The sequence below is a fragment of the Diplotaxodon limnothrissa genome, linkage group LG1 (assembly GCF_057381915.1).
Source record: "Diplotaxodon limnothrissa isolate DT_005_m linkage group LG1, D_limnothrissa_male_GT1.1, whole genome shotgun sequence".
NCBI lineage: Eukaryota > Metazoa > Chordata > Actinopteri > Cichliformes > Cichlidae > Diplotaxodon > Diplotaxodon limnothrissa.
The window spans coordinates 40,081,199-40,142,721 of NC_140596.1; the positions used below are offsets into that span (position 1 = coordinate 40,081,199).

At 42.6% G+C, this 61,523-nt stretch overlaps 3 protein-coding genes across 3 annotated transcripts in view; all 3 read left to right on the forward strand.

The window, feature by feature from the left end:
• Positions 1-5,680, forward strand: part of LOC146640194 (uncharacterized) — a 24,342-nt gene extending 18,662 nt beyond the window's left edge. The window contains exons 9-10 of the mRNA XM_085350361.1: positions 1,068-1,295; positions 3,149-5,680. Of these exons, the coding sequence (XP_085206487.1) occupies positions 1,068-1,295; positions 3,149-3,291 (371 nt within the window). The 3' untranslated portion in view covers positions 3,292-5,680. The remainder of the gene's footprint in view (positions 1-1,067; positions 1,296-3,148) is intronic.
• A 12,905-nt stretch (positions 5,681-18,585) lies between these two features.
• LOC146640195 (coiled-coil domain-containing protein 42 like-2-like) lies at positions 18,586-24,197 on the forward strand. The gene is made up of 7 exons (XM_085358402.1): positions 18,586-18,623; positions 18,715-18,835; positions 21,670-21,756; positions 21,840-22,031; positions 23,516-23,737; positions 23,835-23,993; positions 24,075-24,197. The coding sequence occupies exons 1-7, from the start codon at positions 18,586-18,588 to the stop codon at positions 24,195-24,197; spliced, it is 942 nt and encodes a 313-aa protein (XP_085214528.1).
• A 3,371-nt stretch (positions 24,198-27,568) lies between these two features.
• LOC146640196 (USP6 N-terminal-like protein) lies at positions 27,569-57,375 on the forward strand. Its single transcript, XM_085358413.1, has 14 exons — positions 27,569-27,765; positions 32,664-32,737; positions 40,413-40,498; positions 40,591-40,630; positions 40,715-40,795; positions 43,528-43,635; positions 44,173-44,282; positions 51,151-51,199; positions 53,763-53,883; positions 54,124-54,218; positions 54,312-54,377; positions 55,733-55,832; positions 56,421-56,573; positions 56,678-57,375. Exons 2-14 carry the CDS (start codon positions 32,672-32,674, stop codon positions 57,370-57,372), a joined length of 1,770 nt encoding a protein of 589 aa, XP_085214539.1. The 5' UTR covers positions 27,569-27,765; positions 32,664-32,671; the 3' UTR covers positions 57,373-57,375.
• The last annotated feature ends 4,148 nt before the right edge of the window (positions 57,376-61,523 follow it).

Consider the following 61,523-nt stretch of genomic DNA (forward strand, 5'->3'; position numbering starts at 1 on the left):
GGGAGGAAACTGGAGTACAAGAACTTAACTTTAGCCCCTAAATGTGTCACATGCAGGCAATTTGAAGTTTTAGCTTTAAAAACATGAATATTTCACAGTTCCAGCTGTTTTAAATCTTTGCTGCTTTTCAGGAAGGTTTGGACTGCTGCCCCAAGATTTCACAAGTGAGGGATCAGCAACAGTGTAGCTAAGCTTTTTATTTCATCCTGTCATGAGTGTCGAGAAAGAACAAAAAGTATGAGATGTCATTGGATGTCAAAGATCAACTTTTTTTGCATATAGTTCGGATCTCTGGAGGGAACTTCTATCCAGCTGGTCTTCCATCCTCGCTGACTTGCATCAGAGGTTTTGCAGACACATCGAATTGCTGCTAAAATAATCTCCCAAAAAATGTGTAATTTGAACACTCCAGTGAAAACTCCCCCCCCAGACTTGCGCACTAAACGTTTGATCGTATTCGTGAATGTCAAGCATTAAAATATAAATCCAAACTAGAGTCGCTTCAACAAAGGCCCAATTAATTAATAAGCCAGAGGACAGATGGGTAATCTAAAACTATTTTTCCATTTAAGTTACTTTTAAAGTCCACGACTCAAACATTCCACTCGTATTCGCTTTAGTGTGTTGGTACATTTATTTCTCATTATATTGAGGAATGATGGTAAAAAGAATGTGGTGACTTTGCCTTTGGCTTCAAGAGACTATTGCAGACATTTTCAGTTTTCTGACACTGTGGAAGCAAAGAAATCATAAAAAAGATGTGAGGTCGCTTCCACCTGTGTAATGTCAGCAATGTTTGCGTAATTCAAAGTTTCTTTTGTCGTAAGTGTTTGAAACAAATGTCAAAAGTGTTTTTCACATTTGACATTTGGTTGAAGATTCTTTTTCTTCAGGTGACAAGAGTAATTTTAATAACAACAATTAATAAAGAGGCATTGATGCTGCAACTGCAGGATTTGTTTTCTTTTGTGTTTATGAAGATAGAAAGTGGAACATTTACAGCAGGATACATTTGGTTTTTTGTCATTTTTGACAGTCTAATAAGCTCTTTTGTAACCATTTCTCAGCTGCTCTCAAAAGTCCGGTGTATCGCTACGTGGTGAGGCACACGCCATCCGGACCTGTCAACACGTCCAGCGACCTGCTGCCATTCCCCAGCCGCTTCTCCTTCCACTGTCTGGATGCCGTGGCGTTCTTTGGAGGGCTGGAGTTCATTTTAGGGAAACCTCTCTCCGATAAGGACCGGCGCTTTCAGGATCTCATCACACGCAATCTCGTCAGCTTTGCCAAAACAGGTGAGGGCTGTTTGTAAATCATAGATAAGAGAAGTTATTGTGTGTGTGGAGTTAAAATAGTGGATTCAGGGCTTCAAATAAGTCTTTGCAAGTAATTGCTGTGAGCCAAAACTTCAGGCTAATAGACAAGTTCAGATATCTCTGTGCTTGAGAATGAACAAAATGCCACCTGCCTAAACCTTCTGTTTGCGAGGTGCAGCCAATCAGAAGAAGAGGAATAAAAACAGTTAACTGAGGTGCTACACTTTGTGTTTTAAAAAAAATCAAAGTGAGCAAACCCTACTTTATCAGATGTGATGTGATGATGGCAAGAACCCGTCTTTTTGTATTTGTATTACACATCAGTGTTTGTGCTGCTCGCCCATCTCACTGCTGCCACTCAGGACCAGAAAATGACCCCTAAAATTCCTCTAAGGAGCAGAAGAGAACAATAAGAGAATAGGGTTGCTCTTAGCATCCGAGATAAAAGCAGGTTCCTAACACTAAATGGTGTTTCTCCTTCTGCACATCTCTATCAGCTGACCTCTGTGCCCTTTGTTAAGCAGTGCTCGGAGCTTGCTGATGTTCCTTTGTTCAGAGTACCTGTGAGTTAACTTATAGCTCAGGAGGTACTTTGAACAAATTCAGCAGAAACAATCCTCATCCATCGAAAAATGTGATGTAAAAGACTTTTAGCCTTATGAAGGGCTCATAAGGAACTAGCTTGGATTTCTCATTTGATGACTCAGTGTATTAGTGTGACGTGTTTTTTTTTTTTCTTTGCCTTTGTACATTGAAATTCATGTCATCACGGCGTGTCTTTATTAAGCAGCAGCCTCCAATGCTGAAAATGAAACTGCATTACACCGATGGCAATTTGAGGCTGGCTCCCAAAGATTTTGGACTCCGTCGATAGTTTGCCGTTTTGTAACAAATGTAAGGTGGTGAGATTTTGTGTAGCTGATCCACTTGCTTGCTTTGAAGGGTTAAAGCCTGTTTGTGGCTGATTGCCAGCACATGGCTTTTACCCATCGGCTGTGTGCATGTGCTGCAGACTGTGCCGTATCATATTGTGCACAATTTTACATGAAAGTGTCATATTGTCACATCATTGCTACAAGCACACCATGTGTTTATATTTTTCAGTGTGGACTACAACAAGAAAAACCCAGGCGTGTCATACCACGTGTCCAATGATTGATTTAGTAAAACCGAAGCTACTCCAACAACCTCCAGCAAAGCACAACGCTTTGAAAAATATCCATGAAAACTGTTCTCACCAAAGGTGGGAGACACAAGCAGGTGGTGACTGAAAAGTTAAAAAATGACTCAAACTAATTCACTTGCTAGTCGCACTCCATATGACACGAAGAGCAAATGCTGGGTTGAAATGATGGATCCAGTTATATGATGGTAAAGGAGAGCTTCGAGTATTTTCTTTTTCTATATCATCAGTTGTTATCACACGTTTTCTCCAGATATTGACATGATTTTGAGGTTATATCGCTCACCCCTTAGCACACTGGTGGACAGTAAATGGTCGGACACACAGAGATGTGGGTTCATCTGAAATTCTGATGGATATAACGTCCACTACTGAGACCCAAGCACACCCTCACAAGAGTGGCTGATACAACAGTGGTGACAGATGGCTACAAAGGGAGCGGGACACACGTTGACTCCACTAATTTCCTTTTTGCATATCACTTTCAGAGGCAGCCAAAAAGGATAAGGAACTGGCCAGATGCAGATTTAAAAAGGAAAACATACTGTACACTAGACTGTGTGCTGGACGAGGGGATTTGACCTCGTCCACCTCCCGCCTTGATACTTTTGTGCCTTCAAGTTACACTGTTTCTCTTTACTCCTTGCAGGTAAGGTGGAGACAAAGTGGTCCGAGTACCCATCAGCCATTGCTTTCTTGTCCGACATCCTTGAGGTGGACAGTAACTACACCTCTCCTCAGTGTGATCTGTGGAGGAAGAACGGCCTGTATGCCTACGCCTGGATGAACTGAGCACAGACGGCAGCTGGAAGTCACTTTGCAGTTTCTCTGCTTTGTCTCTCATCCAGCTCAAATCCCACAGCAGCCGCTGTTAGTTTGAATCCTCAACAGAGATGAAACGTTTGTTTGAGGCAGCGTTTGATTGCTCAATCTTAAATCTATTATTTTAAAGTCCAGCAACGAGCCATATTTGTGTTTTAAATAATTTCTCACTTCATTCCTAGTTTAAGTTTGTGTGGTTTTTTTTTCCAGTTACATTTCCTATCTTGGCCAGGTCTCCCTTGAAAAAGAGGTTTTTAATCTCAATGGGATCTTCCTGGTTAAATAAAGGTTAATAAATAAATTTCAGTTAGAGGTGCAGGGAATTCTGGCTGATCCACAGGATGTCGCTATGGACCGTTTTAAAACTAACAGCTTTATATTCAAGGAAGCTTAACTTGTTTGCATTAGAGCGAGGTGAGAAAGACTTAACAGACTCTGGGTCTGCATAAAGTAACTGTACATTAAACTAGGTGTGTAAGTGTAATGGAGCAGACCAATGGGAGCTGCAGTGAACTTGGGTTGTTATGGGTTTCAAAGAAAACATGTTTGTGCCAAATCAATCTGAAACATGAAATGAAGTCCCCTTTATCTGGGTGCAGTCATGTAACATTACTTTAAAACACACAGGAAGTTAAACTTCGCTGATCTGCTGAAAATGTTTATAGATCAAAAACAAGTTAGAACCCTCTTCAAAAACCTCGTGAAATCCACTCGACCGAGGGAAAGTTCTTCAAGTCTGGCTCCTCAGAGCAGTTTTGGAAATATACAAAAGAAAGTTTTTCTTTCCTCAAATTAAGCTTTAAAAAGGTAAAACATTTGGATAAAGGCAGGAATGCTGTTTTCCTCCTCTTTATATGTAATATGATGAAACATTTCTAAACCTGGAGTCTCTAAGAAGAAGTCCCTGTTTGACCGCTCACGCTGTGCAGCAGCTTCTGTTTCTGACCTTTGAATGGTCATCACTGGGATGAGAGCGGGTCTGCAGCTGAAACTCAGCAGCCGTGTCAGCCAAGTCGGACATGAAGCGAGACCAAATTGAAAACAGAGGAAACACTTTGGCCACACCAACACAATCTCCTCTTATCAACTGTGCTAACTGAAAGATTTGCCTTCCTGCAACTTCATCCACTCACAAAAATGAAAATGAAAGTGAAGTGTCTTTCAAGGTTTTTAGAAACTGAAGAGAATCCAGTGCACTCTGCAGATGAATAAGTGTAAGTGGGGACTGGGTCTTTCAGAAAGTACCAGCTGCTCTGAGGGCAGTTCAGAGGCGTACAAGGAGACACATTTGATTTCTTCTTTTTTATAAGCCAGAACATTTCTTCTCCAGCTGATATAAAGCAATAATAACCTTAACGAAGGCTCAGTGTGTCTCTCATCTTTGCAGATTGTTGCTGCTAAAGCCTTTAACTGCTTCTAATGTTTTTAAAGAAGTGCAAGGGTTCTTCAGATCATTTGTTTTCTAAAGACGTGCAAAGTCTTGTTAAATATATTTGAGAATACAAAGGAAGGATATCATTTCACTATCATTTCTGTCAACCTGGAATTTCGGGGTTTGCCAGGACACATCCAGTCCTGATGACTAAAAGGCTTTTCGAGGATTTACTTTGTGTCCTTTATTCAGATTTTAAATGAAAGACTGCAGTTACATTCCTCCTGCTTCACAAAGTTTAGTGAAATCGCAAAATAAGTTAAAAAGAAATGATCTTAATAAGAAGCTTAACGCGACTTTGTAACCATTTGTCTAATGTCCAAAGTTCACTCAGACAGAGACACAAACATAGTTGTTACAGCTGTAAAAGTATGTAAGTACACCCAGGTCATTTTCACACGGACTCTTTGTCTGTATTTACAGAGGAAATATTAAGGTATGAAGGGAATATTTTTAAAAAAGAGATTTTTGCTTTATAATTTCAAGACAAATGTGTCCGTGTTATTGTCAACTGTGAATGTGCTGTTGAGTCACGGGATGTTAGTTTTGAATTTTGTCACTTTCTGCTGTTTGCACTGATTTCAAGCTTGGCCACTGCGAACATGTGAACACGTTTCGTTCTTTGTATATTTGATTTAATTTGTTTTGATTGGTTTTAAATGCTCGCTTCCTTTTGCTCCTCATTTGTTGTGTTGTTATGTGAATCCAATCAGCAGACAGTATGTATTTAAAGATGTACCACATTTCCATTTTAATCAAACGACACTAATCATTGCCATCAGTTTGTTTTTATCTGCTTTGGTTTTGCATCGTGTTTCTGTTGTTTTTGGAAACAGCACTTTGATGATTATATTTGGCTGTGTGTTCATGTGTTGATGTTCACTTTTGTATGTTCAATAAAACTGCATCATGCTGACTGTTGTTAACCTGCTAAACTTGAGGATTAGTATTAGTAAATTAGTATCGTTCTCTTGGTTGGAAGGATGTAAACGTTTTGTTTGTTTGTTTGTTTTTTACAGTTTAATGAATTTCCTGTATTAACTGTCCAGTTTTGTTGATCAATACAATAAGAGTAGCACAAATTACCAAGTCAGAAATAAGTAGACTTAGTAAGGAACCAAGTAAGAAAAAATATAGCACAAGCTAAGGTTTTACATGTGTTTCTTTCTAGAAGCAGAGCAGGAATTTATCTAAAGAGATGCAGCTGAAATAAAATCAATATGTCTTTGATATAAAGGTCTGTTAGAAATTGTCACAGTTGGTGTGCGGTTGGGTAGGTTGAGAGCCATTCACTGGCTAAATCGTGAAAGTTAAGATGGAATACTATTAAAAACCTCTGTCAAGATTCAAGATTTGTATTTGCCATTTGCGCACAGGACAGGAAATGCACAACAGTCCATCCACACTGGAATTGTTGTGCAGAGCTCTCTAGGTCAAGTCACATTTTTAAAAGGTAGAAACAGCAAATAAAGGAAAGTAGAGATCAAGCAAAGAGTGGAGCAATCTTCTAGTAGTATTCATGATATAAAAAGATTTTTTCTTTAAAAAGTCCGGGAAGTTAGGTCTCCCGTGTTAACTCACAAAGTCCTGACAACGCAAGTACGAACTCGCATACTTGAATATTTAGAAACGGCTTAACAGTCTGCAGTCTATGAACAAGCTAACAATGTTAGCTCGGTGGCGAGTAGCCTTCAGTAATAGTAATAAAAATCACACAGCAATAGTACATCGAAGATACTGAAGTTTCGTCCGTCCCATTCTTATGAAGTGGTGTCGGAAACGCATTCCTGCCTGTGCACTGCTGCCTCTGTTGTGCTGCCTCTGGGTCCATTGTGTAACTGACGCCGCCAACATTAACAGGACGCTTACATTAGAGCCTCTTATTGCGTGTTTTGTTTGGGTGTCCTGCAATCAGAATCAGAGAAACTGAATTAATCCCAGGTGGAAATAGAGTTATCCAACTGAACTGTTTATCCCATCGTACATTTGAAATGAGGTAAAGTAGTGCTGTGTTCTTTTAAGTGTTCAGTGTCTTTTGCTTGCCATCAGTCTGACAGTTGCAGGGAAGAAGCTGTTGAAAAGCTGCTGTTGTTCTGTGTGTGATGATGCTGTCCGCTCTGTTGTGTCTGAGCAGAGAGTGAGCTGGATGGTGTGAGTCCCTGATTATTCTCTGCTCTTTTTCAGCAGCGTTGTTGTGTACAGAGAGTACATGGAAGGAGGCTTTGTGACCCTTTGCAGAGCCTTCCTCTCTGCCTGTGTGGTGGTCCCGTACCAGACAGTGATGCCTGTGGTGAGGATGCTCTCTACAAGTCCTCTGTAGGCCTGGGTGAGACGGCGATGATTCATGCCAGCTTTCCTGAGATAGAAATAAAGCCTTTGCTGGGCATTTTTCACTGTTGCTGTGGTGTTGAGAGTCCAGCTCAGGTCTGATGTAACCTGCAGGCCCAGGAATCTGTGGCCGTTGGCCCTCTCCACCTCTGTCCCTTTGATGATAAGAGGCTGCAGGGGAGGGGGGGTTCTTCCTGAAATCCAGTATTACTTCCTTAGTCTTGTCCGTGTTGAGGATGAGGTCATTTTCCTCTCCATAGGCAAGAACACTGTCTACCAGAGTCCTGTACCCAGACTCGTTCCCCCCCCCTTGATGAGCCCCAGGATGGTGGTGTCACCAGCATATTTGATGACGATGGAGTTTTCCTGGGTGGAGACACAGTCATGGGTGTACAGGAGTTTGGGGCTGAGGCAGCGGCCCTGTCGAGATCCAGTGCTGACGGTGAGCTCAGCAGAAACGTGCCCTCCCATTCTCACCACCTGTGGTCTGTCTGTCAAAAAGTCCAGAATCCAGTTGCAAGTGGGAGTTGGGATGCCGAGGTCTGTCAGCTTCTCCATCAGCTTGCCCGGGTGGATGGTGTTGAAAGCTGAGCTCTAGTCCAGCATCTGCTGCTCTCCAGGTGTTGCAGAGTAGCTATTGCTGTTGCATCATCTACTGATCGATTGGGACGGTATGCAAACTGGATGGGGGTCTATGGTGTCCAGGACCCTGTGGTTGATGTGTGTGAGAACCAGTTTTTTTAGACACTTCATAACGACTGGTGTGAGGGCCACTGGCCTGAAGTCGTTCAGGGAGAAGCTGTCAAGTTTTTGGGAACTGGTATAATGATGGAGGATTCAAAAATACATGGGACTACTGCCTGGGATAGTGACAGGTTGAAGATATCAGTGCACACAGCTAGTTGTTCCCCACAGGCCTTCAAAACTCTGGGAGGAGCTCCATCGGGTCCCACAGCCTTGTGGGGATTCACTTTTTTCAGAGCTATGTGATAATAAAGATGATGTGGAAAATGCAAAGGAACACAAAACATTACTTACCGACAGGTTGCTACCCCACCGCAGTGTTAAGGAAGATACTTTTACTGTGCCACATTCATAAATAAGCACATTACTCATTTGCACTTCAGATGTCCCATTAGTAACTTCTTATTGTTGTTTTTTAAGCTACTTAACATGGACCTATGGATCTTTGAAGCTAAAATAAACAACTCAATGAAGCAGTGTTGTGTTTACACAGAACATATAACACACAACAGCGAAGAACCATTTCAAATAGTATCTTTACTAATTTGTTACTGGCAGTCTGTCACAAAAACTGATATTTTGTTCATATTTCATTGGTTTCCCAGGTTAGTTTCCCTCTCAGACTTTTTTATATTTAGTTGAATCTATGTAAAAAATAAATGAAAGATTTAAAAAAAAGTCTGAAAGGCATAAAATAACATTTTGCACCAACAAAAATGCTCAAGAATGGTTTTGTGGTAAATGGATTGGTTCCTATAGAGTGCTTTTCTAATCTACCTGAGCACTCAAAACACGTTATACATTTTATCTGAGTGCTTTCTATCTAACATTCCTGCTCCAATGGATGGATCAGAGAGCAACTTGGAGTTAGTCTCTTGCCCAAGGATACTTGACATACAGACTAGAGCACCGATTAGTAGATGACCTGCTCTACCTCCTTGGCAGCAACCCCATTTTTCAGCATGATAATGATCCCAAACACTTTGCCAGTGCAGTCAAAGCATACCTGGATAGAAAAACAAACACTGGAACAGTATCAGTCATGGATTGTTCTCTCCAAAGCCCAGACCTAAACATTACTAAAGCAGTGTGGGAAAATCTGGACAGAGAATGGAACAAAAGGCAGCCAACGTCCAAAGAAGAGCATTGAATGTCCTTCAGGAACCCTGCAGAACTATTTCTGAAGACTACTTAAATAAATTGCAAGAGTTCTAAGAGAGTTCAGGCTGCATTGAAGAATGGATGTAGCCATACAAAAAATCTAATTTAGTATTTCCATTCATGCTTGCATGTTTCAGTAAAGTGCTGCACCTCATTCCCATTCTCCTCGAAAAATATTAAGAAATGAAGGGCATGGAAGAATGGAAGAAAAGCTTGCTCCGTGCACTGCTGAAACAATCTGCAGAGGTTTCCATCGTGGGCTTATCTCTCTGTGAGGAAAAGCTATAAATGTGCCTGAAAAAGCCTGAAACACTTGAAACCCATCACTCACAAACGTCAGCTGACTGACCCTTGGAATCAGCAAAGAGCTGTGGAGCGATAGTATCAGAGCAATCCCTCGGACTGCATTCTTCTGGACAGAGAACTCTGATATTGTCCACTGGGATTGCCATACCTATCACAGCTGCAGTCTTCTGCTTCTTCTCAACCACCATTATGTCTGGCTAGTTGGCCAGTATGTCTGACTGGAACTTAAAGTCCCACAGGACCTTAGCCCTGTTCTTCTTAACCACTTTTGGCGGTGCCTCCCATCAGGAATTGGAGAACTGGCCTATCCTGTGCTTCTCTGATGTTGGCTTCCAGCCTCCTTCTCCATGGAGAGAAGTCCTGTCCCATTTTTTTTTAACATAGAATAGAATAGAATAGAATAGAATTCAACTTTATTGTCATTGCACATGCACAGGTACAGGGCAACGAAATGCAGTTTGCATCCATCCAGAAGTGCTTTAGTGATATAGATATATTACAATATATATTAGCAATAATATAGATATGTGAGTATATTACAGAAATGGGTCTATTATGTTATAATGTACACGGTATGAAGTATGTTGTGAATATTCTATAACTATAAGTATGTACAGGCTGTAGTGAGTACAAGCTATGTACAGGATATGAACAGGATATAAATATGAAAAACTATACAGAATATGAAATAAATAACTTTACAGAATCTGGGATATACAGCTATACAGAAATGGGAACTATGCAAGTTGTAAACAGTTGTAGGATTAAAGATTATCGAATGTACAGAATGATTATTTACACAGAGCTATACAGTAGTGCAGTTAAGATAAGTGAGGGTGTAGATAGTTTCTACAGAGGCTATATAAAGTGCTAGTGGTTGTGAGTGGTGGTTCAGTCCATGTTATTATTGTGTTTGAGGGTACAGTTGTCCATTGTGGGTGTGTGTATGTTCAGTCCATGAGTTTAACGTGGGTCAGATGTCAGGAGGCAGAGTTCAGGAGTCTGACAGCTGTGGGGAAGAAGCTGTTCCGGTACCTGGTGGTCTTAGTCCGGAGGCTCCTGTGGCGCCTCCCAGAGGGCAGGAGGGTGAAGAGTCCATGTGATGGGTGACTGGGGTCTTTGATGATTTTCCCAGCCCTTTTCAGACACCGCTTCCTGTAGATGTCTTTTATGGCAGGAAGTGGTGCTCCGGCGATGCGCTGGGCAGTTTTCACGACCCTCTGCAACGCCTTCCGGTCCGAGGCAGAGCAGTTCCCGTACCAGACTGTTATACAGTTGGTCAGGATGCTCTCGATGGTGCAGCGATAGAAGTTCACCAGGATGTCTGAGGACAGGTGGTTCTTCCTCAGAGTCCTCAAGAAGAAGAGGCGCTGGTGAGCCTTCTTGACCAGCTTGGAGCAGTTGGTCGTCCAGGTGAGATCCTCGGAGATGTGGACTCCCAGGAACTTGAAGCTGCTCACACGCTCCACAGCCGTCCCCTTAATGTGGATGGGTGGATGTGGGTCAGCATTCCTCCTGTAGTCCACGATGAGCTCCTTGGTCTTCTCGGTGTTAAGCAGCAGGTTGTTTGTGTCGCACCACTCAGCCAGACGATCCACCTCCTCCCTGTAGGCGGCCTCATCGTTGTCACTGATGAGGCCAATCACCGTGGTGTCATCTGCAAACTTAATGATGGTGTTGGAACCATCAGCAGGTCTGCAGTCGTGGGTGAAGAGGGAGTAGAGGAAAGGGCTCATCACACAGCCTTGTGGTACACCGGTGTTCATTGTGATGGTAGATGAGCAGCGGTTATCCAGCCGGACATGTTGGGGGCGGTTGGTCAGGAAGTCCAGTAACCATTTGCAGATGAGGGAACTGATACCCAGGTCTGTCAGCTTCCTGATGAGTTGTGAGGGGTGGATTGTATTGAATGCTGAACTGAAGTCTATAAACAGCATTCTGGCGTAGGTGTTGTTGTTGTCCAGGTGTGAGAGGACAGAGTGCATTGCGATGGAGACTGCATCCTCTGTGCTCCTGTTCCGGCGGTATGCGAATTGGTGGGGGTCCAGGGTGGGGGGGAGACAGGATTTGAAGTGTGCTAGGACCAGTCGCTCTAAGCACTTAGTGATGATGGGGGTGAGTGCTACTGGGCGGTAATCATTGAGGCAAGATGGGTTGGAGTTTTTGGGTATCGGGACGATGGAGGTGGATTTGAAGCAGGCCGGTACCACAGCGTGGGCCAAGGACAGATTGAATATGTCTGTGAGCACTCCTGCAAGCTCCCCAGAACACGCTCTGAGAACACGCCCGGGGATGCCATCAGGGCCTGCAGCCTTGTGGACATTGATCCTGCTCAGCACCGCTCCTACATCGGTGGGGGAGAGAGTCATAGGTTGGTGGTCTGGCGTCATGTCTGCTTTGGTTGTGGTTGTGGGGTTCCCTCGCTCAAAACGAGCATAAAAGTTGTTGAGCTCGTTGAGGAAGGAGACATCAGAGGATGCGGGGGAGGGTTTGGTGCTCCTGTAGTCTGTGATGGTCTGGAGTCCTTGCCACATGCGTCGGGGGTTGGAGTTGGAGAAGTGTTCTTCTACCTTCTTTTTGTAATGGTGTTTGGCTTGGTGTTTGAGCAACGAGGGAGTGTGCAATTGGCATGCTGACAGCAGGAATGTCAACCAGATCTGTCGCCCGTGCATTGAATGTTCATTTCTCAACCATAAGCCGTCTCCACAGGCGTTTCAGAGAATATGGCAGCACATCCAACCGGCCTCACAACCACAGACCTCGTGTAACCACACCAGCCCAGGACCTCCACATCCAGCAGGTTCACCTCCAAGATCGTCTGAGACCAGCCACCCAGACAGCTGCTGGAACAATTGGTTTGCACAACCAAACAATTTATGCACAAACTGTCAGAAACCGTCTCAGGGACGCTCAACTGCATGCCTGTCGTCCTCATCGGGGTCTTGACCTGGCGTATACGACAGCGTGTACCAGTTCCCACGAATATCCAACAACCTCGCACAGCCATTGAAGTGGAGTGGACCAACATTCCACAGGCCACAATTGACAATCTGATAGACTCCATGCGACGATGTGTTGCACTGCATGAGGCAAATGGTGGTCACACCAGATACTGACCGGTTCTGGGTCCCCAGACCCCCAATAGCGCAAAAAACTGCACATTCCAGGGTGGCCTTTTGTTGTGGGCAGTCTGAGGTACACCTGTGCACTACTCATGATGTCAGATCAGCATCCTGATGTGGCACACCTGTGAGGTGGGATGGATTATCTCAATATGGCAGATGTGCCCACTACCACACATTTGGACTGATTTGTGACCACTGTTTGGAAGGGATGGTTATATTGTGTATCTGGAATGAATTTTAGGTCTCTACGTCCATCCCATGGGGAATGGGAGCAGTAACAAAGGTGTTGCGTTTATATTTTTGTTGAGTGTATATATATATATATATATATATATATATATATATATATATATACACAGTGGGGCAAAAAAGTATTTAGTCAGCCACCGATTGTGCAAGTTCCCCCACCTAAAATGATGACAGAGGTCAGTAATTTGCACCAGAGGTACACTTCAACTGTGAGAGACAGAATGTGAAAAAAAAATCCATGAATCCACATGGTAGGATTTGTAAAGAATTTATTCGTAAATCAGGGTGGAAAATAAGTATTTGGTCAATAACAAAAATACAACTCAGTACTTTGTAACATAACCTTTGTTGGCAATAACAGAGGTCAAACGTTTACTATAGGTCTTTACCAGGTTTGCACACACAGTAGCTGGTATTTTGGCCCATTCCTCCATGCAGATCTTCTCGAGAGCAGTGATGTTTTGGGGCTGTCGCCGAGCAACACGGACTTTCAACTCCCGCCACAGATTTTCTATGGGGTTGAGGTCTGGAGACTGGCTAGGCCACTCCAGGACTTTCAAATGCTTCTTACGGAGCCACTCCTTTGTCGCCCGGGCGATGTGTTTTGGATCATTGTCATGTTGGAAGACCCAGCCTCGTTTCATCTTCAAAGTTCTCACTGATGGAAGGAGGTTTTGGCTCAAAATCTCACGATACATGGCCCCATTCATTCTGTCCTTAACACGGATCAGTCGTCCTGTCCCCTTGGCAGAAAAACAGCCCCATAGCATGATGTTTCCACCCCCATGCTTCACAGTAGGTATGGTGTTCTTGGGATGCAACTCAGTATTCTTCTTCCTCCAAACACGACGAGTTGAGTTTATACCAAAAAGTTCTACTTTGGTTTCATCTGACCACATGACATTCTCCCAATCCTCTGCTGTATCATCCATGTGCTCTCTGGCAAACTTCAGACGGGCCTGGACATGCACTGGCTTCAGCAGCGGAACACGTCTGGCACTGCGGGATTTGATTCCCTGCCGTTGTAGTGTGTTACTGATGGTGACCTTTGTTACTTTGGTCCCAGCTCTCTGCAGGTCATTCACCAGGTCCCCCCGGGTGGTTCTGGGATCTTTGCTCACCGTTCTCATGATCATTTTGACCCCACGGGATGAGATCTTGCGTGGAGCCCCAGATCGAGGGAGATTATCAGTGGTCTTGTATGTCTTCCATTTTCTGATGATTGCTCCCACAGTTGATTTTTTCACACCAAGCTGCTTGCCTATTGTAGATTCACTCTTCCCAGTCTGGTGCAGGTCTACAATACTTTTCCTGGTGTCCTTCGAAAGCTCTTTGGTCTTGGCCATGGCGGAGTTTGGAGTCTGACTGTTTGAGGCTGTGGACAGGTGTCTTTTATACAGATGATGAGTTCAAACAGGTGCCATTCATACAGGTAACGAGTGGGGGACAGAAAAGCTTCTTACAGAAGACGTTACAGGTCTGTGAGAGCCAGAGATTTTCCTTGTTTGAGGTGACCAAATACTTATTTTCCACCTTGATTTACGAATAAATTCATTACAAATCCTACCATGTGAATTCATGGATTTTTTTTTCACATTCTGTCTCTCACAGTTGAAGTGTACCTCTGGTGCAAATTACTGACCTCTGTCATCATTTTAAGTGGGGGAACTTGCACAATCAGTGGCTGACTAAATACTTTTTTGCCCCACTGTATATATATATATATATATATATATATATATATATATATATATATATATATATATATATAAAGAAATATATGTACATACATTTTTACAGCGTATTGTGTTCTGTATCCTGATTGGCTGTAGACCATTGTCACTCAGTCTCGTGCCGTGTCTCCTGTACAGTACAGAACTCGTTCAGTTTGTCAAATTTACATAAATCTTTGATCCTAGCAGTGTGACTCTGCTGTACTGTAAGTTTGTAAGTTTTCTCCCCAACAAACACAACAATGTTGACGAAGCGTTTTGCACCGTCAAAGGCAGCTGCGGGTGCCTTTGGTTTAATTCTATAATACTGGACTTATTTTTCTACAAAGGTTTGAACTTTGAGGGTGTTTAAACAACAGAGAAAAGTGTGAAAATGTTCATGTCTGTCTGAGAAAAGTGTATAAAGTGTGTAAAGAGGAGTCTTGGAGTCTTCTCTCACCCCCGTTCTCTGCGGCCTGCTGGAGCGGGGGGGCTAGGAGGAGTTGGCCGTCCGACTGCGGTCTGGAGTGTGGGGCCTCCCTGCTGCTGCGGAGTCGGGGCGGTCTGCCTCTCCCCACCGCAGGGAAAAGGGTAACACCACCTGGGTCTGGGTGCAGTTCCCCCCTCCATGGGCAAGGGTACCTAGACCCGGTTCGTAGAGTACGCTTGGGGAGTGTGATCGTGTGTACAGCGTCTCTTTATGTCTGTCTCCACGTTGGTTGAGTGTGGAGTAAGTGCATATGAGAGCATGAGGGTGGGAATGGATGTTTGTATATGTGTGTGCCTGTATGTCTGTGTCTATATGTCAGGTTGGGTGTCAGACGCCACCTCTCTGGGGACATCTCAGGCCCTCCAAGGTTTGGAGGCCTATCTCCACCCACCACCACTTCCCCTGCCAGTGGCGGACTCCCTCAGGTGTCGGTGCGTTGGTGGTTCTTTGTGTCTGGGGGTGGGCGTCCGGGTACACACCGGCTCACTCCTTGGCGGCCGCTTATCGGGGCCTGGAGCCTGGGGCTCGCTCGGGCCACTTCGGAGGTGGGGTGCCCCCGGCCTCTCGGCCTGGGGCTCGGTCACTCAGGCACAGCTGGCTGCCGGCGGAGCTCACGGGCGCGTCACTGCAACTCCTCCTGGATTCTGCTCCGCGGCTGCTGAGTGAGCCCTCATCTGGGACTCTCCTCAGCTCTTACTGGGACAGTGGCGCGGCTGCCCCTCTGTTGGTCTTCCTTGGTCTCTTGTGTTCTGGGGGCCTCTGGATGTCTGGAGTTTTGATCTCCTCCATACCTGCTTCATACCCTGGAGGACGGGGCTGTGGCCCCCCCACACTCCCTAGCAGATCGTTACATGGAGAAACCTTTGGAATGCAAGCATGCTGATCCACACAGGTATGCACACAGGTGTACACACGGGTATTCACAGACGCAGACTACAGCTTTCTTGGCTGCTGCCTCAAAGCACATTGTGCGCTGTCTATCTTGCGTGCTGCACAGTATCGTTTATTATTTAGTATCTACTGTTATCTACTGCTAGATAGTTTATTGTGATGGTGCTGTTTTTTTTATTATGTTGCTCTTTGTTTTTTGCTTTCTCTTCTGTTTTTTTTTCTCCATACAGGTGACCCAGGTGTTTTGTTTTTTTTTGTTGTTTGTTTTTTTTTTTTCTTTCTTCCCCCCCTTCTCACCGTCTCTTCTCCCCTTTGGTTTTCTTTCTCTCCCTCTCTTTCTTTCATTCTTTCTCCCTGTCCTATCTAGGGGTGGGTTTTTATAATCGATTCATCGATTAAAATCGATTCTGGCTTGGATAACGTAAAATCGATTCATTAAAATCCTGAATCGATTTTTTAATATAAATTTATTTTGTCCGAAATGCCAGAATCTCTGGTGACATCTCACAAAATTTCAAGAACCACCAAACAGTAAATGAGAGCAGGTACAGGGATTCTGCACATAGACTTAAACACACAGCGCGACCCGCGGATCAGAATCAGTTAGATGTCGCCTTTCTCACAGTCGGGGCTGAAAGCCGACAGCTCGCTGATTCTGATCTGTCGGCGGGTCCGCGCTTTGTGTTCACGCCCTTTATGCGCTGATTCTAAAGCTGTTAGTTTGATCTCTCTCCAAACAATATTGACCGAACCAGCAGCAAAAGAAGATCCAAACGCTTCACATAAACATCGTCATGAATTCACTCTTTTACTGTTTTGCTTCCATTGCGATGCGCAGCTCTCTCTCTCTCCCTCTCTCCCTCCCCCCCTCTCTCGAACAGTTTCGCTTTCTTCATTATTCGCTTGCTTGTTACGCACAAGTCTACTGTTGTTTACAGCGCTGTCGGCCGCTGTTTTTTCCCCTTTTACATTCTTCCGAAAAGAAAACCTCATTTCTGCTGTTCAATACTGAACAAATTTAAACTTTTTAATATTATTCAAAATGCAAAATGCTTAGCCGTGTGTCTAATAAAACCGCTGTAACTTCAGAGGTAATGTTCATTAATTAATGGTTTTCTTTCGTTTTTGATGTACTGCAGAATATTTTTATAAAATCCCAGGCCAGGAAAACCACCTTCATGTTTTTCTGTGTTTTATCTTCAGCTACTTTGACACAAAGGCATCTGCTGTGATGCTCACACCTTGGATAAAGTCTTGCGAGTGTCAGCTTCCTTTTTATAGATACAAAAATATGTAAATGTTCTGATCTGAATTATACTTCTGACTGTCAAAATTTCCCAGATTTAAATCGAATCGAATCGAATTAAATCGAATCGTGGATCGAATCGATTTGGGACCTTGTGAATCGGAATTGAATCGATTCTAGAAATCAGTGACGATACCCAGCCCTAGTCCTATCCCCCAGTCACATCTGTCCCGTTTGTAGCAACTGAAAATAAAATAAATTCATAATTATAATAAAGGTCAATCAAATGGACCAATATGGCAAGGCCATGATGATCCACTTGGTAAAATAAATCTGCTTGGCATCTTTCTTGGCCTTAAGACAACAATTCTGATGGCTAAAGATCCAAACGGGACACAAAAAAAAAAAAAAAAAAAAAAAAGTGTGTAAAGAGGAGTTTTACAGCCCCCGGATCCAGGGAGGGCCTGTTTTGTATGAGCCTGGGCCACATAAAGCATATAAACCAAACCATAATCAGGCCAGATATGGCATGCCATCACATAAATAGTGCCATCATTGCCAGGCCTAGCCAACATCTGGTTGACATGCACCCTGCCATGACGCCAGTCAGTCAGAAGTATCAGCTTGACACCAGATCTGGGCCAGACCTGTCTGCTATGTGGGCAGAGGCTACAGAATGTGAATGACGTTCAGCAGCTTCAAGCAACTATAGTAGAAACTTTACTTCCAGGTGAGTGATTGAAGCGACTGCTAATGAGAGACTCTGTTGATGACCTGCAGTAAATAATTTAGAGGGTTAACTAAACAACCAGAGCCTGAAATGTCCAAGCAACCAGCCACCAGCTCCAAAGAAATGTGAATCGCATAAAAGTCCTCCTGCGATATTTCTGACTTCCACACTCTTCTGGTGTTTTGTGGCACCATTCTTAAGCCAGTTGTGATAACATTTAATAATCTTCTCCCACTAGAAGTTTATTAAAATAAAAAGTTTTAGGCCTAATTTTAAAGTTAGTGTCTGAAAACTGAAACAGACATAGGAAATGTTTCTGTAGCAGGGAATTCTGATAGCTGAGGAGTCCCTATCTGTAGGAGGACTCTGGGAAGTGCTCCGTCGGGATAATATGGTGTTAGGATTCCTTTGAGATATTCACATTTTATTAAAATCACTTCAGGAGTTAACATGGAGGCAGTATTGTAAGCAAATTTCCAGTTGTTTTCTGATACAACTGAACAAGCCAGTTAACTGTTTTTTGCTGCTCTGAATTTATATTCGAATATCAGCTGTGAAGGACCTTTTTGCAAACCTCTAACTCAATCATCATTTCATCTTTTCAGTCTTACAGATGTACTCAAAATAAAAAAAGCTCTTTTCACATTTGGTCGAGACGTGTTTCTTCAAACTGAAATGCTGTGAGTTGTGTCTTTACAAGTTCTGGTTGCCATAGAAACAAGGTTGTTAGAGCCTGGAGATGCACACTTTTAGAAAGTTTGAAAACATAATAAGCGAAGAAGAAGAAGAAAAAGATAACATAAGAAAAGTGAACCAATAACTCTTTTTGAAAAGTCTTCAACAGACAGCCATGTCTTCAAGGCCCAGAAGCCAGAAGCAGTTTTCACAGTAAGTTTTTGTGGAGTGTTTCTACTGTTTTTCTCTGTGAAGCCCGATTCGGTAAATGATGTATGCTAATTACTTTTTACTGTTCTTGCAGGAACACGTGTGGTTTGGGGGAAAAGAAGAAAACCCATGATCAGAGTGTTGTCCTGTGTGAAATGCTGAAGGGAGAAAGACAGCTCGCAGGGCTTAAAGCCAAGGATGAGGAAGGCACACAGGTGTGAATTTGTCACTGGCATTTCTGGCAGTTTAAGGTTTATCAGGTAGCCAGTGTTAATGGTCAGTGTTGGGACTAACGCGTTATGAAGTAACGCGTTACAGTAACTACGTTATTATTGTGGTAACGAGCACGGTAACTAGTTATTATGCCAAAAATCAGGAACGCGTTACTCGTTACTGGGATTTAGATAGGCTCGTTATTCGTTACTTCATGTGGTGGCTCTCGCGGAGCTTCCACAGATTCAATAACATTAGCAAGTGGTGGAGGCCAGCAGGTGGATGAAGGAAAGGGGAGGCAAGAGGAGGAGAGACCCGAAGCGGCCGCCCGTCCGAGTATCAGGTGAACTGACCTTCAGGTAAGAAGTTATGACCTGCAGTCTATCTGGGTCAGATATAAACCAAGTTTAGTTGGAGTTTATTTTCGTTGTGTTGACTTTTTCGTACTGCGTGCTAGCTAGCATGACGGGGTTTCTATAGAGATTGACAGACCACGTGACTTTCGCGCATTGCATGCCGGGAACTCGTGGCAAAACAATCCAAGTACCGCATCAAATGCAAGCATTTGCAGCACCGCAAAACGTTCATTCTCCGGTTCCAAAACCTTCTTGCTTTTTCTTTGCCCCCCAAAAAAGTTATGTTCAAAACGAAGGAGAACAATGCCGGTCCGTACAAAGACAGACTCGACGAAAAGTCAAAGAAAAGATAAGAGGAAAAAATCAAAGGAGTGAAAGGGTCAGACCCTTACGAGCACACAGAGGGACCAAAGATGTTAGCGTGCTGCCCAACTTTCACCACGCTCATATTTATAATTATACGGTTCTTGGAGTGAGTGCATACACTCATGAAGTTTAGTAACTTCAGGTCACTGCAACAAGCCCAGGTACAGTTTACCGACGGATGGGTGCAGGACCTTGAAATGCACCGTGTAGAAAGTAAAGACCATCGTACGTATCATAAGTTTACCAGTCTCACAAATCGTCTTCATAAATACACATTCGTTAACCGTTTATTAATAGGACCTTTGAGCTTAACGTTAATTAATTAGCAGTGGAAATAATTTCTGGTACGCATTACAGAAATGTAGCAGTGACAATAATATTGTATGCTGTAATCGCACTGGACAATTAGTGATAGAAAACAACAGTTTTATCCTGTGAATAAAAGTATATGTTTTTGTCAATGTACCATAATAACAGAAGCGAAACACAATATTGTGTCAGGACAATTTACTATTTATGCACAATAAATAAAGGAGCATAGCGCGACAATTTCTGTTCAGCGCCAGACTTGCTTGTAACCTATATCACCAATTATGTTATGAAAAATGACGCATTAACTACTACAAAACACTGACCTTTGTGTAAATGCTTGGAGCAGACTAACCTGTGAGCTGGAGTGTTCTGGGACGTTATATTTGGTCTTTGAATGGCTGCAATCCAGGCCATCCGTCGCCTCTTTGTTACTTCAGAAACATGGCTCGAACAATTTCTCTTCAACGACGTAATCCGATAACAACCGATCTCTTTACCCGTCGGCTTCCCGTGGCTGTCATGCGACCGGCTATTGCAGTTAATAATACAACAGCTTCTTGACATTTTTGTGTTTCTTTTTATCGCTGTGTAACTGATTTCAATTGAAAGCCTGCGTGCGCTAGTACCTCTTGCCACGAGTTCCCAGAATCCTTTGCGGTTTTACCCCTGAATGACGTCACATTTTCAATCTCTATACAGCTGGGTGGTGCTATGTTACTGATGTTGAACTTTATTTTGTTTATACGGTTAATTATTAGAGTTGCCAACCGTCCGGAAAAAAACGGAATCGCCTCGTATTCAGAGAAATTATTACGCGTTTCGTATTGAGGTGAAAAGGAACAGTTTGTCCCGGACTTCAGCTACAATGAAAAAGACACAAAGCTGGAGTTATTCTGTGTTTACGCTGCACAGCTGCCTCTTCTTCTCTCATCCTCTCCCCTCCCTCTCCTGTTTCTACTTCAATCATGAAACTGATCAATGATCAGCTGATCGGCTTTTCCCTCTTGTTTATTTATCGTCCGCTTTGCACCAGAAAGAGGAAACCACCGGATGTCACGTTAAACAACAGCAGCACGTTTGATCAGCTGTTGTTAGAATTTATTTAATATTACTTTCTAGTATCAGCTGATGTTTGCTGGAGCCATAAAGCTGGATATGTGGTGGTTTTGTCCCAGTCCAGCCCTGTATGCAGCTCATCTGCAGTCTGGTGTTACCTACATCTTCCTATTCAGAAGGCAGAATTTCCGAGTTCTGAGTACAATCAAAAAGCGCCACGACTGCAGTTTTTGTGTTGGATGTAAAAAGCGCACATGACGCTGTAACGTAGGCTAGAATCATGGCGGTGGTCAACGACGGTCCAGGCGTGGGATTTCTCTGTGTTCCCCGGGCCATCTTGTTGATTTTCACGTTTTGTTGCTTCCTGTTTTATTTTGTTAATCTGTCTCCATCTTGTTTTCTCCTGGTTAGTTTCAGCTGTTTTCCCCAGTGTTTTCATTTCCCCCGATTACCCCAATGTGTAATTAAACCTCTGTTTGCATTTGTTCGTTGCTGCCTTGTACTGTTTACCCGCCTGTGTGGCCTGGCCCTAGTTCAGCTTCACTTGATATCTCTTCAACACAGATGTTTTGGATACGAAGCAGTTGTTTCTTGAGAGTCTGTTGATAGCTTTATGTCCTCAGTTTTAAGCTCTTTTCAAACACACGGTTTCACCATAAGTACCCTTGAGGCCTACTGTCCTGAAAGTCATCACAAGTATTCCCTTAGTAACGTAAACCTTTTCTACTTTGTGTGCATTTCTGTAGGAGCTAAAAAGTTTGAAGGACCAGACAAAGGAGCTGCAGGATGACATTAATAAAATACAGGAGCGCTTTCATGAAGCCTTTGTTGAGGTACTGTAGAAGACCATTTCACACAAGCTGAATTTCAGTTTTATGGTTGGAACGAAACTCAAATTGGACCTGAAACTGTGTAGGATGAAGATGCTGATGATGCTCTGGAGGAAGCGAAGGCAGACAGCAAAGAGTTCATTCAAAAGGAGGCAGAGTTAGAGAGATTAAAGAAAGAGTATGCTGAACTGATGGAGAGGAGAGAGGAGCTACAGCATCAAGTTCAGAGGCACTCAATGTACAAGCACTTCATGGAGCGTGTGCTTAAAATAACAAAGGTACAGTATTTTTATTTCATGCTAACAGTAATCAGTTCATTTAAATAATGTCTTTATTGTCAGTGCACATGCATATCATGTGTGTATATATATATATTATTTTTTGACTTTTGGATCCAAATCATTTTCACCCCTCAGCTGTTCCAGGCTAATGGTGGGCGGCGTGGACAACTTGGTGAATGTAATAACTTGGCGACAAGTATGAGGAGACATATGATTTTGAAATTCATACCATAGCTGATCTACTACGTCATTTTTTTTTTACCCTTATCTGTGTTTCTATTGTCCTGAACCGTCTGCCAGAGGACAGACTTTCAAACAAAGTGACCAGGGTGGGATGAACGTCTCATTGTGGTGTTTTAATTTTACTTTAATGTTATTAATGTCCTACTTTGAGGCAATAGGAATTGTCAAAGACTTTACAGGCGAGAGACAGGCATCTGATGATCTTCTGGGTGATGATGAGGACCCTTTAGAGCACTTTCTTCTCTGATGCTGTGCAGCTGTCAAATCTCATACAGATTAAATATGTCAATCTGCACTTTATGGAGCAGCAAGAGAAGGACACCAGTTGTTTTTTAGTTGACTTGGTTCTTTCAGAGGATCCTCGGGACAAGAGCAGGGACATAGAGACTGGCCCCGGTGTGGTAGAGGGTTAGCCCTGATGCTGGGGGAGACGTTGTCCAGTGTATCTGCTCTCCTTGTAGCTGATGGAATTTAGGATTAACTGCTATTAAATCAGCGTGGCTGAAGTCCTTGCTATGATGTGAACAGCCTTAGGATACATCCTGTGACTGTGTGATGCAGATGAACAAGAGCCAAGTTAGCGTCAGCATCTGGTGGAATATACACAGCAGTTATCACAACAGTACCAAACACTGTTTCAGAAATATCTCAGATATCAAATATCAATATTTGACTATTTATCCATCCATCCATTCATGACTCCCATGTTAAAATACCAGCTTTACAGTATTAAAAAGCATACAGTTAGAGTCTGCAGGAAAATGTAGTCCCAGTGCTGTGTTGAGACAAGCACAGGTGAACTATTATCAGTCTAATAGCAGAACCCACAAGCTAAACAAAATACCAAAAGGGGAACACTGGAAGCTAACGAGGAAGAGGAACAAGAAGCAAAAGCAGACAATGAGATGAAAAAATAGGGGAAGACAGAGGGGTGAGTGAAGGAACCGCTGAAAGTCAAAGGGGAAAATGAGACTGGGAAAAGTAAAACTAACAGTAACCATGCAGAACAGGGAATACCGAAATAAAACAGAGCCAATCAAAGGTTGCTTTTTGTATGAAAACGTGTGGGGGAAAACCTGCTGTGTGTCAAACTCCAGCACAGAGAGCACAGAGCACCATCCATAAGTATTGTATCAATTATTAATGATGATAATAATGATGTTAAACAGTGATTCCTCCACCGAAAACACTGAAGATAAAGCTGCAAGCAAAGCTGTGTGTATGTCTGTGTGTTACAGTTTGGGGATACTGAGGCTCTCGCAGACTACACAGAGAGTCTGCTCCATTTTCAAGATCAGTTCTACCAGAAGGAGATGAAGTTGCAGGATGAGGTCGACCAGCAGAAGAAAGCACTGTTAACCCTGCAGGACCAGCACAACTTGGTGGTAATGCAGAAAAACAGTCTGCTGTCTCAGCTCCAGACCGAGCTAGAGAAGACTCAGGCCGAAGCTCTCACATGGGTACCGGACACAATCCTGGATCACATCCCTGCAGCAGAACTAAGGCTAGGTCAAATATACACTGTGAATGGCATTATGTGTTGCTGTCTTCATACAGGAACAAAAGTGGAACCACATTCAGGAAACAGCTGCAAAGAAGACACTACAACTGGGAAAGATTAAGATGGCGATCCTAAACCTCTATGAAATGACAGAAGGTGCCATAGGAGAAAAGGAAGGAGTTGATATGAATGACACAGAGACGCAGCTGAACAAGGTAAACTCGCAGATCAGTTACTGACAAAGAGCTAGAGCAGCAGGAAATGATCAACATAACCGCCTGTTCTTCTTCTTATAGCTGCAGGTGTTCTCTGAGGATGAAAATGACATAGTGAAACAATATGAAGCCAGACTTCATGCAGCCAGTGATGGAAAGAAGCCAAACAAGGACAAAGGGAACACAAAACCCAGAAAAAAATGAACGCATATTCAGTTTCTTGGCATACCGAATCATTTATTACTTCAAATAAAGGTTGAAAATATTGAGGTTTTTGAGCTGTTTTCAAACTGAATATAACTGAATAGTTAATATTTTAGCTAGGACAGGTAACTTCAATAATACCTGAAAACTCAATTCCATGTGCAATCAGCAGCTGATTAGTTACTTTGGAAAGGCTCCTTAGTTTGTCTTCCTGGCTGTATTTATTCAGTTAGCAGTGGTGGAGCATTCGAGTGGAGCTACTGCGACTGGTTTTAATTTATTTATTTTGTTTTTCAATCCAGTGCCTGTTTTATTAAACAGTAGAATCAGGACATATATGTGAACCCAGCTGTCATCCTTAGTAGGCTGACACCTCAGACACACACTCCACGTCTTAATGTTACAGTATTTAGGATGTGCACTCTCAGTGACATTAAAAGGAGGCAAAACCTCATTATGTAGTCCTCATAATAAAGCAACTTGAGGCAATTGTAGTTGTGAAGTGGCATTGCATACATATACATACATATACATACAATACTGTATATCCAGAAAGCCTACATGCAGATGGTTTTGGGTGTCCACGTGACTGTTATGCAAATCATTGAAAACACAGAGGACAACACTGCCACCCTGTGGACATCAAAGAGTATTTTATTTACTCAGTGAACGAGCCCATTTATTTTCTTGGGCTGGTTAGATGTGCTTCTAATTAATAGTTAGGTAGAAGCATGTTGGATATTTGCTGAGGTTGTTGCATCTCTTAATCACAAGATGTTTACTCAGAATGCAGCAAAGCTCACACACAAAGGCACAGCCATGTGAATACAGTCCAGTGCAGTTGTGAGTAACACATCAGTGTAGATGTCTGTTGAACTAATAAAAATGTGACATGAGATTGTTTTTGGTGTCATTTCTAAAGCTCCCTGTCAGCAGAACTACACAAAAACCAAGAACAAAAATCAATGAACTCAGCTGAGAGGTGGAGCATGTGCAAAAGAAGAAGCTGCTACATTTTGGTGCTGGTGGACATTTGTGACATGGCTTTGGCCTTACTGGCCTTAAAGATTCCTTCTTGTCTGCTGCTGTTGTTTCATTAACAACCTCAGATATTTACAACACATATTTGATTTTGCTCTCAGAGTGAACACAAAGCACCAAAGACTCATTCAAGAACAGGAAAGAATGAATGAAAACCTGATTCTGTGTCATATAGCAGAAACTCAGTGCCACTAGGGATACAAACGTGTTCAAGGTAACCTGCTGAAGAAAAACACAAGCATCGGTATGAGAAAGAAGAGTGATTTAAGTGACTTTGAGTGTGAAACTGCTGATCTACTGAGTTTTTCCACATGACCTCTGTAGGGTTTACAGAGAATGATCTGAGAATGAGGAAATATCCAGTGAGCAGCAGTTCTCTGGGTGAAAACGGCTTTTTGATGCCAGAGGTCAAAGGAGAGGGCTCGGCTGCATCAAGCTGATAAGAAGGCAACAGTAACTCAGAAATGCCTCTGTACATCCAAGCTATGCAGAAGAGCATCTCTGAACACATTGAACCTTGAAACGGATGGGCTACAGCAGCCAGAGACCATATCTGGTGCCACTCCTTTCAGTTAAGGACAGGAAACCCAGGCTACAGCTCTCAGGGGCTCAGCAGAATATTGCAAAAACATTGCCTGGTCTGAGGAGTCCTGATGTCTGCTGTGACATTTATGGCAGGGCCAGAATTTAGTGTAAACAGCGTGACTCCTTCCTGCTGCTCCTGGTGTAATGATGGACATTTTCTTGACATAATTTGGATCTCTTAGTACCACTGAGCACAGCTTACCTGAGTATCGTTGCTGACTGTGTCCATCCCTTTATGACCAAGAAGGGTACACTTAGCTCTTAGCATAACCCCACTCAGTATGTCCGGTGCTGTATGAGTAAAACTCTCTGGACTCGAGATGGGTAGAGCTCAGGCGTGGTTTATTCCCCTTTTGTGGGTCTCTGCAATAACATGGGACATGAGTAACCATGGGTTTCCAGCAACAGGATTCCGCCCAAACTATCAAGAGAAGTTTCAAATTATTAGACACGACAGTCTCCTCTAGCTGTTAGCCGCTAGCTCAGTGTGTCCATTTTTCCTACCGTCTAACCCATTAATTTCAAAACAAGATCATAAAACTGAAATCTACTCAGATGCTACTGTATGGGCAGTTCATGCTGTTAATGCACTGCCATGTTAACCTCAATGAGGATTTTCAAATATGTTTTAAACTCATGTTCAGTCAGGGCGGACTGAGGAAGAACTTACCACAGCAAAAGCTTCATTGCCACTAACGGGATAAGATTAGGGAAAACCAGTTTACCAGTAGCAGACTTTTAAAATCGAATCTTTCAAAATAAACCCATGGTTGCGATCCCAAGTTTAACAGGAATTTAACCACGACAAAACCATGTTCATTCTTTTACATCATTACATTAGCAAGTACAACCTTCAGGTGGAGACCCAAACGCATGATTTGTGTAACTGTGTATTTAGGCTGTATGTGTGATGATGTTCGTGCAACGTTTAAATGAGATTGGTCCACGTGTTGGGGAGGAGAGAGGGTACATATGCAACAAGAATATTATTTTTATTATTAATATTTTATATTGTATTTTTATTAGTACATTTCCAAAACTTTCAATTCCAGTTGAGAAAAATTAAAAACGGACATTTTAATCATTTCTCTGCTTGACGTCGCTCTTCAGCATATCAATGAACAGCATCAACACACTGCTCTAAATGTTTCTGTCCGGTCAGGCACTAAAACTATCCAGTCATGAAGCTTCAGGAACAAACAAATCAAACCAGTTAGATACGGCCTGAGTGAATCCGAGTGAGTCTGTCTTGCGTTTCTGTGCAGGGTAGCCAATCAGATGTTAGGTATCATCTGATGATGAGCAATAAAAAATATTATTTATTAATTATTTTATGATGCAGATGCAGGCACCATCAAATAATTATGTTAAGTTAAATTAATTATGCATTTAATATTTTATTTTAATTAATTAATAATATGTATTTATTGTTTATGTATTTCCAACTTGACTAGATCAATGACACTTTTGATGAACTGCACGCAGTTATTTCATTCTGGCACTCTCGGCGCTCCATACATCTCTGGCTCCATCCCTGCACTGCAGTGTTTTTCCAGCAGATGTCGGCAGCAGAAAGCCCAGTTACTGCTTCTATGCTGGTGTTTGCGTCTCCACCGGGACAGCTGTTGTCAGAGGTTCTGTTGCTTTAAGGCCGGATGGTTTACAGCTCACACACGGCTGACGATCGGCGCCTGCTCAGTGCGTCTTCTCCGCTGCCGCTGCTTGGATCGCGGACCTGGAGGGTTTCTGTCCCGTCCGTGTGCTCCTGTGTGCGCGTATGTGTGCGCTGTGTCTGATGGTAACCCATGGATTGACGGAGGGGGAGGCTATTGTTACCAGCCCGGTGGCTTGTTCTGCTGCAGCTGCACTTTCAGCAGAGAATGCCCAAAGCAAACGGAGCGGTAACTGCACGGATAGCGCAGGAATACACCAGAGGATCAAGGTAATTACAAGCGTATTTGTTTCTTTGTAGCCATGCCCCAGATTTGTTTCTTATTCTCTGTGGAGTAATAATAATGAATAAAAACGAGGTCTCGCGCGAGGCTGTAGAATGGTGTCAAATCACAGCATCGCGCGCGGCTCGTACTATCGGAGGCTGTGGGTTTGTTTACCAGCGCTAAATGACACTTTGAGCCGCTACAAAGGTCCTGATGTCGGCGAAACACGTCCACACCGTGGGCAGCATCCTTCAGCAGCCTGGCCCTGCGTGTGTCTGGGATGGAGACACTGAAGGCAGCGGCAGCAGCTCTCGGGCCTGCTGGGGGAGCTTCGAGAATACAGCGAAGTTATTCAACATTTTTCCTGACAGCTGAAAGCAGAAGCACTGCTCAGATATTCATTACGCTTTATTATACTGGCGTGTTTCTGCTACTCCTGTTTGTCCTGAAATGATAACCCGTAACATTGTACTCTCTGAGTCTCACATAGTTTTCGCAACATTTGTGGGTCTTATTAAGTCTTTATTGGCTTAATAACTGCCTCACTCACTGATACACATTCTGCGCAGTAACTCACATGTGATACATATTAGTAACCACAAACACAACACAGCGGTTAGGTCTTAAATTGAACCAATGTATGCCAGTTCTTGAATACTGAGTACATGAATATTTTTTCTAATCATTGTACATGTTTTAATTTTTCTGAAGCACAGAAAAAAAGAGATTCTGTTTGTGAGGTTTCGCTGGGAAGATTTTATTTATCCAGTTTGAAACCAATGAAAAAGATCAACAAAGTGCAACGATTCCATTGTACTTGATTAGCTAATAGATGAGGAGTCTGTAAATGTTTTACAGTCTTCAGAGAGAATCATCGAGAGTAGGCTCCAGACCACCAAGGGCTAAAAAAAAAAATCCCTAATTCACTGGGTGTTCTTTATCTTTAGTAATTCAAGTAACTGCACAGGAACCTGAGTCATTCAGTTACAAAACATTTAAGTATGTCCTGCTGTACTCACTTTGTGTTGGAATTCTCTCTCACACTCTCTCCTTCTCTTTAGAGCTCCAATGATGCTTACTCCTAAATTAAATGGCATTTGATCAAATTCCCAGGCTTGTGGTCCACCAGGAAGTTTTTAACCACAGGGCTCCCAGTCAACATAAAGTACCCGGGGACGGATGGATATTCAGTTTATGTAAAAGTCCAAACCTCAGATTTTGGCAGTGACCATTACAGTTCAAACTCTATGTGCTTAACACAGGAAACACAAACATTAGACCTGTGTAGGTTTGTATTGTTTTAAGGCAGGGAAAAAACCCAAAGTAAACTTTACAAAGAAATAAAATGCAAGTTAACACACACACACACACACACACTTCCAAAGAACAGGACCACACTTACCGAAATCAACGTCTGCACACTTTGATCTAGAAATAGTTAAAAGATCTGCAGTTTAGAATATTACAGAACATTTGTTACATTTTGGTTGGAACTTGTCCTGGTGACCTTATTGCTATCATTATCAAAAGTGAGATCGCTGTCCAAATGACACTAAGGTTTCTGACTTGAAACTTTGTCTCAAGTTTGCCTTCAGTTCTAAATGTCTCAGGTTTTGAGACATCCAGACATCAGCACAGATAATTAGTGAACAGAGGTTAGATCATCAGAAAAAAAAAAATTAGTAGTAGTTTATAGCTAATAGTTTTCTGTATAATATGAAGTGAAAGTTGAATAAATATGATTGTAGGTTGAGAAAAAAATATATAAACTAGACAAGCGAATCTAGAGGAATCCAAGGAAGAAGCACGACACTCTAAACAGGAATAACAGCTCCGTGTTAAACCTGTGAGATTGAAGTCGTCATCAGTTACAAGCCTAATCCAATCAGAATATGTCATTTTTTTATATTGTTGTCTAAAGATTTGGAGGTCAGAATAAAAAAAAATTCAATTTGACAAAAAAGAGTTTAAACTCCTCCACATGATATTAAATGAACACACCACTTCTTTAATAATGAATATGACTTAATGTGTTAATATGTTTTGATTCAGTACGTATCCTGATAGAGTAATCTTAGCTAGTTTCATTTGTGAAACTGGGCTTATGACATTAAAATTAGCCGATGCAACCAAACACTTTATGCACCCGCAGTAACTTAAATGTGCAGAGGGCAAAATGTGACTCATTTCAACAATCCTACCTCCGACCATGAACCACTTCAGCAAAAAACTTGGTTCAAGTCCAGCTCCCAAGTCTCCACTCGGAGGTTTATTAAATAAAGCTCAGCGTGTATTCCGAGAGTAAAACACAGCCTGCAAAGGCAGAGTACATGTTCATCAGTCAGGTAGTGTGAAAGGGTGCAGTCCCGTCTCTGTTCCCTCTCCTAGGTTGGGTCTCCACCCTTTGTGCTGGGTCTCCTGCCAGAGCTCGTCTGTGATTTAGTACGCTGACCACATGCAGCCGCTGCCATATGTTTCAGAGGACAGCTCATATTTAAAGCTTCAGTGCCCATTCCTTGGTAGCCTCTAGATGAAAGTCGTTAAACGTTTTTTGGTTACAAGCCACCATCTTAGAACAGACGGGAAAGATTTGTCTTCAGACAACAGCAACACAGCAGAAAGGTAGCATCCTGCTACCTACTGGGTAAAAACATACATTCAGTTCACTTTGCATAGTCAGACGCTCAGTTTGCTCTCTGTGTCATTTGTTTATAGAAACTCAACAGGACACAAGGAGGTCAAATGGACTCAAATATAAAGTAAAGTAAATTCTGTTGCTACAGTGTGACACTACAGTGTGGCATTTTGTCTAAATATCAGAGCTACACTCTTAAGGTGGATCCTTTTTGTGGACTTTTTAAACCAAGAAGGAGCCATCAGTGTTACGTGTCCGCACTTCTGCACGTCTGCTGTTTGGCTCCTCAAAGCTCTTTGTTTCTCTTTGTTCAGGCTTTGACAAACACAGATTTTCACTGCATAATCCCGCTTTGGGGTTTTCCCTAATCCAGATGATTTGCGTTGTCCTGCAATGTGTCCGGATCATCACTCCAGGTCTGTCACTGGTGTAGAGCCAAACAGAGGATGCAGATTAAGCTGGATTAATACCTCTGCTGCTTTGTTTGATGATGAACATCAGTATATAGTCATGCTCCACCTCAGCGTGAGACCCCGAGAGAGTCAGGTGTGACTTTGCACAGTTTGGTCAGTGTGGGTGAAATTCTCTCTGATTCACGGTGCAAGATGGAGCTCCTCCCCGATCCACCAATGAAACCATTTAAAACAGAGGTGGCCTTTGCTTTTACCAATGAGAAAAACCACTGATCAATAAAGCAATTTTAGAAAGGCAGGCTCTCGCTTCAGCCACTAAGGACGGTTTTGATCTGACCAATGAGCTGTATTTACGGCCTTCTGACGAGTAAAGCGCGTTTTTTTTTTAAAACCAACCAAGACAGCTTTGCAGATGCTGCAGAAAGTCCTTACCAGCTGCCCCACAACTTTACCAGTGTTGTTGGTCTCCTCACCACATTCAGGCGTTTTTCCACATAAAACATCGCTCTCGCTTCGGTACGACGGTCTCACGCTGAGGCGGAGCGTTTGTAAGTCTAACTTTTTTGGATTAAACAAACAAAATGTATCCATCGGGGCACGCAGCCTCCAACTCTCCCCATCTTTACAAAAGCACTGGCTTTACCAAAAACAACCTTTTTACTGTGGTTTAACACAGTTTCACAGACGCACACACACACACACAGGTTTCTGCCAAGGGAACATTTTTTTGTCTAAAAAAGTAAACTTTTTGGCTTAAAATGACAACAGCACAAAAATATGAATATTCCACAGTTTTCGTTTCTGTCTCAAACCACCTCTTCATCATCCTCATCCATCGCCATATTTTCATGATCACATATTTTTGGGCATCGGATTATTGATTATTACTGAGTTATAAAATATCATAATTTTATGATAGTCATCAAAATGATAACTGCCATTAACTTTTATTACTTCCTAAATCATTCGACGGGGGGCCATAAATCACTGACCTGCAGATAAGCGTGACTTTGTTATGCTCAGTTTCATGAAACAGAGAGGGAACATTTTCTCGGTGGCTCCCGTTTATTGGATTTAAGTCAAATTATGAAATGTACTGTATTGTTTTCTTATTACTATTACTTATTAGTACTAGAGGCTGTATAAGTTAGAAGAGTATGTATTGCTCTTTAAACAGGCCTTGTCATGTCACAGTTTGGCACAGGGCCTTGGTGCGCCTGTATATGAGCACTTATACTTTTACACCTTCACACAGCTCTTCAATCCAGCTGACAGACAAATGCACAGTACACTCACCAGAACCTGTTTTCAGATCACTAAATTAATTACCACGTCTTTACCGAGCTTGTTCAGTCCTATAGACCAGCGTTCCCCAACCCCCAGGCCAGGGACCGGTACCAAACAACTCACGGACCGGTACCAGGCCACGAGACTTGAGAAATGTATGGTTTTCAGGGGTTTTATCTGTTTTTATGATTATTTTAGCATTTTTATTGTTAACTCTGTTTCCCTGGGTCTTTTCTTGTGTGTTATGAATAAATCTTCTTTTTTCTGGTACTGGTTTTATTTTATTGTATTCATCCGCGACTCCGTGGTGCAAAAAAGGTTGGGGACCGCTGCTTTAGCACGTTTCTGGTGCAGTTTTGCAGCTGATATTTTAAAGCCCCACTATGATATTGTTCTACTAAATCCAAGGCAACCATCTACTGATGTGTTTATTCTCTTTAAAACCAAAGCATGCTTCAGGTATACCAGCTCATCGTGCTGTTAGTCACATCTAGCCGTGTTATTTTTTTCATCGTCAGTTGTTGTTTTCTCTAGTTTATGCAAATCTTGCTCTTCCTTTTTTCCGTAGATATTGACATGAAGAAAGACATCGAGAGTCTAATCGCAGAAGAACGAGCTGATATCATCTTGAAGTATGCTACGGTGAGTTTACATTGTCACTTGTGTTTTCGTTCGTGTCTTGGAAGAAGAGTTCTCACATGGTTCATTTTGGGCTTAACAAAAACACAAAAGGACAAAAATTCAAATGTCTTCTTGTGTTTGCTTTGTGTGCAGCATATTTCTGCATGTGTGGAGGACAACAAGCGTGTATGTGTGTGGGTGGATGTGAGTATGCTGGCAAAGTGCATTAATAACATGTTGTGTAATAATATGTTTATGCCTGCGGTGCGATGTCTCGGAGAACGAAGACCACAGATATTGATTGTGACTGCAGTGGAAACTAACATTAAAAGCAGCCATTAAAAACTAAACAGACATGATTCATTACATCCTTTCCTCTTGATTAGTCTTCAATGGACTGAGAAGAAAGCCATCCACTGTGCACATGTAGTACAGGTTTTAGAGTCCTGCTAATGATCCAGATACCTCGGCTTTGGGAATTTAATGATCCACCTATTCTTCAGTCTGAGCAAGAAACTGGAAATCATTCTTTTATCCAGGAAGCAAAATCAGGCTTCATGTCTACAGTAAAAAGTCTTGACCATGGACTGTCATATGAACGACCGGTGTAGCCACCTAAATGTTATCTATCGAGTCGCTGACTAGGGCTGGGCCATATTATACCGTTCACGGTAGTACCGGTACAATGTTAAGAAAGATAAGAAAATGAAATATCGCGATAGAATATGGGTAAAATGCGCATGCGCAGTGGCTTTGTTTTCATACACACCTGGCAGAACACGTTTCATCATTTGAAACAGAAGCGCTTGTTGGAGTACAACAAAGCTGTTAAAGCACGTGAAGAGGCGTCCGCTTCAACTAGCGTGGTGGTGAGACCAAAGAAGCTGACTCAACAAATAATCGGCGTAGCTTTAAATAGCTGCATGCCTTATGACACAAGTAGCAAACGTTGGGGGGAACTAACTAATGAACTAAACTAATATAAACAGCTGCTTGTTTAAGTGAAAATAAATCAATGTTTTAGGGTTTTTTGCACTAATAAAGTTGTGGAGTTGTAAAGTACTTCGTCTCGCGTCAATTATATCGTCAGTTATATTGTTATCGCAAGTTTTCAAATATATATCGTGACAAATATATTTTGCCATATTGCGCTGCCCTATCGCTGACTACAGTTTTGAGTTTAGCTTTTTGCATGTAGCCATCTTGGTTTTTTTCTGAGCGAAAAGTTAACATATTTGGAGCTAGCTAGTAGAGGTGGGAATCACCATACAACTCACGATACGATATTATCACAATACTTAACGCACGATACGATATTATTGCAATTTTTTAAAATATTTTGCGATATTCAAATTCTGTATATAAAGGTAAACTTTATCAATATTCATTTTATCTAATATCAAAGTCTCACTCTCCGTCTTTCTCTCATTTCAGTCAGTTTTATTGTTGACAAACTGAACGATTTGTATTACAGTCTAGTCCAACTTAACTGAATGCAACCATCTGGTACAATTATAGCTATTCTGAACTATGCAATTTATGAAAACTATGCAGCCCCTTCAGCAACTGAAGAATTTGAAAGTAAATTAAAACAAAATATAATTTTATACTAAATAAAAAAGTTTTAAACTTAATTAAAATAAAACATGTCTTAAATTAAAATAAGTCAACTGTCATGTTTATTGCTGCCAAAAAAAAGTTAAACAAATTTGGACAGTGAAGGAATGTCAGGATTCTTGCTCAGAAAAAGGATCAACATGCTCTGAAGTCGGAGCATGTTCCAGTCCACGAAAAAATTGTTTGTAACAAAATATCGATTTCTGCCGTCCCTGTATCGATACATTATTAGCAAACAAAATATCACGATACTAAACAGTATCGATTTTTTCCCCCCACCCCTACTAGCTAGCTTGTTAATAATGTATTGAAATGTAAAACAGTCACTGCAGAGGTGCATGTTTGTGGCAATCCTCAGCACTCTGTCACCATGGTTCTTAAAAAAATCAAAAAAACACTACTTTCTCTCACCATTACTGGGAAATATAACTCCTCATGACCACATCATCATAGGTGGTAACCATAACCCTACCTTAGCCTAAAGCGTTGGAGCAAGGCAAAACTGACTTTTTTTTAAAAAACATATCAATGCTTTGATTTTCTCAGTTTGAATAATTGTTTTATTATGATTGCACAAGTGTTCGTGCTTTAAAAAAAGCTGTTGTAAGTAGGAAAGCTTCTCAAGCTGTAACATAGAAAAGGAGCTTTGGTCAGAGTGGTAAATGTGCTGATGCAGAGCTGAGCTGGGGCCGGGTGGGGTTGGTGATGCCACAGGTTAAATTTAGCTCAGCGGCTTGCAGTGAAAGGATGGCAATGGAGGGGTTTGAGCTTTTTAGCCATAGCAACATCTGTGACAAACTGTGCAGTAATTGAGTTGACACTGACCTGCAGGGACAGCATTTTCCACACAGTGTTTGCCACTCGACAACCCCAGGCGATACTCTAATTTAGCTATTGTGCTAATCTGAATTGCAGTAATTTGTTGCTTTTAAGAGATTTAGTGTTTCTCTGTCAAACCTGGCTGCAGCAGAATGTGGGAACGATTTCAAAATTCTTTTGATTTCATCAGGAGGCAGCTCTGAAGTTCGAAAACACAACTAATATTTGTCTATGTTCTTCATTATTCTATCCATGGTTTGAAAGCCTAACCTTTATTCTTCTAAACATATCTCTTGTCATTGTGGTTGAATAGCTCAGTCTTAAAGCTTTTCCCCAGAAGGCTTTTGGCTTGTCCATGTGGACAAGTTATTAATTTCATAAGCATGGACTTTTTCTTTGGTCGACACTCTTTCTTAGTCCGTGGTAGCGTAAACAGCTGGAAGGTCAGTGGACTGTGGACAGCGACACTGGCCTTCCAGCAGTTTCCAGCTCTTGGTAGGCTTGATCTTGTTGGTTCCTGGTTTGTTCCTGAACATCCTAATCAATTTTGTCTTTACATACAATTCTTTGAACCGATGATCTGCACCTGTTTAGAAATGGCCCATTGAGTTTCTGGAATGGTCTTCCCAATGCCCCAAACTCAACCCTATTTTAAATTTGTGGGCTGTGCTTAAACGCCAGTTCTGTGCCAGGAAAACAACAATTTTTATATACCAATTCTGCCAACAAGGGTCATTAAATATCCAGCCAAAATAATGCAGAAGCTAGTTGATGACTACCAAAAACATATATTTGAGGGGCAGGTTTCTAAGGGGCATTAAACCAAATAATAATGTACAGATATATTTGAAAATGTGGGTTTACTTGGATTAGAGAAAAGTCAAAATAAGTTCAAACTTGTGGGCCTAATTCTTGTTTTATTTTTTAAAAGATTAAAGATGTACCCTGGACAGTCAAACTGGAAAAGAACAGTTCAAATAAATGACACTGTGTATGATCATCTTGAAAAAGAATATATGGATAACAAAATTATTCTTCTTTTGATGCCAAAAGAAGCCATTATTTTCAAAAGAAGCCAGAGCTCCAAAATGATGCTCTAAACATTATCAGTACGGTAAGTATAAAATTAAGAACATTAAAAATGAGAAATTAGTGAAACATTAGGAATAACACTGATTATCTCTTCTTCGTGGAATCTGTTAGTGGGTGCATTTAAGAAGTGAACATTTTGTCTTTAAAAGCAGGAAAAACTGGTGAATGTAAGGATTTGAGAGAGTTTGACTAAGGCTGAACTGTGCCGGCTCAATAACGAAGTCAGAGTATCTCCAATGCTGCCACTCCTGTGGCGTGTTCCTGGCCTGCAGTGGTCAGCATCTATCAAAAGTAGTCCAAGGAAGGAAATGGGGTGAACCAGAGACAGGGACATGGGCAGCCAAGGCTCACTGATGTACACAGGGAACAAAAGCTGGCCCATATAGTCTGATCCAACATCTACTGATCAAGCACACACATCCATACATATGCAATAATACCAAGTGCAATAATCCTTTCTGTCATCGTTGTATTTTTACTCAGTTGTATATAGTATTTGTATTTGTATTCTATTTTTATCTTATTGTATATTTATTTTATTTTATTCTACTGTATATAGTATTTTATTTTATTCTATTCTGTACAGTTGTGTACTGTATTTATTCTTATTGTATTCTAATTTTTGCCTCATAACTTTTGCACTGTCCACTTCCTGCTGTGACAAAACAAATTTCCCACGTGTGGGACTAATAAAGGTTATCTTATCTTATCTTATCTTATCTTATCTTATCTTATCTTATCTTATCTTACTAAAGCATATATAGAATACACAGTGCATCACAGTTTGTTGCGAATGGGGCTGAATAGATGCAGACCAGTCAGGCTGCCCATCCTGACTCCTGTCCACTGCCCAAAGTGCCAGCAATGGGCAAGCGAGCATCGGAACTGGACCCCAGCACAATGGAAGAAGATCGGCCTCATCTGATGAATCACTTGTACATCACATGGATGGCTGGGTGTGTGTTGTTTGTTGTGTTGGAGGAAGCAAGCAGTGTGATGCTTTGGGCGATGTTCAGCTGGGAAACCTTCATCATTGTGGATGTTACTTCAACTCGTACCGCCTAGCTAAGCTTTTTTGCAGACCATGTACACCCTTTCATGGAAACAATATTCAGCTGGATAATGCAACCTGTCAGAAAGCAAAAGTGTTCAGGAAGCTTTGAGGAGCACAGCGAGGTGTTGATTTGGACTCCAGATTTCCCTCAATCCATTCGAGCATCTCTGGGATGTGCTGGACAAACAAGTCCACGGGGGCCCCACCTCACAGCTTACAGGACTCTGTTGCTAACATCTTGGTGTCAGATACCACAGCACACCTACAGGGGTCTAGTGGAGTCAATGCCTCAATGGGACAGTGCTATTTTAGCAGCAAAAAGGGGACCAACACAATGTTAAGCAGGCGGTCATAGTGCTAATCGCTAGCTCTTACCACTTGACTTCTGTAAGTAAATGCTACCACTAAGTACGATCAGGGTAAGATCGGCTGTCTGTTTGTTGGCACCTGTAACTCACAGTAGCTGTGTCATTCAGAAAAGATGAAAGAAAACAAGGCAGAGTAGTCGGGTTGTGTCGAATGGTTTAAAGTGGCCTGACAGTCATTAGTGCTGTGAAATAAGGCAGCCGTAGACACTGGTGCTCTTGTGTTTTGATGCACTCCATCAAATCTTATTGTGTCTTACAAATGATGTGAGTCATTCATTTAGTGAATTCGATTCAGTTGTAGTGAATCAGCGTAGCAAAATTTAAATGAGTGCGATTCAAATAGAGCCATCTCTCTGGCTTTAATGTCTTTCTGTAACACACTGTGTGTCTCCAAACGCCCTCGGTGTAAAATTATTTTTAGTCCTCTCACTCTGATGACGCCGACATCACATGCAGGGCCTCTGAGGCTCAGAGAGCCGACTCAGCCATGGTGAAGCTTTACACTTTCTTTGGGTTCGCTGATTGGCTGCTTTCCAGTTAGGCAGCCAACCACAGTCGAGTGGAGTGAGAAGCCTCTCAGGCTGTCTGTCTGAGGATTAGTTCCCTCTGTGTTATGTCAACACTGGGATCAAATTGTTGCTCAAATGGATTTTCCATGATAAAAGCATTACTTCTAAACTTTGTGCAGGTTTAAGGAGATTCTAAATGCATGTCATGTACAGTTGTACTATGGAGAGAGACTGAGTGCTTACTTGATTAGGGGAGGAGGTTTGTGTGTGGAGCTTTCTGTCCATGTTCATACTGTGCTTTTATTCATTTAGTTAGTCACATGTGTACTTTTTGGCTTTTGACTGCGATGTAAAGCTTAAATATTTAAATAGATGTATTTTAAAAAATGTCCAACTGGCAACTAGTGATATCACGAAGTACCAATGCAAACTGTAAATGTAGAGGATTTACAGTATGGCAATGTGGCTTATGTGAACCCTAATGAACATGATCATGACATGCTTGGTCCTCAAGCATTGATTCCAAGGGGCAAAGCCCTACTCCAAAAGTAAGCTCTAAAAAAATACTGTACAGTCGTCCCTCGTTTATCGCGTTATTAAAAATAACCCACGATAGGTGAAATCCCCAAAATAGCCAACTTTATTTTTTACAATTATTATAGATGTTTTAAAGCTGTAAAACCCCTCACTACTCCCTTTATACACTTTTATCAGACAGACATTTTCACACTTTTCTCTCTTGTTTAAACACAAAGTTCAAACCATCCATCCATCTTCTTCCACTTTATCCGGGGCCGGGTCGCGGGGGCAGCAGCCTAAGCAGAGTAGCCCAGACCTCCCTCTCCCCAGCCACCTCCTCCAGCTTGTCTGGGACCAGCCGAGAGATATAATCTCTCCAGCATGTCCTGGGTCTGCCCCGGGGCCTCCTCATGGTGGGACATGCCCGGAACACCTCACCCAGGAGGCGCCCAGCAGGCGTCCTTGTCAGATGCCCGAACCACCTCAGGTGGCTCCTTTCGATGTGGAAGAGAAGTTCAAACCTTCATAGAAAAAAAAGCCCATTATTATAGAATGAAGCCAAAGATCAAACCCTGTTTTCAGGTCCAGAACATGGGAATAGAGCAGCTGCCAGAGAATTCAACATAATGAATCAATGGTACAGAAGTGGAGGAAGCGAGAAGAATGAGCATGTCTTTTTGTGCGATGGTTAGCAGCTTCCTCTGCCTGTTGGGTGCTACCGCAGAAGCCTTTGACGGTGCAAAACGTTTCGTCGACATTGTCGTGTTTGTTGGGGAGAAAACTTACAAACTTACAGTACAGCAGAGTCACACTGCTAGGATCAAAGATTTATGTAAATTTGACAAACTGAACACGTTCTGTACTGTACAGGAGACACGGCACAAGATTGATTACAATGGTCTACAGCCAATCAGGACGCAGAACACAATGTGTTGTTTAAAAAAAAAAAAGGATGCAAAATTGCACCAAAAAAATCAGCGAAACAGCGAAAGGTGAACTGCGTTATAGCGAGGGAGCACTGTATATCAAAGATTTCTGGACTCAAACTATGATTTATTTTAAGGCAGAAGTGATGATTTGTGGATGAGAGGGTGCAATTCTAGTGATCAGTCAGTGTCACGTCAGTCTAACTGACTGTTTTTGGAGACAGCCTGAAGTGGCCCCAGGAGGAACTAGTTTCTGCTACTTCTACAGTACTTCAGCTTATCAACCCCAGACCTTACTGCTAGTTCTGTAATACCTGTAATAATAATAACTGTAGCATTAAAGAGGAAGAGGAGCATCACAATATGCCTGTCGTCGTCCCTAACTAACGACAAACACGATTGTGTGCAAAGGTTTGTGCATGGACCCAGATAGAAGACACATGGGGGCCTAATCTGGACTTCTTTTGGCACAGCACTCGCAAGTCCTGTATCCAGGCCAGGCACAGGCCAAAAGCAATGAGGCAGGCTTTACATGGGTTACATGTGTTATATGGGCCAGATGCAGGCCAGATGTAGAACTGACCCATGTAAGGAGCACCTATATCCATACTGTAGGACCTTGGGCTCATCAAGAGTCTTTAAACTCCATTTTGGGGCCTTTGTAGTTCCTCCTTTAGGGCAGGTGCGCTTCAGCACAATAAGATCCTTTTGTTTATGTAAGTAATTGTACACATGTGCGTATCTATTTGTCTAGACTGTAGTTTGTAAGTTTATACCTGTTACTGTTTCCAGGGCAGGCAGGGCGGGGTGGAGATCTACCCCTGGGAGGATGCTGATTACAGCATCTACAAAGTCATCGACCGTTTCGGCTTCATGCAGTAAGTCTGTCTTCAAAGTAAAGTCATGCCGGTTGGTACCACTCTGCCCTGTTTTGTTGCATCTCATCATTTGTTTCTCTTCATTCTTCCAGTGAAGATGAGCTGCCGGCACCAACTGCACATGAAGAGAAGGTAAAGAGGCAAATGCCACATTTCTTTCAGGACAAATGCATGCAGTAGGTTGTTTTTGTTCACCAGCTTCTTTTACTTTCATAGCTGAAGCAGCAGGAGATTGAGAGAGCAGAGAAATGGCTGAAGATGGTGAAGAAGTGGGATAAATACAAGAACAGTGACAGGGTGAGTAACAGTTCGCACACGGAGCACATGGAAAATTCAGAACAGATTTATAATGACTTCATTGCTGGAGACAATTGCTGACAAACATGTAAAACTGCAGCTGGTTTCTCTGATGTCAGCGAGTTTTGTAACACAGATTGAATCACAGCAAGTGTCGGTGTTGAGTCCAGAACATATTCAGCTCAAATGTACTCCCTCATTAAGAATTCTGAATCAAAGCTTCTCACCAGAATATAAATCACACTAGGAGAGGAAAAAACCTACAATCTTCTCTCCATCTCGATAATGATGTCCTCATACAAGCTTCTGGCAAGTGTCCCCATAAGTCTCACAAGCAGTCATTAGCAATAACAATTTTGCTGAAAAAATGATGAAATCAGATTTCTTATATGCTAATTTCATGTTTCCATTATACTTTTTAAAATGTATTAAAAAATCCCATTGTACAACGCAGAGGTTGGGTTCTGACACTCTGCAGTTCTGGGTTAGTTTCTTTGGTTTTGCACCGACACTCTTCCTCACTAAGACGATGTGCGTCCTTGTACGGGATGTGGAAAGGTGGAAAATTAGCTTGACTGGTTCCGACCCTCTGGACAAACACCTACATTAGTGAGAGAGTCGCTGCTATGCTTATTGATCGTTGTTACTGTGGCTGGAAAATCAATAGACTCAACCAGAGCAGCTGAGTGTACATCCACCGTTAGCTTGGTCTCCACTAGTGTCAGTAAGTCATCCATCCGCTTCCAGTTATCCTTTTCAGGGCTGCAGGGGGTGCTGGAGCCTGTCCCAGCTGTCATAGGGAGAGAGGCGGGGCACACCCTGGACAGGTCGCCAGTCTGTCGCAGGGCTGACACAGACAGACCATTCACGCTCACATTCGCACCTGTGGGCAATTTGGATTAATCAATTAACCTATCCCCACTAACTGCATGTCTTTGGGGAGGAAGCCGGAGTACCCGGAGGGAACCCACGCAAACAGGGGAGAACATGCAAACTCCACACAGAAAGACCCCGGCCTGATGGTGGAATTGAACTCAGGACTTCTTGCTGTGAGGCAACAGTGCTAACCACCGTGCCACCGTGCTGCCTAAATTGTTCATAAATAATAAATCTCTGTGTTATTCTAAGGTCTTTACCATAAAATATAAAGCATCTTGCAGTAACTGTTTTGGTATTTGGTGCTATATAAATAAAACTGAACTGAGTTCAGTTCAGTTTGATCCATCATTGAGCATTTCTGTCATCTGTCTTTGTTAAAAACATGAAACATTATCGTGCTCGAAGCATGAATTTGAGCTCTTTGTTAGCCTAACGCTCTCTTTTAAAGTCGTCATTGAGCTCGTTCTAGTTGTAATTCTAGTTTCCTTTTCCAAATGACTGAATAAATAATACAATATGGTAAATGGCCTGTATTTGTATAGCGCTTTACTAGTCCCTAAGGACCCCAAAGCGCTTTACACATCCAGTCATCCACCCATTCACACACTGGTGATGGCAAGCTACATTGTAGCCACAGCCACCCTGGGGCGCACTGACAGAGGTGAGGCTGCCGGACACTGGCGCCACCGGGCCCTCTGACCACCACCAGTAGGCAACGGGTGAAGTGTCTTGCCCAAGGACCCAACGACTGAGACTGTCCGAGCCGGGGCTCGAACCGGCAACCTTCTGATTACAAGGCGAACTCCCAACTCTTGAGCCACGATCGCCCCATAATCTCGCCCCAGCTTTAGTACAGTTCCACCTGACTAAAGCTGCTGACAGTAGTCTCTGTTCTGCTCTGCAGCTGTGGTGAACTCTGTGTAGTGGCAGCAGATCTCTGACTGCTGTGGATTCTGGTTCAAAGAGCCACCAGTTTACAGCAGATCCCTGAAGCAGAACAAGCACTTCTGTCACCAGCTGAAGTCTACAAACTCAACAAAACTGTGCTATACACCAGCATAACACCAAGCTGACCAGTTTACTCAGAGGCAGCACATTAGTGTATAAGGACCAGAGTTAGTTGGTTAGCAGTGACTGAACAAAGTCAGGGCTGGGAGGCTGCAGGAGTAAATATCATGTTGCTGTCTCGGAAAGATGGAAAAATAATAATAAATCATTAAAAAATATAGTTGTGCAGCCTGTCTAAGTAAAAAAAACAGAGTAATCAGAAAATTGTAAAAATCTGTAGCTAGAAGTGTAAAGTGCTTTATGAATGTGTGGCTAAAATGTGACTTGTAGTCTAAAGCACTTTGAGTGGTCAGTGAGCTGAGAAAAGCACAAGTACATCAAATACATACACAGCAATGAGAGCAAGCAAGGTGGATGAACTGTGCGTGGCAGGCAGGACTGGACCCGAACGCAGACTCACAGACACAGAGGAAAAAAGCAAAACAACAGACAGACTAAAACTCACGCTGAATACAATTAAGCATTAAGTCCAAAAGACAAAGCACTTGGCCCAAGACAAAGGATTTGGGGGGGTGTTTCCATGTTGATGAGTGGAGGTACTTGAGGTAGAAGTTGCAAAGCCAACCAAGTTAACAGAAACTGTACGACAGAGAGATACTTACAAACCTGCTTCGAGTGCTCACGGAAAATGTTTTCAAACTTTTGGCTTTACTGTGAACGGGGTCGTAGGCGATCGGTAGGTGGTTTAACTTTCTGATGATTCAGTCTTTGTAGCTTCTGTTCTCTAAACTTTGTGGCGTTTTATTCACTCAGTGTTTATGATTCCCTCTGCTCTCTGCTGCCAGATGGTAAAACGAGTATACAAAGGCATCCCCCTGCAGCTCAGAGGCCGGGCCTGGGCACTGATGCTGGACGTGGACAGGGCCAAGAAGGAGAACGAGGGCAAATATGAGGTATTTATTCACGTCTGAAATGAGTCTCTTTGCAAATCTGTTCTGAGCATAAAAATAAGTTGGACATATAAATACGTTTTTTAAAAAGCTGAGAGAAAAACATTGTTATAACTGTTATAAACTGTAGCTATGTTGTAAATGTTACAAGTCTAATGTAATAAAGTAAAAGTATAAAGTAGCATGTTTTAAAAAAAGTTAAAGCTATGAAATATCAAAGCTGACAGTCTTATCACCTGGCAGACTGATCTTAACTGACACATATTTGTAAAGGATAAGATGGTCCACCAACCTGTAATCACATTTTCAGCACATTCATAGATGCAATCACATTTTCTCTGATAGACGAGATGTTTCAGAAAACTGATGACACACATAAACAGTTAGCATAATCAATAATAGATTCATTCTGACTGAATTTACAATATATATTCCCTGATATGTAAAACTTGTTTTTGTAGCTCTACTGAATGACACATTTGTCTTTCAGCACAGGTACCTCCACATGTCCTTGTTGACTTTTGTCTGTTTTTCACTCAGAAAATGAAGGAGCAGGCCAGGCTGTGCTCATCTGAGATCAAACAGATTGACTTGGACATCAACAGGACATTTCGAAACCATATCATGTTCATGGATCGCTTTGGAGTCAAGTAAGTTTCACTGTTGAGTCGGATTTTGCAGCTGAAATGGATTTCAGACGGATAAACGGCTCGGACTTTCTGTTCTCAAAGAATATTTATAACCGCCAAGCTCAGTGGTGGGATCCAAAGTTACAGAGACATATTTTCAAAGTACTGAGCAAACAGTGTTGGGAAGGTTACTTTTAAAATGTATTCCATTACAGAATACAGAATACATGTCCCAAAATGTATTCTGTAACGTATTCCGTTACGTTACTCAATGACAGTAACCTATTCTGAATACTTTGGATTACTTAACATATTATCATGCTTTTTACAACAACGTGAATGTACTATTGCTGTGATTTATTACTGTTACTGAAGGTCCGCGGCTCCGAACTGTAGTAAAGGGACCTCTGACTAATACGGCGGGGTCCGTGTCGGCTCGTAGCCGAAAAATAGCTTTACTTTGTTGTGTGGGTCAACTTTTCTTGCGAGAGACAGAGAGAGGCGTTGAAAGGCTGCTCCAACGGAACTTATTGTTTTTGGAGGAAAACACGAACACGGTGTACAGTCGAGTCTTAATAGCTTACTTACAACTGGGCTCGTCAGGCACTCTTCTTGGCTGAAGTGGTTATTATTATATTTACATGCTTCCAGCTCCCGTTTTTCCTCGATGACAACTCGTACCTTTCCACTCGCCTTTTTCTCCCTCCTCGCGCTCACAGACACATAACGTGTATGGCAGTCCATTCTCCCTGCAACACGGACTACACTGCCCATGATGCTACATTCTTTTGAGCTATGCTTGTAGCATTCTGCCTGTTAGCTTAGCACAACAACAACAACAACAAAAAGGTGCTCTCTCACCCAGGAAACACACAGCCGCGCGAGAGATAGAGCGTCGCCCTGTAACCATGGCAACCGTAACGCTGCCGCCTGGAACAACAGAACGTAGCTGTCAAATAAAACCCAAACAGTCCTGACAAAATGAAACAGGAAAGTACCGCAGTGTAATCCATTTATTTCAACAAAGTAACTGTATTCTGAATACCACCTTTTTAAACGGTAACTGTAACGGAATACAGTTACTCATATTTTGTATTTTAAATACACTCAACAAAAATATAAACGCAACACCTTTGTTACTGCTCCCATTCCCCATGGGATGGACGTAGAGACCTAAAATTCATTCCAGATACACAATATAACCATCCCTCCCAAACAGTGGTCACAAATCAGTCCAAATGTGTGGTAGTGGGCACATCTGCTATATTGAGATAATCCATCCCACCTCACAGGTGTGCCACATCAGGATGCTGATCTGACATCATGAGTAGTGCACAGGTGTACCTCAGACTGCCCACAACAAAAGGCCACCCTGGAATGTGCAGTTTTGTCTCACAGCAAAATGCCACAGATGCCACAAGCAATGAGGGAGCGTGCAATTGGCATGCTGACAGCAGGAATGTCAACCAGATCTGTCGCCCGTGCATTGAATGTTCATTTCTCAACCATAAGCCGTCTCCACAGGCGTTTCAGAGAATATGGCAGCACATCCAACCGGCCTCACAACCACAGACCTCGTGTAACCACACCAGCCCAGGACCTCCACATCCAGCAGGTTCACCTCCAAGATCGTCTGAGACCAGCCACCCAGACAGCTGCTGGAACAATTGGTTTGCACAACCAAACAATTTCTGCACAAACTGTCAGAAACCGTCTCAGGGACGCTCAACTGCATGCCCGTCGTCCTCATCGGGGTCTTGACCTGACTCCAGCTCGTCGCCGTAACAGACTTGTGTGAGCAAATGCTCACATTCGATGGCGTCTGGCACGTTGGAGAGGTGTGCGCTTCACGGATGAATCATGGTTCACATTGTTCAGGGCAGATGGCAGCTGAGAATGTCCCAGTTCTTGCATGGCCAGCATACTCACCGGACATGTCACCCATTGAGCATGTTCGGGATGTGCTTGACCGGCGTATACGACAGCGTGTACCAGTTCCCACGAATATCCAACAACCTCGCACAGCCATTGAAGTGGAGTGGACCAACATTCCACAGGCCACAATTGACAATCTGATAGACTCCATGCGACGATGTGTTGCACTGCATGAGGCAAATGGTGGTCACACCAGATACTGACCGGTTCTGGGTCCCCAGACCCCCAATAGCGCAAAAAACTGCACATTCCAGGGTGGCCTTTTGTTGTGGGCAGTCTGAGGTACACCTGTGCACTACTCATGATGTCAGATCAGCATCCTGATGTGGCACACCTGTGAGGTGGGATGGATTATCTCAATATAGCAGATGTGCCCACTACCACACATTTGGACTGATTTGTGACCACTGTTTGGGAGCGATGGTTATATTGTGTATCTGGAATGAATTTTAGGTCTCTACGTCCATCCCATGGGGAATGGGAGCAGTAACAAAGGTGTTGCGTTTATATTTTTGTTGAGTGTACGTAACGGCGGTACATGTATTCCGTTACTCCCCAACACTGTGAGCAAATGATGTAACTTGCACATTAAAGAGGAATACAGTGTGAAAGCATACAGTTATCATATGCTTTCAGCAAAGTGTTAAGATTGTTAGGTCGCAGTGCTAATTATTAGGGCTGGGTATCGTCACTGATTTCTAGAATCGATTCAATTCCGATTCACAAGGTCCCGAATCGATTCGATCCACGATTCAATTTAATTCGATTCGATTTGAATCTGGGAAATTTTGACAGTCAGAAATATTATAATTCAGATCAGTACATTTACATATTTTTGTATCAATAAAAAGGAAGCTGACACACGCAAGACTTTATCACAGGTGTGAGCGTCACAGCAGATGCTTTTGTGTCAAAGTAGCTGAAGATAAAACACAGAAAAACATGAAGGTGATTTTCCTGGCCTGGGATTTTATAAAAATATTCTGCAGTACATCAAAAACGAAAGAAAACCATTAATCAACACATGAACATCACCTCTGACGTTACAGCGGTTTTATTAGAGACACGGTTAAGCGTTTTACATTTTGCTTAATTTAAAAAAATTTAAATTTGTTCAATATTGAACGGCAGAAATTAGGTTTACTTTTCGGAAGTAAGTAAAAGGGCAAAATAAATTAATATTAAAAAATCGATTCAGGATTTTAATGAATCGATTTTACGTTATCCAAGCCAGAATCGATTTTAATCGATAAATCGATTATAAAAACCCACCCCTACTAATTATAGGACAACATTTAGCAAACAACTGTATGAATTGTATGAATGGGTGTGATTGGGTGAATAAGGTAAGTTGTATGAAGCACTCTATAAGAGTCAGCCCATTTACCATTTACACTAGTGCGACATGAAACATAATAAACTAATAAACTTTAGACCAATATCTAAGCTGCCCTTTTTATCTAAAGTCTTGGAAAAAGTAGCATATAACCAATTGATCCTGTACTTGATGCACAAAATGTTCAGGAGATTTTCCAATCTGGTTTTAAAGTAATGCATAGCACTGAATCAGCACTTTTAAGAATTTTTAATGATATATTTTTATCATGTGATTCTGGTGAAAGTGTCATTCTTATCTTATTCGATTTAACTGCTGCATTTGACACCGTAGACCATGAAATCTCCCGTTTGGAGCAGTGTGTCGGTGTAACAGATGTGACTCTGAAATGGTTCAGGTCTTACTTAACAGATCAAACCTTTTCAGTTCACTTAGGAAACTGTGAGTCCTCCCGTGCTCCGCTGTCTCACGGAGTACCACACGGTTCCATTCTGGGCTCTATCCTGTTTTCGCTTTATTTACTTCCCTTGGGTTTAATTTTTAGGAGACACAGACTCTCTTTTCACTGTTATGGAGATGACTGCCAGATTTATGTTCCTCTTAAAAAGAAAGATGGATCGTCTGTAAATCGTTTGCAAACATGTCCGGACGACGTCAAGTCGTGATTGGCGATAAACTTTCTTTGTTTTAATGATTCTAAGACTGAAGTAATGGTGTTCAGACCTGCCTCCACTGCTGTTCCGTGTGTTGATTTGCAAACCCTGAAATCATTCTGTAAACCAGAGATTGTTAATCTGGGTTTTAAAATTGATCCTGAACTCCAGATCGGTCGGTTGTACGGTCTAGTTTCTTTCATCTGAGGCAGCTGGCCAAAATCAAGCACTTTCTTGCGAGACAGCAATTTGAAACAGTAATCCATGCCTTTGTAACCGTTCGGCGGGATTACTGTAATTCTCTTTATTTTAGGGTGAGTCGATCTTCTGCTTTTCGACTGCAGCTAGTTCAGGCTGCACGTCTTTTAACTGGCACTCGTAGATGCGAGCACATCACCCAGTTTTATATTCACTTCATTGGCTGCCCGTGCATTTTAGGATCCATTTTAAGCTGCTTGTATTTGTTTTTAAATGCTTGTCCAATGCTGCCCCTCTGTACCTCTCTGAGCTTCTTCATCCATACATACCTTCCCGGTCCCTCAGGTGGGCAGACCAGCTCCTCCTGAGCGTGCCCAGGACTAATCGTAAGCTCAGAGGGGATCGGGCGTTTGCTGTGGCAGCACCAAAATTGTGGAATAAGTTGCCTTTACATGTTAGACAGGCACCTTCCTTATCTGTTTTTAAAACATATTTATTTACCTTGGCTTTCAGCACAGCAGGACTTGTTGATGTCTCTTAATCTGTTTCTTATTAATTATATTATTTTTTAATTTTTAAGGTATTCTATATGTAATTTAACAGTTTTCTCTTTTGTTTTGTATTTGTAGCACTTTGGCCAACATTGTTGGATGTAAAGTGCGTTATAAATAAAGATGCTACCATATTCCCCTCTGTTTCTCGAGAACTACCAGATCCGCACGTTTTTGGCCTTTAGTTGTGTAGCTTCAGAATTAGTTAAGTGAAAAAGAGTAAACATAGCTGAGCAAGATGAATATACCAGCTCAAGTTAAAGGAAGAAAAAGAAAAGGTTGAATAAAAATGTTCCCTTCCTAGTACACACAAAAGCAAACTGGTAGGCTGGCTGAAAAGGGGAAAAACCACAGTTACCAGTATGCTGTAACAGGAATGTTGCGATACCAGAAATATAGTAGTTGGGACCAATAGAAGTCCACGATTCTTCAAACCTATCTCGACACCTAAACAAAATGATTTTTGGGGGGATGGTAACGTGCAGTTCAGGATAAAACGAGGACGATAATAATTATTTGTTGTTAGCTGTCAGATTGAAGCTCATTCACCTTGAATTCTTTGAACAGATCTGGATCTTTTATGTGCTTTAAACTGACAGTGATGGAGAGACGGGGTTATTTTGCTGCATTCGCTTTTAAGATGCCTTTAAATGTGGGACACCTACAGAATATTTACTGTGCAATTAGCATTTAAACTAAGCACAATGGACTATTAGGATAAGGAGTATTCCAGTATTGGGATACTGGAATACTCCTTATTCACAGTGGGAATGAGAATCAGCACCTCCAAATCTGAGGCCATGGTGGAGTGCCCACTCTGGGTCAGGGACGAGTTTCTGCCCCAAGTGGAGGAGCTTAAGTATCTCGGGGTCTTGTTCACAAGTGACGAGAGAAGGGGGTGGGACATCGACAGATGGATTGGTGCTGCGGCTGCAGTGATGCGGACGCTGTACTGGTCTGTTGTGGTGAAGAGAGAGCTGAGTGTAAAAGCGAAGCTCTCAATTTACCAGTCGATCTACGTCCCTACCCTCACCTATGGTCACGAGCTGTGGATACAAGCAGCAGAAATGTGGCTGGACTCTCCCTTTTAGATAGGGTAAGTTCAGGGGTGCGTGAGGGGCTCAGAGTAGAGCTGCTGCTTCACCACATGGAAAGGAGCAGGTTGAGGTGGTTCGGGCATCTGACAAGGATGCCTCCTGGGCGTCTCCTGGGTGAGGTGTTCTGGGCATGTCCCACCGGGAGGAGGCCCCAGGGCAGCCCCAGGACACGCTGGAGAGATTATATCTCTCGGCTGGCCTGGGAACGCCTTGGTGTTCCCCTGGATAAGCTGGAGGAGGTGGCTGGGGAGAGGGAGGTCTGGGCTTCTCTGTTTACTCTGCTGCCTCCATGACCCGGCCCCGGATAAGCGGAAAAAGATGGATGGATGGATGGATGGATGGATATTTTAAATAAAAATCCAAATAGGTTTATGAGTTTTCTTACCTCTGAAAGGAACCAGCAGTTGTGGTTTCACTGCAGTGTAGGCTGGATTCAGAGTAGGCTGAAATGAGTAGCGCTGAGCACTGAAATCCCTGCATCCAGGTTCCCGTCAGAGGGAAAACCTGAGACAAGACTAATTAAGGTTGTTGTAGAAGGACATTGATGCACATGGCTTGGATGTCCACATACTTTGGGTCATGTAGTGTGTGTTACATATCATTTTCCAGGTTGTAACTGTTACCATATTCAAACAGATTAAAAAAGTGCGAGAGGAAAAAAATCTGTGTCTGCAGCAGAGAGACCTCAGGGTGAACTTGGACTGAGTGTGAGAGAGAGGTGGGCAGGCTGAGCTCTGGATGGCGTGGGTTTATGTGTAACCTGATCCTGTAACAGAGTGATGTCAGTGTAATGGTCCTGTTCAGAAGCAGCAGTGGAAAGTGTGGAGCTGGAGAACATTTCAGTATCTAACAGATGTTCAGGATACAAAAAGGATTTTTAAAGAGCAGAGACTGTAGTCTCTCTGTGTTACTGTTATTTTTTCCTTTCCTCTCACTTCTGGTTTGTAATTGTGTGTCCAGCACACTGTTTGCTGTGGGGTTTGCTTACAGCTTCACATACAGTGTCAGGATTCATGACACTCATTTTTTCATTTCCTCTCCTTCTCACTCCCTTCCTTGTTTCCTTTTGTTGCTTCTTCTCCTTTCCTATCCTTTCCTTCCTGTTTCTTTGATTTACAGGCAGCAGGCTCTCTTTCATGTCCTCTCTGCATATTCAGTCTACAACACAGTAAGTAGCTGATTTCTCTAAATTACATGAAACATTAAAACACCAGCAACTCAAGTGAACTGATAAAAATCTGCAGTCACGTCTAAATTTTCTTTTCGTGGGCAGAGACTTCATTTTCCACTGTGGTTTCTTGTCCCCCCCCCCCACACACACACACCCCACACACAGTACTGCATGCTTTTGACATGATATGCATGGAGTGCTTTAAGTGGACAGCAGCTGATACAGCACTGATGGTTGTCTTACTGAGCTGCTTTTATTATTTGCAGAAACAGGGTTTTTACTAGACGTGCCACTGAAACATGTGGATTGCAAAAATTGCTGAAACTGCAGCACTCATACAGGGAGTGCAGAATTATTAGGCAAATGAGTATTTTGTCCACATCATCCTCTTCATGCATGTTGTCTTACTCCAAGCTGTATAGGCTCGAAAGCCTACTACCAATTAAGCATATTAGGTGATGTGCATCTCTGTAATGAGAAGGGGTGTGGTCTAATGACATCAACACCCTATATCAGGTGTGCATAATTATTAGGCAACGTCCTTTCCTTTGGCAAAATGGGTCAAAAGAAGGACTTGACAGGCTCAGAAAAGTCAAAAATAGTGAGATATCTTGCAGAGGGATGCAGCAGTCTCAAAATTGCAAAGCTTCTGAAGCGTGTGGAAAAACCAAGGCGCAAAATAACTGCCCATGAACTGAGAAAAGTCAAGCGTGCAGCTGCCAAGATGCCACTTGCCACCAGTTTGGCCATATTTCAGAGCTGCAACATCACTGGAGTGCCCAAAAGCACAAGGTGTGCAATACTCAGAGACATGGCCAAGGTAAGAAAGGCTGAAAGACGACCACCACTGAACAAGACACACAAGCTGAAACGTCAAGACTGGGCCAAGAAATATCTCAAGACTGGTTTTTCTAAGGTTTTATGGACTGATGAAATGAGAGTGAGTCTTGATGGGCCAGATGGATGGGCCCGTGGCTGGATTGGTAAAGGGCAGAGAGCTCCAGTCCCACTCAGACGCCAGCAAGGTGGAGGTGGAGTACTGGTTTGGGCTGGTATCATCAGAGATGAGCTTGTGGGGCCTTTTCGGGTTGAGGATGGAGTCAAGCTCAACTCCCAGTCCTACTGCCAGTTTCTGGAAGACACCTTCTTCAAGCAGTGGTACAGGAAGAGGTCTGCATCCTTCAAGAAAAACATGATTTCCATGCAGGACAATGCTCCATCACACGCGTCCAAGTACTCCACAGCGTGGCTGCAAGAAAGGGTATAAAAGAAGAAAAACTAATGACATGGCCTCCTTGTTCACCTGAGCTGAACCCCATTGAGAACCTGTGGTCCATCATCAAATGTGAGATTTACAAGGAGGGAAAACAGTACACCTCTCTGAACAGTGTCTGGGAGGCTGTGGTTGCTGCTGCACGCAATGTTGATGGTGAACAGATCAAAACACTGACAGAATCCATGGATGGCAGGCTTTTGAGTGTCCTTGCAAAGAAAGGTGGCTATATTGGTCGCTGATTTGTTTTTGTTTTGTTTTTGAATGTCAGAAATGTATATTTGTGAATGTGGAGATGTTATATTGGTTTCACTGGTAAAAATAAATAATTGAAATGGGTATATATTTGTTTTTGGTTAAGTTGCCTAATAATTATGCACAGTAATAGTCACCTGCACACACAGATATCCCCCTAAAATAGCTGAAACTAAAAACAAACTAAAAACTACTTCCAAAAACATTCAGCTTTGATATTAATGAGTTTTTTGGGTTCATTGGGAACATGGTTGTTGTTCAATAATAAAATTATTCCTCAAAAATACAACTTGCCTAGTAATTCTGCACTCCCTGTAGAATAGTGTTGCAATGTACTATGTCAAATACAGTTGCCCACACCAAACAAACATATTTGCAATATACTATTAAGACAATATCACCATTGCTTCTTCTGTACATATGAATAAAATCATGTAGCATTGTGTCTGTAGTGTGCTTGCTGCAGCTGGGGTCCTTCTCTCATGTTCTCCTAGTGCCTGTGTGGGTCCTCGTCCACAGCCAGAGACATGCATCTTAAAGTTTTAGGAGTGCATACAAGTTTGCATGGCTGTCTGTCTTTCATTGTTGATCCTGCGATGGCCTTTGCCCAGGGTGCACCCTGCCTCTCACCTTGCACTTGCTAAGATAGACTCCACTCCCCTCAGTGACCAAAGCTCCGTGCTTTTGTTTTTTGCTTTGCATGATTAACATTTCAAAATAGGAATGACTAAGTAATTGAAAATTTGCCCATGTTTAATATATTCTGGGGTTTTTAATTCGTTTTGATCATGGCCCATCTGCTTTATTCCTACTGACTATTAAGGCACTATAGAATATACAAATACAACAATAACACTACTGCTGATAATAATAAAACTAATATCCGTGGTGGAGAATGGTCCCACAGGATGATGACAAAAAGTTAATAATTGTTTGATAGTCTTGTGTTAACTTGTGTTAACCTAGTGTCAGTTACAGTTACCACAACAGCGGAAAGCCCATTATTGGGGTCTTTTTGCACGTTTCCTGCAGGAGGTGAGCTACTGCCAGGGCATGAGTCAGATTGCCGCCCTGCTGCTCATGTACATGAATGAGGAAGACGCTTTCTGGGCCCTGTCACAGCTGCTCACCAACCAGAAACACGCCATGCATGGTGAGACATCCCAGAGGATTCATTCATTCGTCTGAACATTAACAGCAAACGTGTTCTCTGCAAGATACGATGAAGCTAAACACTGAAATCATTTTCCTGCAGCTGCACCAACCGTGCAGATGACAGTCTTTGGCTCTGCGGGTGGTGGAACTGATTACAAACTGTACTGCTTGTCAGATTTGGTTTGGACTGACATGAAATTAGATTAAAAAGTTCTCACTTCCCTTCTGCCCTGTTAAGGCTTTTTTGTTCCAGGCTTTCCAAAACTTCAGAGATTCCAGGCACATCATGATCAGATTATTTCCAAGCTCGTTCCCAAACTGAAGAAACATCTGGTGAGATCAGTTTTTTCTGTTTTTGAAAAACTTGGAGTAACGCTCTAGCAAGCAGGATACGTGCTAGTTCTGACTCGTGTTCTCTATTTCAAGGACAAAGAGCAGATGTCTGCAGGCATTTACAGCACCAAATGGTTCCTGCAGTGTTTCATTGACAGGGTGAGTCATTATCTTGGGGTAAACGAGTAAGATCATCTTTTTCTGCCTGTTAAACGTTGAATAAAAGGTCATCTGATTATTTTCTCACTGTGTGAAGAGGTTGCTTTCCCCTCTTCTTGTTTTATGTCATATCATTTCCATGTATCTTCTCTATTTTGCTTGGGAAGTTTTAAAGCAGTTCAATTCAATTTTGCTATAGTGCCAGTTCACAACAACAGTCAACACACAGTGCTTAATATTATAAGGTGGAACCCTGCATCAGAGCCTGAAACATACTAAACTAAAGCGAATAACGATCTTGCACCTGCAACAGTGGAGAAAAAGAACTCCCTCCCAACAGGAAGCTATCACCAACAGACTCTGGCAGCGCCTGCTGTGATTGGTTGGGGTGTGAGGGGAAGGAAATGAAAGAATACAGAGAAGAAAAAGTGTTCAGCAGCCTGAGCGTGTGGCAGCATAACGAGTCACCTGATCCAGCCGTCACTACAAGCTTTATCAGAGAGGAACGTTTTAATCCTGACCTTCAAAGAAAAGATGCTTCATGTCTCCTAAACTGAGAGCTGGTTCTGGAGGAACCTGGTATCTCAGTGCTCTGAATGATAATTATTATTCATTAAATAGCCAGATTACACATTCAATTCAATTCAGTTCAATTTTATTTATATAGCGCCAAATCACAACAAAAGTCGCCTCAAGGCGCTTCATAGATACAGAGAAAAACCCAACAATCATATGACCCCCTATGAGCAAGCACTTTGGCGACAGTGGGAAGGAAAAACTCCCTTTTAACAGGAAGAAACCTCCGACAGAACCAGGCTCAGGGAGGGGCGGGGCCATCTGCTGCGACCGGTTGGGGTGAGAGAAGGAATGCTGCTCATATGCTGCTCGTTACAATGTGAATTTATGAATATAGCCAACTGCATGTTTAATAAAACTGGAAAGTTAAGCCTGTGTAAATATAGCAGTTAGCATTAGCAGATGCTAATCTCTGTAACATAAAAACACTGAATCGCCTTTCACACAGTTATACTGTACATGATTTCAGCAGAGCTCGGGTGCATCGCATTAGAGGAGAGCATTAAGACCTGTCAGCCTAAACTGTTATTAGCCTTCTACTTGCATGCCCACAATCCTGTGGTAGTGGTCTGGCAGCGTTTGGCTGTTGTCAGCACTTCTCCATCCCGCTGAGTTGCCGGGCTCAGACGGGCCTCGGGGCCTCTGAGGTCTGAGAAGGAACCAAACAAACTTCCTGACTCCAGCCAGCAGGAGAACAGCACATACATGAACCCACTGGCACAAACAAATCCAGCTAAGCTGCAGTGATTCTCTAACTTTTTGTGTTTGTGATCCGGCAGACACCGTTCACCCTAACGCTCCGCCTGTGGGACATTTTCATCCTGGAGGGAGAGCGGCTCCTCACCGCCATGTCTTACACTATCCTCAAGATACACAAGAGTAAGGAGATGATGGATGGGTCGCCACGAAACAATAAATCACTCTCTGCTCAGTTTCCTCACTGAGCCTTCTACACAACAACCACATTGTGTTAACTTTAGCCTCTTATTAACCTCCTGAAATCGAGTGATTTTGAAGTTTTCCAGTTTTTGTTTGCTTTCCTAAAGTCTGCAAAAGTGAAACTTCGCAAGGCCACACTTTGCAATTTAAGTACTACTTACTGGTGTCTGGTCTCGAGACATCTTTATGATTTTTGCATAAATGTCTGTATACTTGTGTGATTCAGGGTTTCTGTGTTCGTGTGGATATCTACAAGTGTATAGATGTTTACAGTCGTTTAAATCTCATTTGTAGCAAACAAGTTATTATTGCAGAAAATAGAAGATGTTATATAAATATAAAGATGTTTATAATTAATGTGCTCATTACAAAATCATATGTGGGATTACACAACTCAGTTTACACAAACATTTTTTATTGTCAGTTTTTTAAAACAGGGGTTAAATGTCATCTGAATACAGCTCCAGTACAAGACAGATGAGACGTGACTGCACGTTTCTGTGAGTTTAACATCTGGTTTGTGAACAGAGCGCCTCTTGAAGATGTCTCTGGAGGAGCTGAGAGAGTTCCTGCAGGAGCGCATCGCTCAGACTTTTTTCTACAGCGACGACATGATCGTTGAGCAGCTTCAGGCCTCCATGGCTGAGCTGCGAAAGATGAAGCTGGATCTCCCGTCTCCAGGTACGCGGCTGTCCTTTTAGGAGTCTCCAGTACTCCAGTACATTATTCGGTGTCAATAATGTGCACTTAAAGAAAATAAACAGTTCTTAATGGCTCGTTTTTAGGGAAGCCTGAGGAGCTGCCCCGTAAGCCGCTGGGCCAAGAGCTACCCGTGCTGCTGAGTCCAGTGCGGCCCTCTGAAGGGAAGCCAACGTCAGCTAGCGGGTTCCCCAAAGCCGGCCTGTGCCTCCGCATCATCTCCCACCAGCCAGACTCCATATCCCCAGACCAGAGTCCCTCCAAGGACCTTGTGAATCTTGAAGGTGTGGACAAAGAGGAGACTCCGTTGCCTTCCCCAGATCCCATCATCATCCACAGCCAAGCCCCACTCACCCCTGACAGCTCCCCACTAGCAGGGCCTCCGCCTTACCAACCCCCATGGAGTCAAACTGTGGTTGCAGCAGATCAGCCGTCACCACGGTCCAACCCGGAGAGGGTTGGAATAGAAGCTGACACAGATGTCCCGGTAGGACCTCCCTCACCTTCAGAAATAACCAGCGCCCCGCACTCGGCCTCTACTAACGACCTCACTGCAGACGCGCATTCGGCCGTCACCGGTCAGTTCTGCTGCAAAGTCCCGCGGACTCTTTCAGCGCCCGTGTCTCAGGTAGCCTCGCCGGCTTTGGGCATGGCCCAGTCTGAGAGTCTGCCTGCAGCAGAGAGGCTTCAGCTGCCGGAGCAGGCCTCAGCACTGAGCAGGGACGTGAACCTGGACTCGAGTGCAGAATCAGAGGACACATCGGCTGCCGATGTTTCATGAGAAGAGCAGAAAAGTGTAGATCGCTAATTTATTTATGACGCTTTTACATGTAAAAAGGTTAAGTCTGTGATTAATGTTCTGGTGTGATTTATTAGTCAGATTTACAGTGTTAAGCAACAGTTGCTTCAAAATGTGCTTTCAGTTTCGGGACCAGTATTTATAAAAGTTTTGTATTTGCCAATTTTCAAACTGACTTTCTAAAGACTTTTGGCTACAAGAAGCTGTTTCCTCCTTCGGACTTTTCAGCCCTTTTTCATGTTAGGTAACATTTTAACTGGTAGATTTTTGCCCTTTATGTGGCTGAAAGTTCCAGATGTAGGTTACAAAGACAATATGTCGACATAGTGAAAGGCAGATGGGTTTGTTTGGTCCTGAAGCAGTGAACAGGATGATGTATGTGCTGTTCTGTTAGATCCAGTTGTGGGAGAAGGACATGCTAGCTAGCTGTCATTCTGGCTTTTAAATGTCTTAATTAGAAGATGTCTGTCTTAATACAACCCTCACATGCTTTGCTGAATAAGCAAATGTCCCAAGCCATTTATAAGCCTTAAATGGCTTGGGCCTGTAACTGATAAGAAATATATCAGCATATTCTGAGAGGATCAGCTGAGAACTTTTGTCAGATTTAATTGATTTTCAGTTCAGTTCTTTTCTCCAGTTGAGCAGAAGCTTCAGTAGTTTGGGGGGTTTTTTTGTGGGCACCGATCTTTCCACTTTAACCGAACATTAAAAAACACCTGAGTACCTGCTAAAATCGCTGATCTGTGGAAAACACGTCACTTCATCGTTCAACTTTGGGCACAAAGCATTTTTGCCCAGAATGGACTGATTCTTATAGAGCGCTTTTCTATTCTCAAAGCGCTCTATGCAACATGCCTCATTCACCCAATCACACCCATTCTCACAAGCACTTTATCTATACTCAGTGCTTTCTAAGTACACTCATACTCCGATGGATGCATCGGAGAGCAAGTTGGGGTTAGTATCTTGCCCAAGGATACTTGACATGCAGACTGGAGGAGCCAGGGATCGAACCACCAACCTTCCAATCAGTAGGTGAGCTGCTCTACCTCCTGAGCAACAGCCACCCCAATCATACTGACTGACTAAAACTGCCGTCGCCTGCTTTAATCAAGACATCATATTCTAGGTCTGGATTGGCGGGAAAGTGATTTCCAAGGACTCCAAGTCTGAAGCATCATCCTTTACAACAGACGAAACACGTTTGTAGTTTTTTAACTTTTTGTGTGTTCAGTCTAGGCCTTTGTAAAGTGTTTGCTAGGAGAGTTACAGGTTTATTTTTTGTAATAACGTCTCGATGCCTTATTTGGATTGGCTTCAGTTCTGCATTGGACCCCGTTGAACCTAACCTGACTCTACATCAGGAAACAGAAGCAGCTTCCTGGCGCTGTACTGATTGTGCAGATCTCTGACGTGGTGAGCAGGCTCACTGTTGCGATGATACGTACTGAAACCTGTTGAGCTCATTTCAAAGAAGTGCTTTTTTCTAGCTCTGTAATTTATTGTTTGTATCATCTCAGAAAAGGCATCTTGTGTGTTTCCTCCTTAAACGGTGAAAATACGCAAAATACGAATGTGTATGTATCAGATGATTTGAACATGTGTTTAATATTGTACAGTGCTGTAGAACCAGTAGGTAGACACAGCTGGGACTAGTTTGTTCATCTGAAGGAAGAAAAACTTCAGTTCTGTTCTTAGAAATAATGAAACGCTGACATCTTGTGGTTAGTTTAGATTAAGAGTTTCTCTCCAGTTATAGACGAGCCAGGAAGGAGAGAAGTGTTCTAGAAAGGTCTTCATTTTTTCCAAATAAATCTAGTCATATTTTACAATGTAATGCCATTGTTTTGAATGATGTAAATATGTTTTATGGTATTTGACTATATTTACATCCTGAAAATCCTCCAGGGTTGGAGAAATGATGTGCCAAAGTCCAGTAGCTACAGTCCAACCAATTAGCTGATTGAAGCCTTGGAGGTGAAACAATAAACTTTAATTTTGATTTTCTTTGTCTTCCTTGACTCTTGCAAAGTAAAAATCATGTCGGGGAAATAGTAGATTATGGGTCTAAGATGTTTTTAAACTGAAAGGGACAGAACGAGGCAACGATATGACCGATGTGGTGGTGCTGGGTAAAGACCAGCAGGAGAATTCAAACATGTATTATTAAACCTAAAAAAATAACTACTATTCAAAAGAGATTCTTCGCCTGCGCGTTACCCCGGTAACACGGTCGGCAACCTAACATCAGTGTGTTGAGTCGTACTAACATAAAGTTAACATACAATAAATACACACAGCAAACAAATAAATGTTAACATTGGACACTAACACTGTTTTTATTTTGTCTTTGTCTGCGGGGACTTTTACAGTAAGGCAAGCAGAGACAATAAAGTAGTAAATGTACTGGTTTTTATACATCGTGCTTTTCTACTGTACCTGAGCACTCAAAGCCTCTTTAAAGAAGGAAAGAAAGAGAAACCTTTATAGTCCCACACGTGGGAAATCTTTGGTCACGGCAGGAAGTACAAGAGAGAAAAAACAATAGAATAAGATAAACAGAATAACATACTACACAAAACGGACAGAACACCATATACAATAGAAAAAGTACAAATAGAATAAAATACTTTGTTACACTGGGAAAATTGCTCTTAGTGCCATTGCAAAACAAGGAGACAGGGCGAGAGTTACAGTTGTGTATGGGATGGTTGTGTGTGTCTGTCTGCACGTGTGTGATCCTCTGCAGAGACCATGTTGTGGAGTCTGACAGCAGTAGGAAGGAAAGACCTGCGGAGTCTCTCCGTCCCACTCGTGGGTGCCGCAGCTGCCACTGAAGGAGCTGCTCAGTGATGTCAGAGTCTCCTGCATGGGCTGGGAGATGCTGACCAACAGCGATGACAGCTTCTCCTGTCACTCACCACCTCCACAGGGTCCAGAGAGCGTCCTAGAACAGAGCTGGCCCTCCAGCCTCTTCGTTCTCTTCCTGTCCCCTGCAAAGACGCTGCCGCCCCAGCAGACCACACCGTAAAAGATGGCTGAGGCCACCACAGAGTCATAGAAGGTCTTCAGGAGAAACAGGAACAATATACCTCATTCGCCTATTCAAACGAGCTCTTTTTTCTTGCGTCATATCTAACATTCATGCTCCCATGGCGCATCAGAGACCAACTTGGTGTTATTCCCAGGATATTTGGCATGCAGACTGGAGCAGCCAGAGATTAAACCGCTAAACGTCCGACTGGTAGATGACCCGGTCTACTTCCTGAGTAACAGTCATCCCAAGTGAGGTAAAGTGAAGGTTACTAATGACTTGTGGCCTCTGACAGTGGGCTTATTTTTGTGTGTGTCCTCTTAGACCTCAGAACAACATTTAATGCTACTGAACAAAATATTTAACTCAGACAGCAAAACTCTTCTATTGACTTATTCTGTGAAGGCAAATTACTCTGGGGCAAATCTTTGTACCTCGGTTATTGTTTGAAAGAAGGAGGGAAACAAGGCTCTGAAGTCTCACTGGCTGAGAGCTATGATGTGGGCTGGACTGGATAATTATTTAAAATTTTTTAAAAATCCTTAATGGCAGAGGCCCACAAAAGATATTAAAGACAATTCAATTTTATTTTATTTTATTTATACAGCACCAAATCACAACAACAGCCGCCTCAAGGTGCTTGACACCCTCTCTGCTTCTAAGATTAGGCTTCAACTTTCTGCTAGAGCATATCGTTAGGGCAGGATCAGGTCACATGAGCCATCCCTTAGGCACGCTGCAATAGGCCTAGGCTGCTGGGGTCTTCCCATGATGCACTGAGCTTTTCTTTTTCATTCCTCTTTTCACTCTCCGTGTGTTTTTAGACTTTAATCATTATTCATTCTTTTTAATCGACGGCTCTCTTCCGTGTTGTCTTTTTTCCTGCCTCTCACTCCCAACCAGTCGTGGCAGATGGCTGGTCTTCCCTGAGCCTGTGTTTTTGCAGTTAAAAGGGAATTTTTCTCTTACTGTTGCAAAGTGCTTGCTTATAGGGTGTTGTTTGATTGCACCATAAGTTACAATGGTGGTGTACCCCAGAGAGCCACATTCGTTGTATAGAAAGCTCGTGGTTAACAATGAATTTACCTGAATATGG

Coding starts and splice junctions, on each gene's coding strand:
- LOC146640196 (XM_085358413.1), top strand. CDS start 32,672: ATGAAGAAAGACATCGAGAGTCTAATCGCAGAAGAACGAGCTGATATC. Junction 32,738..40,412: donor TCATCTTGAAGTATGCTACG/GTGAGTTTACAT, acceptor TACTGTTTCCAG/GGCAGGCAGGGCGGGGTGGA. Junction 44,283..51,150: donor ATGGATCGCTTTGGAGTCAA/GTAAGTTTCACT, acceptor TTTGATTTACAG/GCAGCAGGCTCTCTTTCATG.
- LOC146640195 (XM_085358402.1), top strand. CDS start 18,586: ATGTCTTCAAGGCCCAGAAGCCAGAAGCAGTTTTCACA. Junction 21,757..21,839: donor TTCATGAAGCCTTTGTTGAG/GTACTGTAGAAG, acceptor GAAACTGTGTAG/GATGAAGATGCTGATGATGC. Junction 23,994..24,074: donor CAGAGACGCAGCTGAACAAG/GTAAACTCGCAG, acceptor TTCTTCTTATAG/CTGCAGGTGTTCTCTGAGGA.